The 72,089-nt window shown below is 40.6% G+C and overlaps 2 protein-coding genes and 1 non-coding gene across 3 annotated transcripts; 1 reads left to right on the plus strand and 2 right to left on the minus strand.

Moving 5' to 3' along the window:
• Positions 1–29,396: 29,396 nt before the first annotated feature.
• Positions 29,397–29,503, minus strand: LOC118491878. Its single transcript, XR_004892323.1, has one exon. It is a non-coding gene; the product is annotated as a small nucleolar RNA R71 (small nucleolar RNA).
• A 6,980-nt stretch (positions 29,504–36,483) lies between these two features.
• Positions 36,484–38,384, minus strand: LOC110937549. Its single transcript, XM_022179978.2, has 5 exons — positions 38,062–38,384; positions 37,954–37,990; positions 37,190–37,830; positions 36,980–37,094; positions 36,484–36,705 (listed from the first exon to the last, which is right to left on the minus strand). Exons 1-4 carry the CDS (start codon positions 38,065–38,067, stop codon positions 37,002–37,004), a joined length of 777 nt encoding a protein of 258 aa, XP_022035670.1. The 5' UTR covers positions 38,068–38,384; the 3' UTR covers positions 36,484–36,705; positions 36,980–37,001.
• A 4,478-nt stretch (positions 38,385–42,862) lies between these two features.
• Positions 42,863–44,962, plus strand: LOC110937548 (proline-rich extensin-like protein EPR1). The gene has a single exon (XM_022179976.2). The coding sequence runs from the start codon at positions 42,863–42,865 to the stop codon at positions 44,960–44,962; it is 2,100 nt and encodes a 699-aa protein (XP_022035668.1).
• The last annotated feature ends 27,127 nt before the right edge of the window (positions 44,963–72,089 follow it).

The raw sequence follows: 72,089 nt of genomic DNA on the forward strand, positions 1-72,089 counted from the left end.
AATTTCCTTTGGTGTGCGAGGCGCAGGCCAGTTCTTAATAGATTCCACTTTGGATGGATCAACGTGAATCCCATCCTTGTTCACCACATGCCCTAGGAAATGGACTTCACGAAGCCAGAAGTCGCATTTCGAGAATTTTGCGTAAAGCTGTTCCTTCCGAAGGAGTTCCAAAATAAGTCGTAGATGTTGTTCGTGCTCTTCTTTGCTCTTAGAATAGATCAGGATGTCGTCGATGAAGACTATAACAAACTTGTCCAGATACGGTTTGCACACTCGATTCATCAAATCCATAAAAACTGCCGGTGCGTTCGTCAGCCCAAACGGCATGACCAGAAACTCATAGTGCCCATATCGAGTCCTAAAGGCCGTCTTAGAGACATCCTCTTCCCGAACTCTCAGCTGGTGATATCCCGATCTCAGATCGATCTTTGAATAGTAGCTCGACCCCTGCAACTGGTCGAACAAGTCGTCAATACGCGGTAGAGGATAACGATTCTTCACAGTCACTTTGTTGAGTTCGCGATAGTCGATACACATTCTGAAGGTACCATCCTTCTTCTTCACAAATAACACTGGAGCTCCCCAAGGCGATGAGCTAGGACGAATGAAACCCTTATCCAAGAGTTCTTGTAGTTGCGTGGAGAGTTCTTCCAACTCTGATGGCGCTAAACGATAAGGTGCACGGGCTACAGGCGCGGCTCCAGGAGCTAGATCAATCTGAAACTCGACTTGGCGATGGGGCGGAAGACCAGGTAATTCCTCAGGGAATACCTCAGGATAGTCGCGTACAACCGGAAAATCCTCTAGCTTCTTCTCCTTCTCTGTGGTATCAGTAACTAGAGCCAAAATCGCAGTGTGGCCCTTTCGTAAGCATTTCTGGGCCTTAAGAAGAGAGATGATGTTCTCAACAGCACTTCTCTTGTCGCCACGAATCATGAGAGGTTCACTACCAAAACCAGGAATACGAACGATCTTCTCGTTGCAAAGAATCTCTGCTCGGTGTTGGGATAACCAATCCATCCCAATGACAACGTCGAAACTACCCAAGACAATAGGAATAAGATCGATAGAGAAAGTCTGGTTAGCGAGAATAAGCTGGCAACCCTTGACTACGTGAGAGGCTTCCAAACTCTTACCATTAGCTAGCTCTACAGTGTGCTTGTCGCTCAGGGGTGTAGGAATACGCTTAAGCATCTTACTAACTTCTAGTGACACATAACTAGTATCGGCACCCGAATCAAATAAGACTGTAACATAAAAGTCGTCGAGAAGGAACTTACCCGTCACCACGTTGGGATCATTCCTTGCTTCACCTTGGCCAATCACGAACACACGTCCCCTAGCACCATTGTTGTTGTTCCCATTGTTACCATTCCCCTGATTATTGTTGTTGTTCTGGTTCAGTTGGGGACAATCCTTCTTGAAATGACCTTCAGCTCCACACTGAAAACACCCTTTGTTGTTACCCTGCTGCTGTCGCTGGTTCTGCTGAGGTTGCTGACGATTCTGATTGACGGGATATGCGCTCCTGCAATCTTTTGCAACATGACCAGGCTTGTTGCATCGATGACAGTTGCCCCTGGTGCATGGCCCACTGTGGTGTAGGCTACAACGATTGCACTTGGGGTGATTTCCTTTGTACCCACCATGACTTTGACCACCAGACGATTGCTGACTGGGGCTCTTGTGATCGTCCGTCTTTCTCTGCTGAGACTGAGTTTGCACCGAAGTTGAACCCCTGCTTGAAGTTCCATCCCATTTCCGTTTATCCCCACTAGAAGCACCAGAAGTAGTTGCAGCACCTATGCGCTTCGGTAACTTGTTCTGCTCCACCGCTTGGTCAGTGAGACGGTGAGCCAACTGTACAACCTGCTGGATAGTAGTCAAGTTCGCTGAAGTCACATGACTTTGGATCTCTGGCACCAAGCCCTTGAGATAGAGTTCAATTCGCTTGTAGGGAGGATCCACCATAGTAGGACACAACAAGGCAAGCTCATGCGATCTCTTAGTGTATGCCTCAATCTCCGACCCCGACATCTTGAGATTGTAGAACTCATCTTCCAGTTTGTGAATGTCGTCACGACTGCAGTATTCTTCCCTGATCATTTCCTTGAAAGTTTCCCATGGGGTGGCATTGGCAGCAACCAACCCTAACATCTGCACTTGAGCATTCCACCACGTGAGAGCCAAACCCTCGAGAGTACCAGTAGCATACTTCACCCTGCGCGCTTCAGGGCATTCACACATTTCGAACACAGACTCCAGTTTCTCAAACCAGTGTAGGAGACCTACTGCTCCCTCAGTTCCGCTAAAAGTAGTGGGTCGACAGTCCATAAAGGTCTTAAAAGTGCACACCGGTGCCTGAGCATACTGACCTAAGGTAGGTGAAAGAAAAGACAGAGTTTAACACAAAGGTTGGTTCACGAGAGTAGGATCCAAATGATCCTAGAACAATTTCGGACTGCAGGATATACCTCCTGCGTGTGCAGCTGCGAGCGCTGCGGCAACTCGCTCGTTGATCAAAGCCGTCAACTGGGCTTGTGTCATGTTAACGCGTCCAGACATGGTTCTTCATAATAAAAGCAATACGTGTGAGAGAGGTTCGCGAAAGCACGATAGTAGGACAGAGTAAGTACGCATGTGTTCAAACAACAGTAGTTATACTAGTCAAGCATACCATGAGCAATGTACTACGCAACTAACAAGTAGGCCATATACATACATTATATTACCTAGAACGTCGAGCCTTGCATGAGGAGCGAAGTGTCGTTGTGGACCGTTGAGCACTAAACCGGTTATAGTCTGGTTTTAACAAAAACGTTTCTCCTTTATTAAAACCAAGTTCACTATAACCAATGGCTCTGATACCAATCTGTCACACCCCCAAAATCCCACCTGCGGAGTACTACCGCTTGGAGGCGTGACTGACCAGGATCCAGCCACCAATCATACTGAACAAGCATATAAGTAATTATAAAAGTTTTACCAATACGATTGGTGTTCCAAAACAAATAAGTTTAAGTTGTAAGCGGAAGCATAAGTTTAAAGTTGTAACATAAGTTCCAAAAGTTTCAAGTTTAACATAGTCTTGTAGCAATCCCTGTCCCACAACGATCCTCCTCCATGCAAGCTCCCACTGAGTACCTATGGTCCTGCAAAGCATGTAGTAACGAGTCAACAACTAGTTGAGTGAGTTCACGGGTGGGCGTTCGTTTTAGTTGTTTCGAAAACAGTTTACTTTATCTGGCATCCTGCCGTGGGGGTTACCCCATAGTTTTAAAAACGTGACCAGTTCGTTCCCAGTTACTCCGGCACTCCGGCCGTGGGGGCTACCCCATGTAGTTATCAGGCATTTCGGCCGTGGGGGCTACCCCATGTACATCATCTGGCTCTCCAGCCGTGGGGGCTACCCCATGTGTATACTAGACTCGTTACCGTATCGATTGCTGACTGTAGTCATGTTTATGTGCCCTGAAAACATCAATGTCTATCACCATTGACGTGCCCCAGATCCATTAGTTCACGCCCGTCCTCTGCGGCACGGTGTGAGGCTTGTCAGACCTAAATAGCGCTATCTAACTAATGACCCGCTCGCCATTGGCCCGGCGATTAGTCGATACAAAAAGGAGGGACTTCGTGATAGAGTTTTAGTCTAGTACGTTTATCCGTCCATCCGGACGAGGAATCACATTCCTGAACCACTGACGTCCTGCCCAAGGAGGACGAGGAACCCACGTTCCTTAACCCAGTTCCCAACCCAGGGAATCCCATGCTTTGTAGAGGGTGTGAACTCACCTCGGTTTGCTCGGCAGTTAATCACAGAAAGTCAATCAAGTCGCAAGTAGTCAATAACGTCCTATCACGGTTATCACGTATAATCAGATTCGAACCAAGTAGTGCACAAATGTTCAACACGTATGGCAGACACGTTTAATCAGTAGCAGTTCATAGGTAACAGTTAATCACATGTTCAAAGTCCAAACAGTTGGGCTCGTGATAACAGGCCCAAATAACTCATCAACAGTAGCACAGAAGTTCATAAGTCCGGCCCACTAACTAAGGCCCAAAGTGTGGTCTCGAGTCGCAACCGGACTCGCAAGCATGGTCTCGAGTCATGCTGTGTGTTGATCATGGATGGTTGCGAGTCGCAACCGGTGTCGCAACCGTAGTCTCGGTTCATCATGCTAAGGTCTCGAGTCGCAACGGGACTCGTAACCTGTGGTTTCGGCTTGTCCTGTTATGGTTGCGAGTCGCAACCGCGTGGTCTCGAGTCATCACGCTGTGGTTGCGAGTCGCAACCGGGTGATTGCGAGTCGGTAAGCTGTCGTTTTCAAGTTCACGTGTTGATGCAGGTGTATCAGTCCCATTAGTACAATATAATCAGGCCCAAATCAGGAAACTACCAATAGCATTCCACTAACAGTTTTCCTAATCAGGTTACTAGTCAAAGATGGATCAAAATCACAAGGGTTTTCAATCTTCAACTATCATTCAAAGTGTTCTTCACATATTCAAAGCATATTCATCAAGTTCATAACATTTTCAACACTTATATCAACCACAACTATGAATAATCATCAAGACACTTAGCATAACATACAACTCGGTTTCCCTATAGGTCCGATTTCATCACAAGTGCAACCTAATTTCATCATTCATTTTTAACATACAATGAATCTATTTTCAACATGAACATTTATGCATAGTTCCACACATAACAAGATCATTCATGAACCGATTTCTTTTCAAATATCATGCATAACTCAACTACCATATTATCACATAATCTTGTCATACATTTATTCAAGTACAAACTCATCATGAACATATTATCACTAAGCATTCAACAATAATCATCAAGAAATACTAACAATAAACATCATCTTATGCATTTTATCATACATCACAAAATACAACAAAAATCAACCATAAAAATACTAACCGGTTATGGGTTTCGAGGGTGTGTGAAAAGCTTCCAAGCCGGGTGTGTGTGTGTGAGCCGATCCAAGTCCAAAGATCCAAGAATGATGAAGTGTTTGTGTTCTTAGGTTTAGAGAGAGAAGTAGGAGGGTGTGTGTGTGTTCTAATGTTCAACAAATGGTAAAAACTAACTAAGGTGGTGTATATATAGTCAAGTTCCAAGTGTGCACCCTTAGTGGGTTTCGAGTGGGGGTTCACGGCCCAAAGGCCCAACCGGCCACTAGGTTCTCGGCCCAAGTCCACTCGAGACCTCATGGTCTCGAGTCGGGTTCTTTGTTCTCGGGTTGGGTTCTCGGTTCACATAAAACACGTACACATATATATACAAATGCACACATAACAAAGCACTTATCACATAAAAAGGTTCACGTTATCATTTTAACTAGTCACATAACGTACAAGCAAGTTACAACGAAAGGTTCTAGATTTCGGGTTGTCACACAACTAAACCCGACGAGTACTAAGGATCTTGGTACAATTTTAGATTCTAGGATGTTCATCTTCTTGAGTACATCAAGCTGAACAATGTTCACAGAGCTTCCTCCATCTATAAGAATCATACGAACAAAACGATTAGCAATAAACAATGTAATAACCAAACCGTCACAATGAGGATCCTTTATATTCACTCGATCATCCTCATTAAATGATATAATTCTATGATCTGTCAAGGTGGAGGTTCTGATAGGTCTGCCACCCCTTTATAACTTGGTTTCCTTAGCATGTCTATTAGCTGCTGAGAAGGAAGTGCCACAGATATCGGATCCTCAAGAAATGAAATTGATCACTTGAGCGTCTGGTGGAGGTGGAGCGGCTCTTTCTGGTTTGTTTTCAGGATCCTGGATCCTTGATTTCTTTTTACCTAGCAGCTCCTTTAACTAACCTTTGCTGGGGAGGTAGTGTCACACCCCTATTTTCCACGTGTCACCGGTGGGCCCGGTGGGGAGTATCGTGACGTAGTTGATATCATCATAGTCAAACAACACAAATTTAAAATGCACAGCGGAAGCAAAAAGATAGATTTATTTCAACCGAATAAATATTGTAATATTAAGTATCACAAACAGTTGAAATAGATCCACAGGCGGATCAAAAGAAAAAGGAAACTTGTTCAACAGATTTAATTGCATCCAAGCTTGCGAGACTCTAAGTGATACTAAGGAGAGGCCAGCCTATTACGTGTAGTACCTGCACTTAAACTTTTTGGGAAAATACGTCAGTTTACACTGGTAAATACAATTTAACTGACACATTTTAAAAATGTTTAAGAAAATTGATTTGAATGCACATGGCACAAAAAGATTTTTATAACTTGGGATAATTATTTGAATATAAACTTGTAAAAGATTTACATGTTTCTTATGCGTCCAATAGCCCGGGTCTACACCGGGTTAAAGATCAATAGACACACCACTTGATATAATCCCGCAACGGTTAAACCCAAAACCGGCGATTATACCTTAAAATTTATGCACAACGGGTGTACGCCTACACCCGCATGCTTAGGTCGTGGCCATTTCGTAAAATGATGCCAAGGATATCCGGGACATGGTCATTAACCCCCCAAAGGCTTTAAGCAAAGAAAACAATTTTTAATGGGTCGTTTCAATGATTTAACCTACATTTGATTAAAGATTCATTGCCCGACCAAGCGGTATTTTATATACCGTACCCCAAGCCCGTATAGGAAAATAAGTTAAAAGTATTTACCTGAGCAAGTATAGTCACAATAAGCAAGTGCAAATAGCTTTTACTGGATCTCCTATTATGGAACGAAGGTTTATAATAACCTATTAGAATCCTAACGGGTCTTTAATTTAGCCTAAGCTTAGACCGGTTAGTTTTTAAAGAAAGAATACGGTTCAATCGCATGGAAGGCGAAGACCGGTTTAGAATGTGATTTTGACCTGACAAGCTTGCATGCTTGTTTAATATGGGTAACTTAAACACATTCTGGATTTTGAGACAATAATGATATTTTGACCCGTTTCGGCTAAAATGTGTAAACTAGTTACATAAGCCGATCCGAAAGCGGAAAGTGCGTAACGAGTAACCATATGAATCATATACAAGTTCCCTGAGTTAATATGCACAAAATATGTTGTGATATCAGTAAGATATCTTCTATTATGCCCAAAATGATTTTAAACTCAAACTATGCCTCATAAGGGCATTTTGGTCATTTTAAAGGGTATAAAAGAGTTTAATTTTTAATCTGAGTTACAGGTCTGATTTATTTAGTAAATATACTTAATTTAATAAGTTATCACAGTAGGGTATCATATATATGTGAAATTTATTAATTATAACCATATTATGCACCATAGGGGCATTTCGGTAATTTCACATAAGCCTAAAAGGTCAAAACTGGAAATCTGAGTTTAAGAGTTTTGCTTACTGTTAAAATATAAAAATTTACTGAATATATCAGTAGGCATTAACCCTTATATGTTTAAAATAGTTTTGACACATGCTATGCGTTAAAACGCTTAAAAAGGCGATTTGGAGCCATTTCCAGGTTTTGTATAGAAAGCTGATATTTTTATAATTCCAGAAGGCTCAAAATAATTTATTTACTATATTAGACCAGTAGAAAACGGTTTGAGGTCAAAAGGATTTATAAAACTCATTTTATAGCCCAAAAGGGCAAAACTGACAATAACCGAATTAAGCTTAGAACTCTAAGTTATGCTCAGCCTAAAAATAAATAAAAATCTTCAAAAATCCCAAAATATTATTTTATATCAGTAGGTAAAAAGTTTGATATTAAAATTTGGGTTTAGATAGGCTATATGCTAATTATGTCATTTAGTTACTAAAAAGGCTTCTAATTAAGCTAATGAGCATAACTCTAAATCTAGACCTCAACTGATGTCAAATTTTAGGTACAAGTTTATAAATCAGTAACTAAGGTGTCTACTCTTTTACATTTTCAAAAATCATAATTTAAGGTGAAAAGGGCATAATAGTCAACATTTAGGCGATTAACGAAAACTTGCATAATAATTAGACAACTAATGAACCAAGCCGTATAATTACAGAGGGTTATACTAACATGTAACTAGGTCCAAAAGAAGCTCTAAGGCTATCCTAAACTTGGTTTAAACGGGTCAGAACTGAAAGTCAAAGTATAAGTCATACTATGCGACTTTCGGTTCCAAACCGAGCCTAAACTGAAAATTGTCGGGGTGAACATGTTTAGACATGTTCTTACATTAATTACCAAGTTATATTAATGATAAAACAGGTTGTATGGATCCTACATTGTTAATTATGTATTTATTTGAAATAAAGCTTTCTGTTGACTTTTTGTAATTAGCTTTGACCCGACAATTGACATAGTTAGAATGGGAATCTGAGAATACCCTTTTAAGGGATTATTACCCACATAATTACCTACTTATAGGTATTTTTAATTCGAGATTTGACTGGATAATTATTGCTTAATCTCGAAGTCAAACCTTAATTACGACGGTTTGACTTTTAGCTAATTAGCTAAGCTAAACTGAATTAAAAGGATTAAGGACACTTACAAGAGTCCTAAGTATAATTAGGGACCTTAGGAAAGATTGATTGCTATCCAGAGAGCTCCAGAGCAAGGTTGCAATTGTGTTTGAATGAGCAAGTCTCAAAGTTGCAACATCAAGTTCTTATATAGTGCACAAAATGCCACAAGATCATGCCATGTAACTCTACAAATGTTGTGAGATGATCCCAGGTGCCCCTATGATGCTATATACCCTTTACCAAGCCCCTGTTTTCGAAAACCACACTAATAAGGCGGTGTAACAGGCTGAACAGGCAGCTGTCCAAAATCTGCTGCTAGCGACAGGCTTACGGACCATAAGCCGAAGCCCTTGCGGTTTGTATACCCCTCTTGCGGACCGTATGCTTATACGGATATGGTCCGTAACCGACCCAGGTCTAATGCGCCCAGGTATGCTTCTTGCGGACCGTAAGCCTGGACCCTTACGGTCCGTGACCGATGGTCTGGGGACAAAAATTTTGCAAACTTTAAGCTTTGACCATGCACTTCTTTCCAATCCGAATGTTATGCATTTCTTTTCAGTGGAGGGGCCAATTGCTCAGACATTGCATGCCTTGCATGCACTAACACCCCTTTGGCACTTTGTGGCAAGTTTGAAGTGACGTAAATATCAAGAATACATGTTTGGACATGCTTTAGCTCAAGTTCAATTCTTTTGATCAAGAATTGTAAATTCCTAAATATTGTAGTAACATTTTAAAGAATTTAATTTCCATATAAAAATGGAATTTTATTTAGTTAGGAATAACCGGCTAAATATATCAGATGTTTATCATAACGATTTAAAGATCTTGGGAGTTATGCCTTGGGTCGCTCAGAGGTATTTTAATAACATGTCGCCCTTGTTTAAATCCTACCATACATCTTTATTTGATCCGGGTTCCTGACACGTTCGTCTTACATGACACGTGTCTTTATTTTACTGGGTATGATTTTACGAGGTGTTACATCCTCACCCCCTTAAAAGAAATCTCGATCTCGAGATTTACGGAAACAATTGAGGGTATTTTTCTTTCATTGTGGACTCTAACTCCCACGTATATTCGGGGCCTCTGCGGGCATCCCATTTTACCTTGACAATAGGCACATGCTTCCTTTGAAGCTTCTTTACCTGTCGATCCTCGATCTACAAAGGTTTTTCCACAAATTTCAAGCTCTCATCTATGTGCACATCCGTATGTGGTATGACTAGTGATTCATCAGCTAGACATTTCTTCAGATTGCAGACGTGGAATACATTGTGAATACCACTGAGCTCTTCAGGTAAGTTCAACTTATAAGCCACTGTTCCTACAAATTCGATGATCTCGAATGGTCCTATATATCTTGGGCTTAACTTACCTTTCTTACCGAATCGCATCACCCCTTTCCAGGGTGATGCCTTAAGCAGAACTTTATCACCAACCTCAAACTTCAGAGGTTTTCGCCTTTTATCCGCATAACTTTTCTGCCTATCCCTGGCAGCTTTCAGGCGGTCACGAATCTGGACAATCTTGTCCGTCGTTTCAAAGACTAGGTCAGGGCCTGATAACTGAGCCTCTCCTACTTCTGCCCAACAAATAGGCGTTCTGCATTTCCTACCATATAATGCTTCAAAAGGCGCAGCCTGAATGCTGGTATCGTAGCTATTATTGTTGGAGAACTCGACCAATGGCAGATGCTTATCCCAACTACCACCTAAATCAATCACACATGCATGTAGCATGTCTTCCAGAGTTTGAATGGTACGTTCACTCTGCCCGTCCGTCTGAGGATGATAAGCCGTACTGAAGTTTAAGCGCGTTCCCAAAGACTGTTGGAAACTTTTCCAAAAGTGCGACGTGTATCTGGTATCTCTGTCAGAGATAATAGCCACTGGCACTCCATGTAGAGATACAATCTTATCAACATACAATTGGGCTAACATGTCAGAACTATAAGTTTCCTTAATGGGTAGGAAATGTGCTGACTTAGTCAGTCTATCTACTATCACCCATATAGTATTATTTCCTTTCTTTGTCTTTGGCAACTAGGTGATGAAATCCATTGTCACCATTTCCATTTCCAAGTGGGAATTTCAGGCTGTTGTAGCAAACCTGACGGCTTCTGATGTTCAGCTTTGACTTGCGCACACGTTAAACATTTAGCTACATAGGCAGCTATAGACTTCTTCAAGCCTATCCACCAATAGTTTGCCTTCAAATCCTGGTACATCTTATCAGCTATAGGATGAACGGAATATTTGGAACTGTGGGCTTCCTGAAGGATGACATCCCAAAGTCCTCCATAAACAGGAACCCATATTCTTCCATTTAATCTCAGGATTCCGTCCTTGCCATAGGATAACTGTTCTTCAGTTACTCCTAACTTTTCATCGGGATAGTTAGCTTCCAACACAGCTTCCTTCTGTGCAGCTAACAACCTTTCATTCAAACTGTTTTTGATCTCAATGCTCTTGGCATTGATTCTTATTGGCTTCACTCTTTCCTTCCTACTCAAGGCATCTGCGACTACATTGGCCTTTGCCCGGATGGTATCTTATTTCACAATCATAATCATTCAAAGTTTCCATCCAACGTCGCTGCCTCATATTTAAATCCTTCTGATTGAACAGATGCTGAAGGCTTTTGTGATCAGAATAGATCACACACTTAGTTCCATACAGATAATGCCTCCACAGTTTTAGTGCGAATACAACGGCACCCAGCTCCAAGTCATGGGTGGTGTAGTTCTTTTCGTGCACTTTCAACTGTCGTGAAGCATAGGCAATGACCTTGCCTTTTTGCAAAAGCACACATCCCATCCCGGTGTGTGATGCATCACAATACACTACAAACTCATCGATTACTTCAGGCAATGTTAGTACTGGAGCGTTGCTCAACTTCTGCTTCAAAATGTCAAAGGATTCTTGCTGCTTAGGCCCCCAGTCAAACTTGCTATTCTTGCGAGTAAGAAGCGTCAGGGGTGCTGCAATTCTTCAGAAGGTTTCCCTAAAGCGTCTGTAGTATCCTGCCAATCCTAGGAAACTACGAATCTCCGTAGGCGTCTTCGGCTCTTGCCAGTTCATGATAGCCTCAATCTTAGCGGGATCTACTTGGATACCACGCTAACTAACAACATGTCCAAGGAATTGGACTTCACGAAGCCAGAACTCACACTTAGAAAATTTGGCATAGAGCTTTTCTTGATGAAGCAGTTTCAGAATGCAACGGAGATGCTTCTCGTGGTCAGCTTGGCTCTTCGAGTAAATGAAGATGTCATCGATAAAGACGATGACAAATTTATCCAGATAAGGCTTGCAGACGCGATTCATGAGATCCATGAATGCGGCAGGTGCATTAGTGAGCCCAAAAGGCATCACTAGGAACTCGTAATGACCATAACGAGTTCTAAGTGCCGTCTTGTGTACATCTTCATCTGTGACCTTCAATTGGTGATATCCTGACCTCAGATCAATCTTGGAAAAGTAGCTTGCTCCTTGTAGCTGATCGAACAGATCGTCGATCCTGGGCAAAGGATACCTATTCTTGATAGTGACCTTGTTAAGCTCACGGTAATCGATATATAAACGCATCGACCCATCTTTCTTCTTGACAAACAAGATTGGTGCTCCCCATGGAGACGAGCTAGGTCTAATGAAACCATTGGCTAGCAAATCATCTAACTGCGTCCTCAATTCCTTCATCTCTGTTGGTGCCAACCTATAAGGCGCTCTAGTAACAGGCGCTGCTCCTGGAATGATGTCGATTCTGAATTCTACTTGTCTATCTGGTGGCAAACCAGGTAGTTCCTCAGGGAAGACTTCAGGGTATTCAGAAATGACTGGAATATCTTCAATCTTGGGCTTCTTCTCATCAATGGTCACTTGTGCCATATAAATGACACAACCCTTCTTTAGACATCTGGATGCCTTGAGCATAGCCACCTGCTCAGGCAATCCATGTTGGGTATCTCCCTGAATGGTAAGTGGCTCACCAGACGGAGTCTTGATCACCACTTGTTTCTTGTTGCATACAATCTGGGCTTGGTTATGCGATAACCAATCCATGCCTATCACTATATCGAAACCGGCTAGCTTAAATGGAAGTAAGGACAAAGAAAAAGAGTGGTTCCTAATGGATATGACACATCCATCTAATACAGTTGATGCGGTTTCTATGGTTCCATCAGCTAATTCCACTTCATACTTCACACTTAAGGCTTTAACAGGCATTTTCGACAACTCACAAAACTTATTATCTACAAAAGATTTATCTGCTCCAGAATCAAACAATACTCTTGTGTAGATATCATTAATAAGAAAAGTACATGTTATGACATTATCATTCTGGATCGCCTCCTGTGCGTTCATCTGAAAGACCCTGGCATTGGTCTTTTTCCCTTCGTCAGCTTTCTTTGCAGCTTTTGGGCAATTTGTCTTAATGTGCCCTTTTTCATTGCAACTGTAGCAAGTTGCATCCTTCAGTTTCTTGCAATCAAGAGTCTTATGTTCAGAAGATTTACAAATCCCACAAGGCCTTGGCTGAGACTGGGATTTTGAGTCATATCTGCACTTCCCAAAGTGGTGCTTCTTACAGACCTTACACTTGGGCTTATCTCCAGACTGATGCCCGTCCTTCTTGGATCCAGACCCCTTCTTGTGGTCATTGTTTCCCTTGTGCTTCTTGTCTGACCGTCGTGAATTGTCATCATAACGCTTTCTTTTCTCTGCATCCGTGTTCCTCAGCGATCTCTACCGGACCGCGTCCAAAGTGAGGGACAAGGATATATCAGCTACAGACCTGAATGTAGCTGGCCGAGAGGCCTTCACAGTTGCCTTTATTTCTGGGGCTAAACCCCTAATGAATTGAGCTATTCTCTTGGGCTCCGGTGTTACCAGATAAGGAACCAACCTTGACATAGTATTAAAGCTCGTAAGGTAAGCTTGGCAATCTAGGTTTTTCATCACCAATGACAGAAAATCAGACTCAATCTTTTCAACCTCATGCTGAGGGCAGTAGTTCTCCTTGATCATTGACACAAACTGTTCCCAAGACATATTGTACAATGGGATTTTCCCTGAAGCTTGGATCAAGGACTTCCACCAAGCTAATGCCTCACCCTTAAAAGACTGAGATACAAACTTCACAATATCTCTTTCAGCACACCCACTAATATCTACCACAGTGTCCATTTCATCCAACCAAGTCATGCAATCCACTGCCCCTTTCTCCCCAGTGAAATCTTGGGACTTGCAAGAAACAAAGTATTTATATGTGCAACCTTTGGCACGTGGTGCATTATCAAACACTATCTTCTTGGAGGGAACACTGTTTTGGTTTGAAGAATGTCGATCATCATCTTTCTTTGATTCCTCTTTCTTAGGCTTAGGTTGGATAGAGGGTGGCTTGCTGTGAGCTTCAGAATGAGTCTTAAGCTTGGAATGCGGTGTAGATAGGGTCCTACTTCGAGTCCCACTAGACTCACTATTCTGCCGATCCAAAGCCCTTGTAACAGCATTATCAACTAGTGCTTGCAGTTCTGCACCAGTCAGCTGTACCCTAGCATTATCGTGGTTTTCCACCGGATGACTGTTTACTTCATCCGACCCAGCCATGTAGCTTCAATTGCTACATATAAAAATAGTGGGCAAGGTTTTATTTAGAAGCTTTTACAGTATTTTATGATTTATTAACCATGGTTTTAATAGCCATTTTCGGTTAATTTGTTAATTATTTATATATTCAGGACCTTTATTATAATCCTATATTTTAATTTAATGATAGCACAAAAGGGCATAGTCATAGAGACAAATTTAATTTATAAACCGAGACTTTTACGGAGTCCAGGTATTAAGGCTTTAATCAAAGTTCATTGCCTTTTTCTAGACAGGGAGTTATAGGCTACTACTGTCTTTAGTCCCAAGGACATAAATTTTAGCCCGTAGGCACTTCATCCTTAAGGGATGGTTATATAATTAAGGGAATTTAAAATAACCCAATTAAAGGATGACCTATGTGATTTTGTCGCATCACAGTTTGTCATGAATGTTAACATTCTTTCAGATGTTAACAAGAGTTGGAATCTTTTGTGTAGGTTCTACCATCTTGGCCATGTCTGCAACGACTTATAGGCTAGGTTTTACCTTTAGGATTCTTTTAATAATTAACGCAGAACAGTCCTAAATTGAGATGTTAATATGGATCTGAATCTAATTATGGAACTACCATCTTGGCCCTGTCTTATGATGACACATGGCTAGGTCTTGTCCTTTTTAGATTTTGCCATGTTAATATAATGGTAGATCTTTTAATAGGAAAATTTATTTTCATTTATTTTATGTTTCATGCACATAACAAACAAAAATGAAAACTTAGATTAAACATCTCATTAATAATTCAAACAAGTACATTTTTGCCCTAAACGGGACTTCTACAAAATAACATGCCCACGCAGGGGCGAAACAAACAACAAACCCACGCAGGGGTTAACAAAAAGACATGTCCATGCAGGGGCAGAGTACAAAAAGACAAGCTCACGCAGGGGCTGAGTACTGAAACAAAAGTCCACGCAGGGTACAATAAAATAAAAATAAATAAACAAAGGTCTTTAATGACCCCTTCTTTTGGACTTCCCCTTGATCAGGTCTGATAATCCCTTGAAGAAGCCTCGATTGTTACTGCACTTCGTTTGAATATCCCGTTCACATCGGTCCAATCTATCGAGGACCTCTTGTTGACGTTCCGGCGGGATTAGCTGCGGCTGCGGCGGCTGGTGATGCAGTGGTTGAGGAGGTGGCGGGTGCTGGTACACATAAGGTGGGTACCCAGTAGTCCAAGGACCACCATAGGGCCCTTCAGGGTGACGAGCATTGTAGTCCCACGCCTCCTGGTACGGGTCCACATTGGCATAGTTGTAGCTGTTGTGGCCCGGTAGCTCAAACGGGTTATATGCCGCGGAACCGGCATATGCAGGGATTGGGTTATCAAAACCCAATGGTGGCACCACAGGTGCAGAGTTTGCTTCCGAGACGGGGTTTGATGGTCCCCTCATCTGTGGGTCTTCCTCTTGAAGTGGCGGGTAGTGGCTGCCACTCAAGGGCTGAGGAGTGCTGATGCGGACTCCTCCTCGCACGGACATCCGCGCATTTGATCTTCTCCGCCTCGGTGGTTCCGGAAGCGGCTGCTCCACTGGTGGTGGTGGTGGCGGAGTGACTGCCACAAATCGGGAATCCTCGGAAGGATCCTGCTGCTGCTGGTATGGAGACGAGTGTTCAAAGGGTGTAAAATACCAGTCCCACTGGTTGAACCTTGCCTGGTAGCTATCCGGACCGCGGTAAGGCGATCCATGAAAAGAGGACCCATTCGAGATCTCGATGGGATGGTTTGGGGTCCCGGTTGCAGGCTCCACGGGATCCGTATCTTCATCCATGTCGTTGTCACACGAAAAATGATCTTCGGGTCCTAGTGGGTTAAAACCCACGGGTTCTTGAATGTAATTAGCCGGGGTGAACTGGCTCTGAAAGGCGGGAGTGGGTCGCCGAAAGAATGGTGCGAGTTTGATCGCTGTAGTGGTATGAAGGATGCTTGGGGGTTGTTGCGCTCGTTTTCAGACTGAGGCCCAAAAGAATGAAAGTATGATGGTGAGGAGCTTAGGGAGACAGATCGCCCCCCGGGTTCAATATATGTCCTCCGAGGTTCCTGAGGACTAGTGCTCATAGTGATCGAGGGTGTACGCCGGTGAGAAGGCCCGACTTCATGGTCATGGCTAGTAAATGGAGCCTTACCTCGCCCTCGTCTCATCCTGGGTGGCATTCTTAAACCTGTAAACACAATTAAAGATAACAACAAGAATATATAAAATAAAAGACAAAAATAAAACAAGAACAGAATTTGTCCTATGTTCTTTGTCTAGACTCGGAACTCGAGGAATGTGCAATTGTGTAACTGAGATTAAACACAAAAGGCTAGTGTTTAATTCACTCAGTGTTGGCTCTGATACCAACCTGTCACACCCCTATTTTCCACGTGTCACCGGTGGGCCCGGTGGAGAGTATCGTGACGTAGTTTATATCATCATAGTCAAACAACACAAATTTAAAATGCACAGCGGAAACAAATAGATAGATTTATTTCAACCGAATAAATATTGTAATATTAAGTATCACAAACAGTTAAAATAGATCCACAGGCGGATCAAAAGAAAAAGAAAACTTGTTCAACAGATTTAATTGCATCCAAGCTTGCGAGACTCTAAGTGATGCTAAGGAGAGGCCAGCCTATTACGCGTAGTACCTGCACTTAACCTTTTTGGGAAAATACGTCAGTTTACACTGGTAAATACAATTTAACTGACTCATTTTAAAAATGTTTAAGAAAATTGATTTGAATGCACATGGCACAAAAAGATTTTTATAACTTGGGATAATTATTTGAATATAAACTTGTAAAAGATTTACATGTTTCTTATGCGTCCAGTAGCCCGGGTCTACACCAGGTTAAAGATCAATAGACACACCACTTGATATAATCCCGCAACGGTTTAACCCAAAACCGGCGGTTATACCTTAAAATTTATGCACAACGGGTGTACGCCTACACCCGCATGCTTAGGTCGTGGCCATTTCGTAAAATGATGCCAAGGATATCCGGGACATGGTCATTAACCCCCCAAAGGCTTTAAGCAAACAAAACAATTTTTAACGGGTCTTTTAATGATTTAACCTACATTTTATTAAAGATTCATTGCCCGACCAAGCGGTATTTTATATACCGTACCCCAAGCCCGTATAGGAAAATAAGTTAAAAGTATTTACCTGAGCAAGTATAGTCACAATAAGCAAGTGCAAATAGCTTTTACTAGATCTCGTATTCTGGAACGAAGGTTTATAATAACCTATTAGAATCCTAACGGGTCTTTAATTTAGCCTAAGCTTAGACCGGTTAGTTTTTAAAGAAATAATATGGTTCAATCGCATGGAAGGCGAAGACCGGTTTAGAATGTGATTTTGACCTGACAAGCTTGCATGCTTGTTTAATATGGGTAACTTAAACACATTCTGGATTTTGAGACAATAATGATATGGTTTGACCCGTTTCGGCTAAAATGTGTAAACTAGTTACAAAGCCGATCCGAACGCGGAAAGTGCGTAACGAGTAACCATATGAATCATATACAAGTTCCCTGAGTTAATATGCACTAAATATGTTATGACATCAGTAAGATATCTTCTATTATGCCCAAAATGATTTTAAACTCAAACTATGCCTCATAAGGGCATTTTGGTCATTTTAAAGGGTATAAAAGAGTTTAATTTGTAATCTGAGTTACAGGTCTGATTTATTTAGTAAATATGCTTAATTTAATAAGTTATCAGAGTAGGGTATCATATATATGTGAAATTTATTAATTATAACCATATTATGCACCATAGGGGCATTTCGGTAATTTCACATAAGCCTAAAAGGTCAAAACTGGAAATCTGAGTTTAAGAGTTTTGCTTACTGTTAAAATATAAAAATTTACTGAATATATCAGTAGGCATTAACCCTTATATGTTTAAAATAGTTTTGACACATGCTATGCGTTAAAACGCTTAAAAAGGCGATTTGGAGCCATTTCCGGGTTTTGTATAGAAAGCTGATATTTTTATAATTCCAGAAGGCTCAAAATAATTTATTTACTATATTAGACCAGTAGAAAAAGGTTTGAGGTCAAAAAGATTTATAAAACTCATTTTATAGCCCAAAAGGGCAAAACTGACAATAACCGAATTAAGCTTAGAACTCTAAGTTATGCTCAGCCTAAAAATAAATAAAAATCTTCAAAAATCCCAAAATATTATTTTATATCAGTAGGTAAAAAGTTTGATATTAAAATTTGGGTTTAGATAGGCTATATGCTAATTATGCCATTTAGTTACTAAAAAGGCTTCTAATTACGCTAATGAGCATAACTCTAAATCTAGACCTCAAACTGATGTCAAATTTTAGGTACAAGTTTATAAATCAGTAACTAAGGTGTCTACTCTATTACATTTTCAAAAATCATAACTTAAGGTGAAAAGGGCATAATAGTCAACATTTAGGCGATTAACGGAAACTTGCATAATAATTTGACAACTAATGAACCAAGCCGTATAATCATAGAGGATTATACTAACATGTAACTAGGTCCAAAAGAAGCTCTAAGGCTATCCTAAACTTGGCTTAAACGGGTCAGAACTGAAAGTAAAAGTATAAGTCAAACTATGCGACTTTCGGTTCCAAACCGAGCCTAAACTGAAAATTGTCGGGGTGAACATGTTTAGACATGTTCTTACATTAATTACCAAGTTATATTAATGATAAAACAGGTTGTATGGATCCGACATTGTTAATTATGTATTTATTTGAAATAAAGCTTTCTGTTGACTTTTTGTAATTAGCTTTGACCCGACAATTGAGATAGTTAGAGTGGGAATCTGAGAATACCCTTTTAAGGGTTTATTACCCACATAATTACCTACTTATAGGTATTTTTAATTCGAGATTTGATTAGATAATTATTGCTTAATCTCGAAGTCAAACCTTAATTACGACGGTTTGACTTTTAGCTAATTAGCTATGCTAAACTGAATTAAAAGGATTAAGGACAGTTACAAGAGTCCTAAGTATGATTAGGGACCTTAGGAAAGATTGATTGTTGTCCAGATGTTGTGAGATGATCCCAGGTGCCCCTATGATGCTATATACCAGTTACCAAGCCCCTATTTTCGAAAACCACACTAATAAGGCGGTGTAACAGGCTGAACAGGCAGCTGTCCAAAATCTGTTGCCAGCGACAGGCTTACGGACTGTAATCCGAAGCCCTTGCGGTCCGTATACCCCTCTTGCGGACCGTATGCTTATACGGATACGGTCCGTAACCGACCCAGGTCTGATTCGCCCAGGTATGCTTCTTGCGGACCGTATGCCTGGACCCTTACGGTCCGTAACCGATGGTCTGAGGACAAAAATTTTGCAAACTTTAAGCTTTGACCATGCACTTCTTTCCAATCCGAATCTTGTGCATTACTTTTCAGTGGAGGGGCCAATTGCTCAGACATTGCAAGCCTTGCATGCACTTACACCCCTTTGGCACTTTGTGGCAAGTTTGAAGTGACGGAAATCTCAAGAATACATGTTTGGACATGCTTTAGCTCAAGTTCAATTCTTTTAATCAAGAATTGTAAATTCCTGAATATTGTAGTAACATTTTAAAGAATTTCATTTCCATATAAAAATGGAATTTTATTTATTTAGGAATAACCAGCTAAATATATCAGATGTTTATCATAACGATTTAAGGATCTTGGGAGTTATGCCTTGGGTCGCTCAGAGGTATTTTAATAACATGTCGCCCTTTTTAAATCCTACCATACATCTTTATTTGATCCGGGTTCCTGAAATGTTTGTCTTACATGACACGTGTCTTTATTTTATTGGGTATGATTTTACGAGGTGTTACAGATATCCTATCTCCCATCTTAATGCAATTCATTCATCAGTCATATGGCGGAAATCTTCATGGTATGCACACCATTTGGATTTGTCTTTGAAGGAAGTTGACTTGTCATTCTTCCTAGGCCATCTTGCTTTCTTACCTAAATTCTGCATGGCAAGCATTAGTCCACTAGTATCAATGGAGAAACAATAATCAGATATCTTAGGATATTCTTCTTAGTCCTCATCTTGTTCCACTGCATGGACATTTTGGTTATCTATTCTCGAGTAATGTTTGGATCTGTTATTTTGAAAGAGGATCCTTACTTCTTATCGTAGTGATCATATTTTGTAGAAGCATTGAGTCTATCTTAGATCCTTTTATCATCCTCCAGCCTGATGAATCTCAAGGCTCTATTCCTTACTTCATCTAAGTTTCTGCATGGAGTCATCAGAAGATCATTATAAAACGAAGAATCCTTTTGTAATCCCATCTTGAATGCTTCTACAACAGTTGCAATATCAAGGTTTGGGATTTCCAAGGATTCTCTCCCAAATTTAGTGACATAATCCCTAAGGGATTCATCACGAGCTTGAGTAATTCTATACAAATCACTAGTTAACCTTTCTAAGGTTCTACTACAAGAAAACTGATTAATAAAAAGATTAACTAAGTGTGAAAAGGAAGTAATAGAGTTAGGAGGAAGACTTAGCAGCCATTTTAGTGCAGATCCTGTAAGTGTGGATCCAAAACCCTTGCATAAGCAAGCTTCTTTGAGTCTGTCAGGGATGGGGTTTATCTCCATCATTTCCCTGTACTGGACTACATGTTCCTTAGGATTGGTTGTGCCATCATATAGCTTCATATTAGGGGTTTGAAAGCATTTGGGTATCTCTGCATCACAAATTGTTGGAGTAAAGCGAGATATCCTATGGTTTCCATCTGGAATTTCGGGAATAGGATTGACTACTCCTGGAACACTAGATATCATATCCTTAAGTTTCTACAGTTCCCTGACCATGACCTGATTGATTCATGTACCCTTTACATAGCCATAATTAGTATCTAAAGGTATATTATTGAAACTGTTACCTCCTCGTTGAGTCAAAGGTGGTATCTCAGAAGAGAATCTAGGATGAGACATCTCGGCTGTTATGGCAGGGCCAGAAGAAGCAATGGTCTGCATGGGGATGAAGTCTCCTTCGTGGATTTCGAAAGTTCTCAGCGGTTGTCTTCCTAAGGATCCTTGATCCTAAAATACATTGGATCCAAGAAAGGTGATATGCACAGAACGCAACATATAAATCATATCAAATAAGGTATAAAAACAACCCTTTTTAGTACTAATGCTGGAAAAATTGCGTTTCTTTGTTTACTTTTGATTTTCAAGATTAAAAGACCTTAAATGGACAAAAGGAACAAATTAACGGCGAAAACCAACATAAATATGAAGGAAAGGAAGTTGACACACTATACCGACCCTCCAAGCTTCACCCCAAAGACAAAAAAAAACAACAAACCAGAACCCAAGCACGGGGCCGTGCCAGCCGGGCATGGCCATGCCCCACTCAAGATTCCCAGAAGATAAAGATAAACATTAAACGACAAGGGACACTGGGCCGTGTCACCTAGGAACGGGTCGTGGTCAACTCTTAGATTTGCAAATCTGGGTTCGTACAGCAAGTACAGGAGACACGGGGCCATGTCTTGACACACGGGGCCGTGTGTGCAGATGAGCTGACAACATCATTAAGGAGGTGTTTGTTTTTTTCACAAAAGCTCTTCCTGGCCTCTTTTATATGCGCCTCGCAGACCATGCACAGACGTTTAGGTCTGCAGAGTGTTTGATTTTCAGAAGACATTTCATTAAAAAAGGTCTGCGAGACATCTTTTTGGTGCAGATGTGAGAATGGGTCTTCTCACCTCTTCTTCCTTTCTTTTTGCATCACAGACACAAACCCTACACCTCCTTCTCCTCCACCACTGTCGTACTCCCTCCACAGCCACCTTCCTTCCGCCACCCTCCCTTTAGGACGCAACTTGAAATGATGAACAAGATGGTGAGGGAGGTATGGCCACAACATCGGCGGTGGTGGCTCCACCCATGAAGTCGGGGGCGCTCCCCTGGGTCACCATTTCTGGTACAAGTCACCCACATTTCCAACAAGCTACGAAGATGTACATGACGGTGACAAGGTAGGTCATCGGTTTTGCTTCAGATCTATCCTTGTTCCCCTTTTCTTTCCCGTTTTGGGGGTTTTCCGACTTGGGGGTTAGCGATAATTAGGGTTCTGACGGCTCCACCCATGAAGTCGGCGGCGCACAGAAACACACTCTAAAACAACAGAAATAACTACAACAACTCAAGCATTTTCGGCGAGATCTCCACCACATCCATCGGAAAACCTTCACTCTCCGGTCATGACCGCCGCCATTTGATCCGATTGTTGCATTGTATTCATATTCACTCTCAAAACAATGGCTCCTGTGTCAGATTTAGCGAAATACAAGCCCGTGTTCTTAGGAGATCAGTCAGCTGGAAAAGCGAGCATCATCACTCGATTCATGTATGATAAATTCGATAATACTTATTAGGTAACCTAATTTGATCTAGCTATATGTTGTTAAGCTATTAATCGTAGCATATATATGTGTTTAGGTTTTCAATTTATTGTGTATACAGTATACGTAGAGTGTGTTTTTATGCGATTGATCTGATTTATTTCGTTGTTGCTAGCTTCAATTTGTCCAGCTAAAAGTGATTTGAGCAGCAGTTAAAAAACAAACAGTCTTCTTCTTCCAGACCGCCGAGGTTTGGTCCACCTCTTCTGCTACAGATGTCTGCATATGTGGTCCGCAGACTGCAGATATTTTACCTCTGAAAAAACAAACAGAACCTAAATGAAGACAGAGAAGGAGGAGGACACGAGGTCGTGCCTGGTGGGCACGGGGCAGTGTGAAGCTATTGTTTTCAATTATAAAAGGAGGTGCTTGGCTCACTTGCAACTCATCTCTTGGCAAACCACTTCTCCCACACATGCCACCACTCCACCACCACTACCACCACTTTCATCCATCATACATCCTTAGAGTGTGTGTAGTAGTCTCAGGATCCAAGATCGATAGTAAGAGTTTTTGTCAAACAAAGGCCATGCTTGGCTAATCTCTTACATCACTTGGTGAAGATAAATCATTTATGTATTACTTTTGATTTCCTAGCTTTGATAACTTTTTATTTGGGTTTGTATTAATGAATTTAATAACTAGTTTTTTATATTGAAAGTGAACTTTATTCAATCATTTCTTCATGTTTTGCTGATTCACTCATTCGTATCTTTACGGTCTATATAAAGCACATTAACTGCCTGGAAGGGGGTTAGAAGGGTGGTTGGGTAAAGTTCTTGCCTCGTTCAATGTATAGATCCTGCGAGGACTTGATCCAAGCTTATTAGGACTTCTCTTGAGGCAGATAGCATCAAATCGGGGGTAATAAGAACGACTTGTGATCCCTTATAAATTAACTACTATTAAAACTTTAAACCGGCCTTGCAGGACTATATCCCTACTGACTCAAACCAATATGGCCGAGGGTAGCGTTGCCTCCAAAAGAGGGACATGCCACATTTTACATTAATAACTTAGTTATCTTTCAATAATCCAATCTTACGGGACTGTATCCCTGCTGACTCAGACCAATATGGCTGAGGGTAGCGTTGCCTCCAAAAGAGGGACATGCCACTATAACTAAGATAATCTTTTAAAAAATGCAAAGCGCGGAAATCATCAAAGGATACATAAATGACGAATCGGATCCAAGTAATTCTATCTTGTCTATCTATTTTATTCATTTATTTTGTTTCTTTATTTTACTTATTTAAAAGTCTTTTCTCCAAAATTTTGTTAGATTAGACGTCGACGATATTCCGGTATTAAAAGCTCTTGTGTCCTTGGACGACGTCTGTATCTTACCATCACTATACTACGGCAACGATGGGTGCACTTGCCCTAGCGTGTTGTAGAGAGTGATAGTTTTATATCGTGTTTTACAAATTTAAAGCTTGATAAAAGAGTAAAAAGGTACTAAAAATACATCCAAAAATCCATACACTCTCACATCATGTCATGTCTTTGGCGCCGTTGCCGGGGACACAAGGATTTTAAGAAAGTTTAGAATCGGCGGCCTAATCATTTTTAGCTTTTCTGTTTTGTTTTTCTTTTTAGGTTTTTCTTTTTTTTCCTCTTATTTTTCTACTTTCTGCAAGAGTAACACGAGGCCATGTGTGATCAACACGGGGCCATGTCTGATCAACACGGGGTCGTGTCACATCCCCAGTAACATCAAACTGTTTTCTACTAGATACGAGCTGCAGCACGGGGTCGTGTGACCACCACACGAGGCCGTGTGACAACAACAGTTAGTAAGAAAACAGTAACCGCCTGATCCCGATGGTTAAAACTCATCTGGCAACCATGGATGTTAATAATTGCTTTTACCCCCGCCACTCTTACGGTGAATGGTGTCTATTATGTAGAGGAATGCATAAAGTATCAGAATGTGCCATTCTAAGATTTAATCCCCACTATTTAGACCCATCGTTTTCCTATGACGATCACCATAAGATGGGTGGGAGTAAAAACGATAATGACGTCCATACACCTGAATCCCATCAAACCTCGTTCCTAGGAGACCTAGAAGACGTAAGTCAAATAGAAAAGAGGATTCTCCAGAAACTCAAAGAAATAGAATCCATGATAAAGGCGCGATATTCATCAAGGAACAAAAGTGAAGGAGAATTAATGGATCACCCTAATCTTCCCATGAGTCACTACTAGCCCCATTCAATAAAATCAAAAGCAACATACTTTAACGAACGAAAAGAAATCATAACAAACAAACAGAAACGAGAATGATGGAATCACCCTGATCATCCCACGAATCGCTACTAGCCCTGTATAATAAAACAAAAGCAACGCACTTTAAAGAACAAACGAAAATGAGGAGGGAATCACCCTAATCATCCAACGAGTCGTTGTTATCCTCATACAGTAAAGCAAAAGCAACACACTTCAACGGAAAGCAACACACTTCAACGGACGAATATAAACCTTAACAAACAAACGAAACTAAGAATGAGGGAATCACCCTAACCATCCCACGATTCGCTGCTAGCCCCATTCATTAAACAGCAACAACTGTCACACCCCCAAAATCCACCATGCGGAGTATCACCGCTTGGAAGCGTGACATGACCAGGATCGAGCCACCAATCATATTGAACAACGTAATTAAGTAAATAAAACCAACCACAATACAATTGGTGACCAAAAGAAAGTAACCAACTTTAGGTTAACAGCGGAAGCATAAAACGTAAAACCAAAACATAAGTTCAATAAGTTCATAAAGTTCAAATGTTAAGCACGGAACATAACAGTCCACATCCCACAACGACCTCCTCCTCGTGCAAGCTCCATAAGCATCTAACGACCTGTAAGGCATGTAACAACGAGTCAACAACAAAGTTGAGTGAGTTCACAGTTGGTTGTTTAGTTTTAAGTTGTTTCCGAAAACATGGTTTGTCTTTTGCTGGCTTACTTGCCGTGGGGGTTACCCCATAGTTGAAAATATGATTAACCAGTTCCTTCTTTATTACCCAAACCATATCCATAATCATTGGGGGCTTCCCCATGTGAACCACTAGACCGTTACCATATCGACTACTAACAAAAGTAAGTTGTGCCCTACGTCAATGTCTATCATCATTGACAGTTTTCCATAGTCCATTAGTACACGCCCGTCCGACTGGCACGGTGTGAGGTTTGTTAAACCTAATAGCGCTATTAACTAATGACCCGCTCGCCATTGGCCTCGGTGATTAAGTCGATATAAAATGAGGGACTTAATGATAGAGTTTTGTCTAGTAAGTTTTAAGGTTGTTGTCCTACCCAAGGAGGATGAACGTACGTATTCTACCCAAGGAGAATACGCAGGATTAGTATTGGCATCCTACCCATGGAGGATGGCGGTACATATCCTACCCAAGGAGGATATGTAGGTTCCGTTTTAATTCTTTAACCCATTCCCAACCACCGGGAATCCCATGCCTTAGAAAGTGTGTGAACTCACCTTGGTTTGCTCGGTTAGATTAGTTACTCTAATAATCAGAAATCAAGCATGTCCTAATAAGGTACAGATAACAATCAGTTTCTCACGCATAACACGTATCCTACGTACGGTTTATCTACTCATTACTTCTATCACGTACCCCACAATTCTAATGTCAAGGTACTTTGTTAAGTTATATTATTTTACCCTAAAATAATATAACTATCTCACAAAATAAACAAGTATCCACACAAGTGTTCTAGTATAAAATATATATTCTAAATATATATTTAACCATTTTACTTGTAAAAATCAACCTCCGATACTTTGTATTTTTGTAACAAAACTCATGGCGAAGTTTATTTTGAAAAACAAAGTTAAAACGTATATGTGAACACTTGTTAGAAAAATAATTTCTAAGTGTTGGAATTTTTAGAAAATTTCGCCAGAGTTTCCTTTGTAAATGGAGGTGTCTATGCTAATAAGCATATCATTTTCTTTTCCAAAAATCATTCAACAATCGACAACAATTTATCAAAAGCAAACTATTCTATTTACAAACCAACATGAACTTGATGTTTCATAAAAACGCGTAGTAACTTGGTATGGCGTTTAGTGGGTTTAGTTACCCTCCAAAGTGTGTTTACTTTATTTAAAATCTCATCTCGAGATTTTTAGATGTTCACAACTTGTGAACATATTTTACAAAAATATTTATTTACAACATTTTCATGTGTCACTAGTATCCATATACTTACTGATGTGTGTAAAATGCAACATATAAAACACATCAATTAAGGCATAAAACTAACCCTTTTTAAGTACTAATGTTGGAAAAAGAGTGTTTTTGTCTTCCTTTTGTATTTTCAGGATGAAATGAGCTCAAAATCACAAAAGAAGCAAAAAGACCACTAATTCTACCATAAATACAAGAAAAGGAACAAAAGTAGACTGCCCGGACCCTCAACGGCACCTCCAAAAGCAAAAAGGAAGAAACAGAGTCTGAACACGCCCCGTGTCCAGCGAACACGGGGGCGTGCCCAGGAAGCAGCAGAAAAGACAAACCAGTAGAAGCTTCCATTGCCCACCACGGGGTCGTGTCCAGCGAGCACGGGGGCGTGGTGAAAGTACAGCAGGCGCATTAATTGTAATTCGCAATTACAATTAATGAGGAGAGAGAGTGTCAGGCGGGCACGGGGCCGTGTCCAGCGGACACGAGGCCGTGTCCAGCCTTCTGTTCAGCCTATAAATAGAGGAGCTTGGCTTCATTCTCTCCCATCCCTTGGCACACCACCTCTCTCACACCTCATCCACCACCCACCACCACCATAACACCATCATCCACCACCATCATCCATTGTCCATCGTAGAGTGTGTGAGTCGTCTCGGGATCCAAGATTGATCGTAAGAGTTCTTGACAATCAAGGCCATGTTTGCCTAAGTCTCTTACATCACTTGGTGAAGACAAGTGTTTAGTATAATACTTTTTATTTTTAATCTTTTGCACTTTTTATTTGGTTTTGTATTAATGACTTTAATAACTAGTTACTTATGTTGAAGGTGATCTTTCCTTATCGTTTGTCCGTGGTGTCTTGGCATTATTTTACTGTCTATATAAAATAAAAGATTTTCACCATTCATATCTCCACGGTCTATATGGAGGTATGTTGGCTACCTGGTCGGGGGTTAAGGGAACGGTTTGGTAAGGGTCTTGCCCTTGTTCAGCGTTTAGAGGTCCTGCTTGGGACCTGGGTCAAATTTAGTAGGATCTCCTTCAATGCCCATAGGTATTGGATGGCGGGGATCCAAACTCTTTGACCCCCTCATAAGTTAACTACTATTAATACTATAACCCGGCTATTTAGGACTGTATCCCTGCTGACTCAGACTACTTAGCCGAGGGTAACGTCACCGCCAAAAGCGGGGCCTACCATAATTTGCATTAATAACTTAATTCATTATCTTTCAATAATCCGACCCTTTAGGATTGTATCCTTGCTGACACAAACTACTGGGTTGAGGGTAACGTCGCCTTCAAAAGAGGGGCCTACTACAATAACTAAGATAATCTCTTAAACAAGTGCAAAAGTGCGAAAATAATCAAAGGTTATACTAATACACGTGTCGGATCCAAGTGATTCATCTTGTCTATCTGTTTTTATTTTATTTTTATTTTCAGCATTTAGTTAGTTTTTATTTTTCTTAGTTTAAAACATTTTTCTAACCTTTTTGATTTGATTAGACGTTGAGGATAAACCGGTATTAAAAGCTCTTGTGTCCTTGGACGACCTCGGTATCTTACCAACACTATACTACGTCCACGATGGGTGCACTTGCCCATATGTGTGTTTAGTGTTAGTGAATATCGTGTTTTATAAATTTAAAACTTGGCTAAAAGTGTAAAAAGGGCTTAAATATACATCAAAAATATATACACACTGACACGCATCAAGTTTTTGGCGCCGCTGCCGGGGACACAAGGATTTTAAGAAAGTTAGGAATCAACGGCCTAATCATATTTTTATTTTTCTTTAATTTTTTTAGATTTTTTCTTAGATTTTTAGCTTCTGCAGAGCTCAGCACGGGGCCGTGCCTGGTCGGACACGGGCCGTGCTCAGCAAAGTTACTGGCAGTTTTTGTTTTTCAAGTTACAGAAGGCTGACCACGGGGCCATGCCGGTGCAACACGGGGCCGTGTCCAACTTCCAGTAACTGGGATCTGGAAAACAATCACTGTATCTCCGACCACGGGGCCGTGTTCGCTCAACACGGGGCCGTGGTGAACCTTCTGACCGACATTCTTTTTTTGTTTTTATTGCAGGACTTGGAACCCGACACCATCCTCACGTAGTGTATGAGCTCCAGTTCCAATAAAGACATAAAAGAACCGCTAGAAGAACCCGAACGCTTTCTCAGAAAAAGGTTAAAAGCCAAAAACCAAGAGAAGGTTTCGGGTGATCCACCCCCAATGGCGGACCAACGTACCCTTATGGATTATCTACGGCCCACCGTAGGTAATCTAGGCGCCGCTATCAATGCTCCGAATGTCGAAGCCAATAACTTCGAGCTTCGACCGCATTTGATACAAATGCTCTAAAACTCCGCAACCTTCCACGGGCTTGCGGACGAGGATCCTCATCTACATATAACTAATTTCTTAGAAATATGTGATACCTTTCGGATCAATGGAGCATCAAACGACGCCATACGCCTCCGTATGTTTCCGTTCTCACTAAAAGACCGAGCAAAAGCTTGGCTCAACACCCTCCCAGCTGGATCGGTAAACACCTGGGATGAACTAGCCCAAAAGTTTCTATATAAGTATTTCCCTCCTTCTAAAACTGCTAAATTAATGGCTGAAATTAACACATACTCACAAGAGGACGGGGAATCCTTATATGAAACATGGGAAAGGTTCAAGGAGCTATTACGTAAGTGTCCCCATCATGGCCTCGCAATATGGCAACAAGTATCCACTTTCTACAATGGATTGTTGCCACACACTAGGCAGACACTTGATTCTAGCTCCGGGGGACTTTTAGGTAATCGACGCCCACACGAAATATATAATCAAATTGAGGAAATTGCTCAAACCAATTTTCAATGGCACACTCCCCGGGGAAATAAGTCTATCGCCCCGGGCGCCCATAAGGTCGACGAAAGCACCTCTTTACAAGCCCAAATCGAGGCCCTTTCTTCAAAAATAAAAAAATTAGAAATGACAAAAACAGTCTCGGTTATGGCTTGTGAAGGGTGTGGTGGGTCACATGAAAATTGGAGTTGCATGAAAGAAACGGACGATCAACAAGAAATGGTAAACTACATTGATAATAGACCTAGGTCGTCGGGTCCTCCAACGGGAACTTACAACCAAGGATGGCGAAACCACCCAAACCTTGGTTGGAGGGAAACCGGCAATAGTAGTAACCAACAAACCCAACGAACAAACTTTCAGCAATCAAGAAATGAGTCACAAAATTTCACTCAACAACAAGGTGGACGAGAAAGGCTCGAAGATACTATATCTCGCCTCGTCTCCGACACTGAAAAGAAAAACTCGGAAAGATTTCTACAATTAGAATCTAATTTTAGGAATCAACAAGCTAGCATTCAAAACATAGAAAAACAAATAAATCAACTAGCACAAAATTTTTCCGAGAGACCACAAGGCGCATTACCTAGCAATACCGAAACAAACCCAAAGGCGCAAGTTCACCTCATCACACTACGAAACCGCACCGTAGGGCCTGCAGAAGTACCTCCACCAACGGAAGAAACAATGCCGACACATCTGCAGGAAAAGAACTCTCCCCCATCACCAGAACCTACCAAGGCTCCTCGAGTTCCATACCCCGGTAGGTTAATTCGTCAAAAAACCAATGAGCAATTCGCAAAATTCGAAAGTTTGTTAAAACAATTGCATGTCAATATTCCTTTTATCGAAGTCCTAACCCAAATGCCCAAATACTCTAAATTTATGAGGGACTTCCTTACACATAAAAAGAAAATTGAAAATTTGCAATTAGTTAATTTAGGCGAAGAATGCTCTGCCCTCGTACTCAATAAACTACCCCAAAAGAAAATCGATCCCGGAAGTTTCACGATTCCATGTTCAATAGGGGAATCACCCGTTCGCAATGCCTTGGCCGACTTAGGGGCTAGCATTAACCTCATGCCCTCATCAATGTTCAAAAGGCTTGGCTTGGGAACCACGAGCCCTACAAAAATAAGCATACAACTCGCTGATCGATCAGTCAAGTTCCCACAAGGTGTCATCGAGAATGTCTTGGTAAGGGTAAGCAAATTCGTTTATCCAGTTGACTTTGTCATACTCGACATGGAGGAAGACACCGAGGTCCCCCTTATCCTAGGGAGACCCTTCCTTGCCACAGCACAAGCAGTGGTAGACATGAATGAAGGGACACTGACTTTGAGGTATGGGGACGATGAGGTGAAGTTCGGAGTTGGGAAGAAAATAGAGGACGACGACCCAATCAATTACATGAAGGTTATTGATTCAAGCTTGGATGCCGCTCTCCGACGGTGTAACTTGGGAAGCAAGGCACTCCACTCAGAAGATATATAACCAGGAATCGGGTCTAGCCAAGGACCCTTATAAACGTGGCGCACCACGGAGGCATTCCGCGGATCTATCCTTAGTTTAGTTTAGTTTAATCTTTTAATTTTTGCAGAATAAAACACACTCATGGTGGTAATGGATGAAAAAGGGAACGAGAAAAAATGGAACCATGCACGAAGAACAGAGCAACCCGACAAAAATCTCCATTACAGAAGGCTCAACACGGGCCGTGCCCAACCAACACGGTCCCGTGCTGAGCCCCTGCAGAAAAATCACCCAGTTCAGGTAACTGGACACGGGCCGTGTTCAGCGGACACGCCCCCGTGTCCAGGCTTCTGTTTCAATTCTGAAATTTTTGTTACTGGCACTTGACCACGGGGCCGTGCCCGGTGAACACGGGGCCGTGTCCAGGATGCCAGTAACATAAATCTTTGCTTTTTAACACACTTTTATACATTCTAATCAACCAAAAATATTATTTTTGGACACATTGAGGACAATGTGTAATTTAAGTGTGGTGGGGATGCTAAAACCTTGAAATTTTGCAAAATCCTAAACACAAGCCTTACACAAAACTCTATTGGAACCGCTAAACACCCCAAATTTTTTCAAAAACTTTTTCATTTTTTTTATTTACTTGTCTTAGTTTAAGTTGGTAAGAACAAGTTCTAAAAAAAGGTTATATTTTTACAAGTTTACAACCGATAGCGTCGTGATAAAAAAGGAACCAACATAAGAAAATTATGAAACGGCATAACAAGTCTAGTTTAAAATTCGATTATATATGCTTGGTCACATTAAAAACCCATTCCCACAAAAGTGAGTTTTGAGCCTCTATTGAGCATAAAAATACACATATTTAGATTAAATGCTCATTTTTCATTTCTTGTGTGAATAGCCGCTCGGTCCTTACAAATCTAGAACTTGCCACGACGATACATTCCCGGTCCTTACCAACTTAAACCCAAGTAAGTAAATGATGGAGGCATTAGGACTAACTATTTTTCTTTCAAAACCATTATTTTTCATTTTTTTTACCTACCCAAAATCCCCCTAGATAGCCCCTTTGAGCCTAAACCTTTCATTTCATTACCCCAAAAACCATTTTTACCTACCAAAAACCTTTTTTCATTTTTTTCACCCTTTATTTAGTAACAAGCTCGGTTTTTCGTCAACTTGCCCTTTCATGTGACATCAAAAAATATATATATATATATATATATATATATATATATATATATATATATATATGATGAAGTCAAAAACAAACAAAAGCTATAAAAAGCTTGTTTGGAGAAATACTTCAAAAATAAAAAGTCATTAAAAATAAGGTACTTCACGAAAACCGACGCTTGTTACGATTTTTCGCCCTTTTTACTAACCACTAACCAACCACCCACCTTTAAACCCAAGCCTTCACCCAAAAAGTCCTCTTGATATTTACAAAGGTAAAAAGTTAAAAAGGAGGAGGATTGATTGCTTGGCAAGATTATGGAAAGACGTAAGTTCCGTGCCGCTCTCGAGTGATTCACTAAAATATACACCTTCGGCCGAGTGTTGAGTGATCTCCCGTGAGGTATGTGAACTTGTATATAAATAGAATTTTAATAAGGCATGCTATGCCCAAATAAGTAATTTATCTTATGAAAAGTTCAAAATAAATCATAACGAATAGGATTGTAAATAAATAAAAATAAAGCCTATAAAAACCTTGGATTCCCGACACTCTAGGACAAGCTAAAAACTTCTCTTCTACCTATTCCATTTGGGAGTGTAAGCCACATTTAAAGAGTTTTGCTTGAGGACAAGCAAAAGTTCAAGTGTGGGGGTATTTGATGTGTGTAAAATGCAACATATAAAACACATCAATTAAGGCATAAAACTAACCCTTTTTAAGTACTAATGTTGGAAAAAGAGTGTTTTTGTCTTCCTTTTGTATTTTCAGGATGAAATGAGCTCAAAATCACAAAAGAAGCAAAAAGACCACTAATTCTACCATAAATACAAGAAAAGGAACAAAAGTAGACTGCCCGGACCCTCAACGGCACCTCCAAAAGCAAAAAGGAAGAAACAGAGTCTGAACACGCCCCGTGTCCAGCGAACACGGGGGCGTGCCCAGGAAGCAGCAGAAAAGACAAACCAGTAGAAGCTTCCATTGCCCACCACGGGGCCGTGTCCAGCGAGCACGGGGGCGTGGTGAAAGTACAGCAGGCGTATTAATTGTAATTCGCAATTACAATTAATGAGGAGAGAGAGTGTCAGGCGGGCACGGGGCCGTGTCCAGCGGACACGGGGCCGTGTCCAGCCTTCTGTTCAGCCTATAAATAGAGGAGCTTGGCTTCATTCTCTCTCATCCCTTGGCACACCACCTCTCTCACACCTCATCCACCACCCACCACCCACCACCACCATAACACCATCATCCACCACCATCATCCATTGTCCATCGTAGAGTGTGTGAGTCGTCTCGGGATCCAAGATTGATCGTAAGAGTTCTTGACAATCAAGGCCATGTTTGCCTAAGTCTCTTACATCACTTGGTGAAGACAAGTGTTTAGTATAATACTTTTTATTTTTAATCTTTTGCACTTTTTATTTGGTTTTGTATTAATGACTTTAATAACTAGTTACTTATGTTGAAGGTGATCTTTCCTTATCGTTTGTCCGTGGTGTCTTGGCATTATTTTACTGTCTATATAAAATAAAAGATTTTCACCATTCATATCTCCACGGTCTATATGGAGGTATGTTGGCTACCTGGTCGGGGGTTAAGGGAACGGTTTGGTAAGGGTCTTGCCCTTGTTCAGCGTTTAGAGGTCCTGCTTGGGACCTGGGTCAAATTTAGTAGGATCTCCTTCAATGCCCATAGGTATTGGATGGCGGGGATCCAAACTCTTTGACCCCCTCATAAGTTAACTACTATTAATACTATAACCCGGCTATTTAGGACTGTATCCCTGCTGACTCAGACTACTTAGCCGAGGGTAACGTCACCGCCAAAAGCGGGGCCTACCATAATTTGCATTAATAACTTAATTCATTATCTTTCAATAATCCGACCCTTTAGGATTGTATCCTTGCTGACTCAAACTACTGGGTTGAGGGTAACGTCGCCTTCAAAAGAGGGGCCTACTACAATAACTAAGATAATCTCTTAAACAAGTGCAAAAGTGCGAAAATAATCAAAGGTTATACTAATACACGTGTCGGATCCAAGTGATTCATCTTGTCTATCTGTTTTTATTTTATTTTTATTTTCAGCATTTAGTTAGTTTTTATTTTTCTTAGTTTAAAACATTTTTCTAACCTTTTTGATTTGATTAGACGTTGAGGATAAACCGGTATTAAAAGCTCTTGTGTCCTTGGACGACCTCGGTATCTTACCAACACTATACTACGTCCACGATGGGTGCACTTGCCCATATGTGTGTTTAGTGTTAGTGAATATCGTGTTTTATAAATTTAAAACTTGGCTAAAAGTGTAAAAAGGGCTTAAATATACATCAAAAATATATACACACTGACACGCATCACTTACTTTTTCCAAAATAGTGTAAGGATCATGATCTTTCAAAACCGTCTTTTAGACTTGGTTTATTTAGGAAAATCATTCACAAGTTTTAGATCTACAAGATCACTAGATTACTTTGTTTGTTATTTTACAAGAAATCATTTTGTCACCAAGTTCATGTCTAAATATGGAGGTGATTCTTTTATGCGAACCCCTAATCACCTCCTACTTGTTAAATCATGTTTTTAATCATAAGTTAACAAGTTTCATATAATGATCAACAACATATTTCTAGAAATCAACAAGCAAGCATCAACATATACCAAACAACATTATACTAGCATTATTTCATCTTGTTTTATCATCTTTAAGCTTATATTTCAAGATTCGAGATTCAAGTCTTTTAGTGTTCATAAGATTTCATCATGAAATATCTATTAACCACTAAAAAAATGAAGTAAATAAGGATTAATAAGAAGCTTACAACTAGCTTAAAGCTAGGGAAGAACAAGATGAAAATGTTGAGGATAATAGCAAACGAGAGAGGTCCTTCAAGTTCCGAGAACACCGAGCTTCGTTATTCACCTTCTTACACCTTGTAGTACATTTGGAATTCCTTGAACTTGGAACAAAAATATGGTGGTGTGTGTGGGTAAGGTCGCCCGAGAGAGGGGGAAGGAAGGGAGTGAATGTGGTGAGTTGAAGATGGTGAAGAGCTCTAGTGTTCTTATATCCAATTTAGAGTTTTATCCAAAGGTTAGTGTGTCTCCACAAGTACAAGCATCATCACATCATATCTTTAAGAAGATTATGGAAGATTTAGTGGGGATTTAAAAATCTAAAGGTGGGGCCATGCTTGAGCCGTGAATAAGAGAAGGGGGGTTAAGTGTAATTTGTTGTGGGTAAATGGTAATTAGTAGGGTGTTAGATGTAAAATCTAATGTTTAGTGTGTTACATGTATCATGTAGTGTGTTTAAGTGTTCGGGGACCAAGACTAGCTCAGAAAAATAAAAACAATGTTTCTTGCAATATTTTAGTGTTCCGGGTAATGTCCGGTTGTTCGGTTAGATACCGTTCCGTTAAAGTGCTAAGTTATTCCATATAGTATCCTATATATATATATATATATATATATATATATATATATATATATATATATATATATATATATATATATATATATATATCTTTTTGTAACACTTTTAATTCCCAACACTTATATATATATATATATATATATCTTTTTGTAACACTTTTAATTCCCAACACTTAGGAAAGCATACAGGGCCATTTAGTCAATTTTCTGCATAAGACTAGTATGTTAACAAGCACATGTAAGTATGACACAGTAAATTAGAAAGCAGTTAAATAATTCAGCACAATCATTAAGCACTTTAATTATCATTAATAAATCGTACGGATACATGTAATTTTTGAGGGTTGTCACAGCAACACACTTCAACGAACAAATAGAATCCTTAATGAACAAATGAAAATGATGAGGGAATCACCCTAATCATCACATGAGTTGCTGCTAGCCTTGTATGGTAAAATCAAAAGCAACACACTTCAACGAATGAATATAAACCTTAACGAACAAACAAAAATGAGGATGGGGGAATCATCCTAACCATCCCACGAGTCGTTGCTAGCCCCATTCAGCAAAAACAATAGCAACACACTTCAACGAACGAATATAAACCTTAACGAACAAATGAAAATGAGAATGAGGGAATCACCTTAATCATCTCAATTTGAGCTATGCCTTTTTTGGTAAGATAAAATCAGAGTTTAGGTATCTTAATTAATATAATATGTTTTGGCAATATTTAATCCTTCAAGCAACATGAACTTGAGAAATATGACTATAAAAAAAAGTTTTTGGTATACAAGCATGCATTCACTCCATAGATCAAATTAATAAATATGAAAAATACAGATGAACATGAAGTGTTCATGAACATGAGAAACCAACATACAGCACAAGCTCAATGGAAAGAACAAAGCAAACTAATCAATAACTTTCAGCAACATATAATGGCAAGCACTTTCCTCCATGGTCACTGCAAACAAAAACAAAACACAAATTACTTCACGACATCTTTAATTATAATAACAAAATATATCCAACCGCTATTTCTGTTGACACTTATTATAGATGGTGACATCCAATGTGTATCTATAGTCACCAATCAAACAATGAGGCTAGCTGACTTGAAAGTTTCTTGTCATTTGGACTAAAGATCTTGCTTGCATGTGAGTTTTGTACCAAAAGAAAACAACATTATATGTGTGACAAATGTAACCGAATTAGCAAGAGATTCCGACGATACATACATACTTACTACGCGTTCTTAACTCATCCATGTACGCGCATGGCTTCAAACCTGCATTTATCCTTTTGATTTTCGACGTCGGGATGGATCTTCTTCTTTAACATTTTCCTCACCATCTTTCATACACAAAAAAGAACATATATATTAGTTATTAACCTAGATTACCATAGTGTTGCCATCTAGTTGTAGTGAAAAGGAAAGAAATGCTCACTCGGTTAATTTTCTTGATCGGGCGAGCAGCAACATCTTTCGTTATCTTCTTTTTAGAGATCAAAGCAACCCTTTCATCATATGAAGTATGTTTTATGTTGGATTCAGGTATGTAGTGGACTTTGACTTCTTGATCATCTTCATCAGTCAACTTCTTGTTCAACAAGTTCTTATCAGAATCAGCCAAAAACAGATCAGCAAGAGTGGTTCTTTCTCCAGCCTTCTTTCCCTTTTTCATCTGGTCAGTATGATCATCCACACAGTCTTCATGATCATTAGGTTTACAAACGTCATCACATTGCGTGTGATCATCTTTTTGATCATGAAAGAATCCATACTTACAAGCTTTGAACACCAATGGAAACTCAACTTCTTCTTCTTCTTCTTCTTCTTGGTCTCCACCATTATCCTCATCATGATCAATAGATAATTCTTTACGCGTGTATTCACATAAGTATGTGTCGTCGTCTTCATGATCGAAATCTTTCAATAACGAAGGATCAAACCCAAATGTCCCAATAGCAAGTATGCCTTCTTTCCAACCATCAAACACACCATCCATTCCTTCATTTTCAAGAAGTGATAGATTATCCTTCCCATTCGCAGTAAATTCGGCTTTCTTTACATCTTGGCTAACTTCATCTATAAAAAATCAATCATATACTATATTTAGAAACAATCTGATTGTATATTAACAATGATATATAGAGAATACACCGATAAAAATAAAAACGAAAATTTGTTAAGGAGTCATGAGGATCTCACATTTGTGATGAAATCGACGATGAACCCAGTTGAAGATCTGTGGATAATGTAAAAAACAGGTTAATTAACTTGTCATTAACATATACATGAAGCTAATAATCATCATACCTTCATCGCGAACTCGTATTTCTTAACGGATGCAAGTTGATAGGCAAGAAAGTACTTAGCACAACTAGTTTTATGTATGTGTTGTTGAACGACAAAAGACTATAGTCAATGAGACTAACGTTACCGAAGGCGCAAATATAGGAGAATACAAGAGGAGGTAGGTGGGGCTATGCTATAATTTGTGCTAGGTTCATATTACAACACGTCTCACAATCAAAAGGCCCCGTCAGCATAAGGTATGTTTGCCTTTTACATTAATTTCACAAACAATTTTTGGTACTGTTCCATTTGGATGTTAGCTGCAATACCAAATTAATATAAGTTGAATGGATCATGCAGGTCGCCTTCAACCTACTGATAATATAATCTCTCATCTAAAAGATCAGGATCCAATGCAAATTTATGAAAAGTGACCATGAGTTAGATTATAAATGAAACATGTTACCTGCTAAAGAAACTGTGGACATGCATGTTGGAGATTTATAATTGTTTTGATATGTAGGATGGAATAACAAGTGACTCTATCCACACATCAAAAAACATAGGGTTAAAGAGAGGGGATTATGACCCATGCATCTTGATTGTTGACCTTTGTGGACCTTGAAATCATCTCATTTGTGCTGTAAATTTGACTGCTAGTTTCATGTCTTCAACAATTAAAGTTGTAGCCATGAGCCGACAAAGTTAAAAGCAGTGGACAATTTTGTACTTCGCCACTAAAATGATCTGTAGCCTAAGTAACATCCACAGCCACAAAGAGTCTGTAAGAAATAATAATACGTGGATGGTTGCAAAAGAACTAAAGAAGTCATTATTTTTTATTTACTTTTTTTTTGTGTCTAGGGTGGAATGGTTGCAAAAGAACTAAAGAAGTCTTTATTATATTTATTTATTTTTTGTGTCTAGGAGTAGCTTGCTTTGGTGAGATACATATGCAAGCAAGATATATAAGGTGACAAGTAATTACTAAACAAGATTATGTGGGAGATAATTGTACTTCGCTCTTTAATTCTTAGTGCCACTGTTTATTTTAATCAAATCAGGTTACATCAGTTAATCAGGCTAAATTTTGTATCCTCTTAATGGGTCCTCTCTTAATCATAATATCAAATTAAATATGTGAGGCTAGGGTGTGTATTAATTAAAGAAATCAAAATTCCACTAATTTGATTCATACCAACTCTTCTTTTTTTTTTTTTTACAGGTGAGCTTTCAACAGACGGCTAATTCACACCTGTAAGACGCAGGCCTGCCACCTCATTACCAGGACTATGCTATCTTAACCGGGCCCACGCCTGGTCGAGAGGGGCGTTACGCTGTCCCGAGAAAATTTTCAGCCTCCTGCCACATGACAGGAGTTGCAGCCTCCACAAGAGCCGACCCTTTGAAGTAAATGCACTGTAGTAGAAAACTCGAGTGGGATCAAGGGTCGAACCTGAGTCCCTTTCCATCATTTTCAATGCATCAACCAGCTAGGCTGGAATCATTTGCACCAAGCCTTCTTTCTAACATATATAAAAACAATACTAATCAGGTTCGGGATTTTTGAAGGGATCTCACTTAATATTCTAACATGGCGTAGGATATACCTTTTTTTTTTTCATGTTTTAACAAAGTAAAGATACCTTACAAATACATTAATGATAAAAGTTGTATCTTTATCACTACAAAACAAAACAGACGTTAGTATTCATTGACTGACAAATACTTCGTAAGACTAGCTATGAAGGTGGGCTTGTTGGTAAACATGGCATGGGTAATCTACTTTCGGGCGGATTACCGATGGAATGTATCGTGGAATCACTGTCGAATAGGCTTGTAAACAAATCGAACGACGCATGTCCGTGTTCGCTCGTTTAACTTTAACCGAACAAGCGAGCGAACACGAACATATAAAGGAACGGGGTTTGCTTTTTCATGTTCATTTATATCCGTTCGTTAATAGTATAAACGAATGGTTCACGAACGTAACTGAACGAACGTAACTAAGCTAACACCAATTACAAATACATACGAATAACATATGAATAAGAGTGTGTTTGGCCTAAAAACATTATATAACTATACTAAATTGTAAATGGGTGATATTTTACTGTCATAAAACTACTCTATTTGTAATGGGCCTAACAAATTTAAACAAGCAAATAAATGAACGTAAACAAATAGAAATGGACGAAAGTAAACGAACATTCATGAAGATATAAATGAATAACGAGACACGTGTTCATTTTTGTTTATTTAACTAAATGAAGAAGTTTTGATCATGTCTGTTAAATAAATGAACTTCTCGTCAACCAATTCAGAAACGATTCATTGAATGTTTGGTTTGTTTACAACCTACTAGAAAGCAGCATTACATTAGTAAGTCAGCAACAGATTACCAACAGGTTCTCCAATGTCACAAACAAGATGTGTTTTCCAACAACTTACTGACAGAGTGGCACCAACGGATTACCGTTACTTGTTTCGAACCTTTACGGACGAATTTACTCAATTATCCATCAACAACAACAACCATACCTAGTAAATCTCACAAATGGCAAAGCTCCTTATAGGGTCTGTAGGAGGGTAGGATATAGACAACATTACAATATAATCTCTGTCTAACATTTCAATAAGATATATATAATTTGAAAAAACTTACCGTAACTGTAACCCTTTTTCGAGCAACGTATTGTTGCAAAATGAAAGCATAAATCAGTGAAGGAACAAAATTAATGTTAGTGGCCAATAGTCCACCACATGACATTATAACATTGTCAGGGTGTAAAACACTTATTTTTGCTTGAGGTAACTAGCCACTATCCATATAAAGGGTTGACAAGCCGTTTGTAGTAAGCAAACATATTATTATTTGATTTGATTTAGACTTGAAATGAAGTACGTCAATATATCCATATGTTTCGTTCGCATAACATGATAGGAGTACCGGCAAAATCGGTAACTTTATGGGCACGTTCTCTCTCTCTCTCTCTACGTTGGACGACTCTTTACCTCTAGTCCAATCCAATCTCTCGTCCCTCTCACATTTAATGCTTGTGGGCATCCATGATCCATCCCACAGACGATTATCTCCTTCTCTCTTCGACACCTAAGTAAAGTCGTAGACACCCCATTCTCTCCCAGCCACCTAAGCAATGGACACCCCAAAAACCTCCCTAGTAAATAGTTGACACCCTATCTCACATTTGGATTTTACACAAATATTTTAGCCAACCTTTGTTATTAATAATGAAAAGGATGAACCATATGAAGCTAGATTACAATTTAGATAAAGATAATCGTTGATTTGATTGAAATGGCGTGTAATTGGTCAAAAAGAAAGAAAGAAGGGATTTATCCAATAATGCATGCAAAAGGATTAGCTGAAAATAAAATGTGGGTTGTCCCTCCGTAACTCGTTTTTTTCCCTTTGGTTTTAGACGAGGGGATCCGTACCAACAATTTCAAATTTGTAGGTCCACTTCCCCCTTGTTTCTTTATTTTTCCATCTCTTTTTTCTATTCTTATTATTTTATTTTTGTATTATATTTTTTTCATTAAGATCGTCTGCAACCAAAAGAATTCTTGTTATTAGGGTTGTAAATAAACCGATTATTTAGTGAACAGCTGGAACTTCGTTTATGTTCGTTTATTAAACAAAATGAACGAACATGAACAAGTAATTTCGTTCAATTAATTAATGAACGAATATGAACATGGCTTGTTCGATCAATTGTGTTCGTGAACGTTCGGTAAGGTGTTCGTGAACGTGTTCATCAACATTCGTTCATTTGCGTTCGTTTATGTTAGTTTGTTTGTGTTTTAATTAAAGATATTTGTATTTTCATATATTTATCTATACTTTTTATATTATTACCCTAACAATTAAACTAGAAAACCCTATTTCCACCTTTTTTTATGCACAGTCCCCTTTCCTTTCTCATAATTTACATCGAAGAATACGATCGACCTCCGTTCCACAATTAGGGCTTCAAATTCCAGTGCTACTCTTGAGGTCATCCATCTTTAGTATTTGTCGTGTTCGCCAAATTTATTTGTGTTCGTGGGCACGCTCATTTCCTTAATGAACGTACACGAACATAAAATCTCGTTCAGTAAGTGTTCATGAACCATTTGTGAACACATTTATTTCCTTAATGAACGAACACGAACAATGCTTTACTGACGGACCATTGGAGTATATATCACCTCACCACCAGCAGAACCATCCGATCATGTCCATCTTCGCTAGGTAATAATGCCTATACACCTTGTTACATACTTGTTAATACCTAACTTTTCATATAATAAAAAAAAATCTTATTGGACCGGTCCAGACTGAAACCGGGCTTTTTGGTCCTAGCTTTTTGCTTGAGGTATTAGAGGTCTTGGTACCCAATGGGCCACGTACCCATGAGTTAGGTTAGTACTGCTAGTTCTGCGCAATTGGTAAGTTGAGGCCTTTCAAATTTAACATTCCAAAAACTCGACCCAACGATCAAATAATAAATTGGGCGATTAGAGTATTTTTTACAAATTATATATGTATTCATTTCTTTGCAACATGAAACTTACATTCACCAAAAAGAAAAAGGAAAAGAAAAAGAAAGCAAAGAATATGATATAAATGTTGGCTTTATTTAGAGGTCAGGAATACATGTTTCAAGTGTGATTGCAAAGCTTCTATAACTCATCACTTAAAACTTTATTCCAATCTTCAATCAACTCATAGTACCAATGTTTTTATGTGATTCCTTAATGCTCTTTTTTTCTATATAAACACTCTTTCTTTTCCATTCTTGTACCAACTTAATTCACAATGTCTAGCCAACAACGCCCTCCATCCCGCCCATGGTTTCGTTTAGCAACCATGAGGCCGCCGCCACCAACACCTACTCCTATTGCCCAACCCAATCAAGTCTCCTCGCCACCAAGGCCTGCCTTCGCTCGACCTACATTTACCCCTCCTTCCCAAACTACCCCTGTCCCACCACCCCAACAACCCACCCAGACCCCACCACCTAAACAGCCAAACCCAACCTCATCTCCATCGCGACCTACCACGCCCCCAGTTCCAGCTAGTAATATGGTGGATCCACCCACTCCACCAACTCTTCCACCACCTACCCCAACCTCGGTTCCAGCTACAAATGTAGTGGAGTCACCGGCACCACCAACTCTACCACGACCTACCCCAACCTCAGTTCCAGCTACTAATGTCGTGAAGCCGCCCGCACCGCCAACTCTGTTGCGACCTACCCCAACCCCGGTTCAAGCTACTAATGTGATGAAGCCACCTGCACCGTCAACTGTGCCACAACCTAACCCAATTTCAAATCCAGCTACCAATACAGTGGAGCCACCCACACCACCAACTCTGCCACGACCAACCCCAACCCCAACTCCAGTTACAACTACAAATGTGGTGACGCCACCTGTACTTCCAACTCTGTCACGACCTACGCCAACCCTGGTTCCAGCTATCAATGTGATGGAGCCACCCACACTACCAACTGTGCCACAACCTACCCTAACCCCCGTTCAAGATACTAATGTGGTGAAGCCACCTGTACCGCCAATTGTGCCACAACCTAGCCCAATCCCAGTCCCAATCCCAATCCCAATTCCAGCTGCTAATGCGGTAGAGCCACACACAGCACCAACTCTGTCACAACCTACCCCAACTCCAGTTACAACTACAAATGCGGTGAAGCCACCTGTACCTCCAACTTTGTCGCGACCTACCCTTCCAACTACCAATGTGATGGAGCCACCCACACCACCAACTGTGCCGCAACCTACCCTAACCCCCATTCAAGATACTAATGTGGTGAAGCCATTTGTACCGCCAATTGTGCCACAACCTACCCCAATCCCAATTCCAGCTACCAATGCGGTAGAGCCACACACAGCACCAACTCTGCCACGACCTACCCCAACTCCAGTTACAACTATAGATGTGGTGAAGCCACCCGCACCACCAACTCTATCGCGACCTATCCCAACCCCGGTTCCAGCTACTAATGTGGTGAAGCCACCGGTACCATCAACTTCGTCGCGACCTACCCCTACCCCAACCCTGGTTCCAACTACTAATGTGATGGATCCCCCAACACTGCCAATTACGCCACCATCATCCTTGGATCCACCAACATCCCCATTTCCTATGCCACCACAATCCTCACATTTTACCACCCCTCCACAACAATCGGTACCTCCCAAGGAAGTCATAAGTTCTCCTCCGCCATCGTTGACAACTACAAGGATCCCATTCTCCACCACTCGTGATGTACCCTCCCCACCTAGAATTGTCAAACCACTAGAACAATCCCGATCCTCACCACCTCGCCCACCCCTGACGCAACAATCTGAACATCCATCACCACCATCTTCCCCACCAAAAATCATCACACTAGCTAAGAAAGCCTCACCTCCTCTTTCTCCGTTAGCGCTACCTTCGATACTTAAACATAAACCTTATCATGAAAGCCCAACTGAATACAAGCAAAAAACCATGGTTGTTCAAGAAACCAAAGAAAAACCCAAGAACTTAGTTGGTAACTATAACGACATGCTCATAACTAACAACCCTACTAGAAAAGCTGAAATTTATAAGAAGCAATGGGACTCAGAAGATGCAGGGAAGAACGTTATAACCATTGCAGGTGAAAACAAAGGGGCTATCATGACGATAACCCCTTTCGGTGGAGGCAAAAAACGAGAGTATTTCGATAGCATTAGTAGATCAAGCAATGGGGAAAAAGACAACAAGAATCAAAACTCAAACCCTGCATTTCTAAATAGTAATGTGCAAGGTGTTAACAACTCCATGCTCTTCAACAGCTCAATCGATCATCATGATCCCGGAATCCGCCTCGTTATATCTGATCGTGTTGGGTTTCATTCCAAGGAAGAATAAACCAGACGATAACATGCATGCATGCATGCATTATAATATCATACTCTAAAGATACGATGGAGGGAAATTAATCAATTTTCTATGGTGTTTTTATACGTATATGTATGCTATGAGTGAGTGAATAATTAAGCTTGGTTGCATTAATATTGATCAGTATGTTTGCTTCATATATGCACCATTATAAATTATTAACATTTAATAAAATAATATTGTTTTTTTAAATCTATGTACCTCGGCTAAGTACCATATGTTACTAAAACCATCATATCGATCTCCAATGGGACATTTATAGGGGTTTAATTAAATTTATCATTTGATGTTATTTTTCATAATTTGCTATACATACAATAGCATACGAGTACGTGATGCTTAACAAGAATAATAATGGTTTTTAATATTTCAATTACAATTAATGATGTAATAAGGTACTGATTACTGAAGAGGATATACCACCGGCCACATTGGACAATGAAGCCCAAATAGTCATCTTTGTTAGTTGGTCTTGAAAAAATACTGGACAGTTAGGGTGAGCGGGGCGTTCTCGGTGACCCCTTGCGGTGACCTCCTCCACCTCTTAGGGGTGGTGCCGCCATTCATTCGGGGACCACGATCGGGGACCAACATCGGTGGAAAGTCACCGAAGAGAGAGGGAGGAGAGAGGGAGGCGGCGTCCAATCAATTCTTTTCTTTTCTTTTTTTTTTTAATAAAAACCAAGTCACCTAAAAGGGGAGTGCCGCCATCAATTTAGGGTGTTAGGGGAGTTTAAGAGGGGAGTTGACGTGGCACACGAGGATTGGTTATGCGTAAGAGAGAGGACTCCCCTCTTAGGGGAGTGCCCCTTACACCCTTACAACCGACCAATTTTAAAAACATTCTAGTTTAGCTCAACGCATTAACTGGTGACTGAACTATGAAAATATTTAAAAACAAAAATAGTAATAAAGTGTATCTAAGTAACCTTAGTTATGGACTTGTGGAAAATAAGATATTACAACTCCAAATCAATAAAAGCGCACAAAAGCGATATGGGCTTCAGTTGTTCTAGAAAAGTGTTCAAAAATAGGAAATGTAAAAAAGTATTATAGAGTGATAAGTGTTCAAAAAAGAAATCAATTGGGAAGGGTAATGTTTTCAAGAGAATAAAAAATTATGCACATGCAAGTCACATGTTATTCCTCCCCCCCCCCCCCTCCCTATTTTTTAAATGTCCGTAACTTTTTTATACGTCATTTGTTTTAAAAAAAAATTATACCATAAAATCGAGCGTCTTTTTATCTTTAATATGACTACCCTATTGTTATATTCAAAAAAATTTGAAAACCCAGTTGCGTATTACACAATGGACATAACCTAAAGCACAATTAGCATCAAACTAAAAACACAATAGAAATTATATCAAAAACACAATCGATAACAACAGATAAAAGACACAATGGACCTAACGTAAAACACAATGAGTGTTAAACTAAAAACACAATGGAAAGTGGACTAAAAACACAATTGATAACAACAAATACGAGACACAATTGATGAAAGCAGATAAAAGACACAATAGACAACAGACTAAAACACAATTGACAACAGACTAATACATAATTAACAACAGATTAAAACACAATGGATAGCATAATAAACACAATGATCAGAACCTATAACACAATGTATAGAAAACCCAAATATAACATCATTTTCTTTTCATTGTATCATACATTATGTTATAGGTTCTGATAAAAATGCAATGAACAAAAGCCAAATTAACATTGTGTTATAAGTTTTGATAATAACATAATGTATAGAAACCTTAGTAAAAAATATAACGACCAAAACCCAATTGAAAGACACAACGACCACAACCTCTAACACAATACAAAGAAAACACGGTAAAAGTATTTTTTTTTTATTTTTTTTTATATAGTAACATCATACTCATACTAAAGATAAAAAACGCTCGTTATTATGGTGATTTTTTTTCCAAAAACAAATGTCGTATGAAAAAGTTATGGACGTTTTAAATTGATGGGGAAATTAGCATGTGTCTTGCATATCAGCATATGGAGATAGAAAGCCAATATATGTAAGATTCTTTTTATGCATTTCCATTATTTTATTTTATTTTCCTAAAACTAATTTCAACCCTTCAAATCTAAGATCAATAAACTAGTATCCTTTTTACCCTTCTTATTTATGTTGTCCTTTGTATTTAATCCTAATCCTAATAGGTAGGCACTGGGCATAACAAAAATAACATTAACACACCTAGTTAGATTGTTTAGCCTCTTATATCGTCTAAAACTTATTATAAGAAACTCTTAAAATAAATCAACTCGATTTTATAGTTAATTAATATATTTGTATTTTTTCATTATTTTGATCTTATCACTTAGATGGGCTAAAGAGGTTACTGTTTGGGCCTAGTGAACAACCGGTCTGATCCCAAAGAGAAAAGGATTTGAGCCAAATCGGTTTGGGCCCCGACTTAACCCGCCGGTTTGGCAATAGGTTTAGGACTTTTGTGTTGAGAACCATGTTTCAACCTAAATCGATATGGGCCCATTAAAAGACCCGGTTTTAATGCTCCAAACCAATTTAAATTCGATCCAAATCAGTTTAACTGAGTTGGGTTTTTCAACCCTAAAATCGCTTTATAACCCGGACCGCTTTAGCCCATTAAAAAGACGATTCGGTTTTGTCACTCTTGTAAAACAAGGTCTCGGGGGTCGAGTATTACCCGAGTAATCCCTACAAGGTAAGTTGTCGAGACCCGAGTGAGTACTCCCCAAGTACTCTCCGTCTAGGACGAGAACTTACTGAGTACTCTCAACTCCGACTAAGGAGCGATTAGCAACATTTGCAATCATGGTTTTGGTACACCTCTAGCTAATACAGTAATTGTACCAATGAGCTATTGGGCTCAAGTCTACAATGGCTGGATACATGACAATCTACAATTAGTCATCCAATCTTATTTATATAACCCCCTATACCACTATAACTTGGTCAACAACTGAGTCCCTCCTTGTTCGTGTACAGTCAAATCTGACTTTTTTTATAGTCTTATACTTGTTAATTATTATTGATCATCTTCACCACCACTACACCAACTCCTATGCATAGTCGTGGACATATCTTTGTTTATCGTTGTCAAACATTTTACAGTTTATAAAAGCAAGTAGACTATGTTCACAACTTGGATACTTGGTATAATACAATACATCAAAATACTGTGGATTGTGGGTTTGGTGGTTGGGATGGGACCCAATTTGTGGCCCATTTAGAAACCCAACTAGCCCATTGGATTCACAATGAAAATCAGAAATATAAAGGATTCCATATCTAGATTCTTGATGGATGATTATGATACATGTGTCAAACCACTTAAAAAATGAGTTAGTGTTAAATCAATATGATGATTTTCTCAAATAGTTAATTGAATTAATATGAAAATATTTTTACAATAGTGTAATAACTATAGTTATTTTTAGAGTTAATTGCCCGGATGGTCCCTGTAGTTTCACGTTTTTTCACGTTTAGTCCTCATCTTTTGGAAATAGCAGGTATGCTCCCTATGGTTTGTCATTTTGTTACTCGGATAGTCCTCTGATATTTACTCAGGGGACTATCTGAGTAACAAAATAACAAACCATAAGAAGCATACCTGTTATTTTCAAAAGGTGGGGACTAAACGTGAAACCACAGGGACCATCCGGGCAATTAACTCTTATTTTTAGTTTAAATACCTGTATGAACCGTCTGGTTATACTAGTTAAACCAGATATCGGACACGGGCCCGGTACGATAAAGACCGGTAAAAGCCGAATACAATATGTCTTATATACCGGCGGTAAATCCAGCTCTACCGGTTCAAACCGTTGAACCGATTTCCATTATCTTAAAATTTTTTTTTTAATTTTAATAAAATATGATATTAAAGTAATACTGCCCTTCCATATTTCCGGTAATTAACCTAGTGCTTTCCATTCCAGTATTTCATCACTGTTGAAATTTTTATTCACCTCGTCCATTTTAATATTATTTATAAGTAATCAAAATGCTATGAGAATGCTTAATATTTTACAAGAAAATAGTTGTTTTTTAGATAAATTATGATTAGTTACATAAATCCTAATTAAGATTGGATTATTTCTTAGATGAATTTGTATTTTTATGGAATTATATGGTTAACTAGTACCTAGGGGCGAAGTATAGTGGGTGCCCGGGGTGCGCCCGCCCACCTCAATGTTTCGGTTAGAAGTGTATAAGTTCCGATTTTTCGTCCGAAAATTTTAAAATTATATAGGATCACCCCCGGATTATTTTTCCTAAATTGTATATCCTAAATATTTATAAACTTTGTATATAAATGATGGGTAGTTTGGTAAATATACACTTTGTTTTATTTGGAACTATTATTATTTGACCCGATGAATCGAATAGCCAACCCGACCCGACCCGAAACATAACGATAGGAAAAAAATTTGTGTCCCATCACTTTACGCCCCCTCGAAACTTTTGGTTAAGCTCCACCACTGCTAGTAACCCGGTTGAACCGCCCAGTACAACCCGGTTCAACCAGTTGAACCATTTTAGAGGCCAATTTAAAAACCTATTTTTAAAACATTGTACTACAAGTGATGACACGGGTTTGAGTCTTGTTTTCGCCTGATTCCGAGTTTTATTTTTTTTTTAAGAGTGAATTTCAAGTATTGTCATTTATCTTTATACATATTTCCAGGCGCTGTCCTTTATATTCAAAATTGACGAGTTTGTCCTTTATGTTTTCATATCATACACGTTTTGTCCTTTAGGCCTAACTCAGTTAGTTTTTTTCAGTTAAATTTGGTAATGTGCTTTGCACATGAGGGCATTTTTGTCAATTCAAAGGTTGCAGAAGCCTTGAGCTGTAAATCTGCCGTTGAACTTACCTTTGAATTGACAAAAATGCTCTCATGTACAAAACATATGACCAAATTTAACTGAAAAAACTAACTGGGTTAGGCCTAAAGGACAAAACGTGTATGATATGAAAATATAAAGGACAAAACTCGTCAAATTTGAACATAAAGGACAACGCCTGAAAATGGGTATAAAGATAAAGGATAATTCTTGAAATTTACTCTTTTTTTAATTATTTAGACATGTCTCATTAACACCATTGTAAGTGTGTTTTCCCCCCTTTTCTTTTTAATCCAATTTATAACGCTGCTCCCAAAGTTTATCAAACCGATACTAACTGAAAATTTGTCGCAAAGTGTTGACATCTGCTAATTAGTATTAAAAAAAGGTGATATAACACGTTGATTAATTGATGAGTTTAATCCAAAATATTTAATAAAAAATGTAAATAATAGCTACAAACGACTAATCGTATGGCTTGAAGGAAATCAATGAACACGTATAGATTGCCTTAAAAGATTTAAAGAGTGCATCATCCACGATAGTACCACGTAGGTGGTACGTAGGTATGGCATTATATATCAATGTTAATGTCATTAACCATAAAGATATGATCAATTTTATATCATCCTTGTTTGTATTTTGATGAAATCCCATAAAAAAAAAAAAAAAAAAAAAAAAAAAAAAAAAACCCCTTTATGGTAGTTGTCTGTTTTGATAAACTAGAATTGAGACCCGCCGCAATGCGGCGGGGATTCTTTAGTTATGACTAAGTCGATCTAGGACCCGCACGTTATGTTAAACCTGTCAAACGGGGAAAAATAGACGATGTAAAAACGTTCACCCACAAACGCACGTTGCGTCATGTTAACTCGCAAAATTTAGAACGAAACGTAAAAAAGTTAAACCAAAGACGCACGTTGCGATGTGTTAAGTCACAAAATTTAGAACCAAGCATAAAGCGAAAAATTTGCAGAAAATGAAAACTGTAAAGGACCAAAGTTGAAAGTAAAAAAGTTGTGAGGATAAATTGCAAAAGATAAAAAGTTTTGGGTTAAAAGTAAAAAAAACAAATAGTTTTGAGTTAAAAGTAATTTATGAAATACTTTTGGTGAAACTAAAAAAAATCAACTTTTTTTTGAAACCCCAAAGCCAAGGTTACGACAACCATATGCATAACGATTTTTTTCTTTGGAAAACCCCCAAAGCACACGCCGCGTTGCGGCGGGGAGTAAAACCGGTGTCAAATAGTACTAATGTCACACAACCATTATCGACTACCAACACTGACTCGACCTAGGGTCTGCGTGTTGTGCCAAACCTGTCAAACATGAAAAAATAGAGGTAAAAATGTTGATCCACACATGTACGTTGCGTCGTATTAACTTGCAAAATTTGAAACAAAACATAAAAAAGTTGAACCACACTTGTACGTTGCGTCGTATTAACTCGAAAAATTAAGAACTATACGTAAACCGAATATTTGCCAAAGATGAAAAGTATAAGTGACAAAAGTTGTGAAGTTAAATTGCAAATAATAAAAAGTTTTGGGTTAAAAAAACAAATTATGTAGGGTTAAAATTGCAAAAGGTAAAAATCTTTGGGTTAAAGTAATGAAAAGTTTTGGTTAAAGTTAAAAAAAAATTATGTAGGGTTAAAATTGTAAAAGGTAAAAACTTTTGGGTTAAAATTAAAAAAAATCAATTTTTTTTGAAAAACTCTTAAAGCACATATTACAAGTGATTATGCACAAAAAGTTTACTTATTTATATATGGAATAATAATGAGCTCATAGTTAAAGCTAGAAACATGATACAATGCCAATGATCTCTAGATCAAGTGGTGGAAGACTTGCATTTCTCTTGGGAGATGCAAGTTTAACTCCTACTTGGTGCAGAGTGAGGCATTAGTGGACAATGATAGAAGACCCAGGGAAACCTGGGTTGGATCCTTGAGCCAAACGGGTTTTACCGGTAATTTCATTGTCGTGCCTACGGGCGGGTGGGTTACCGGGTTTTTCCCGGAATTGGTGGTGGACCCGGGTTACTCTCAGAGTACTCCGTTTGGTCCAGTGGGTGCCCCGAAAGTGCTCGGGATTGATTCTGTTAGCCGTTAAAAAAAGAAACATGATACAATATAGGATCTCTTTTTAAGTGTTAATAGCTTTTAAATTTCTGTTTGTTAATAGCTTTTAATTCTTTGGTTTAAAAAAAGTTATCATTACTCAACAGGACTTTTTTAAAATAAAAGTTAATAAAAAGTGAATAATAACTCTTTCCATATCTTTTTTTAAATAAAAGTGAATAAAAACTCTTTCCATATTATGTAGAAAGAAAATTAGTTGACCCTTGTTATTTTGGATTTGATAGTTAGAATACTCGGTATCGAGGGGCTTGAAGATGGGGAATGAAGCGCAACATGGCAATCACGTAAGCAAAAAATGATTTCCTCTTCAAGCTTTAAAAAGCGGGGGATGAGAGGGGACGCGGAAGGGTGGCATGTAGCGATACGACGCTCACTTTTTTTATTTAATTTATGTTTTAAAATAAAACAAATCTATTAAATTAAAAGAAAACATGAATATTAAATAGAGAAATAACATTAATAAAAAGAAATTACATTAGCTTAAAAAACATTAATAAAAAAAATACATTTTTTAATTATCATGTGCGTCATTGTCTTTCGTGGAATGCTCCAAATGTGTTCAATCAGATCCGCTCAAAAGTTGTGATGTATCTGATTGTCATAAATTTCTCGTATGTTCGACTCCCTCGCTTCATCACTGATGTCTTCAGCATTAGGCTGTGTCTCCTCTTTATAGTACTCGTTAATTGCGCATCCTTCATCCTCCAAAATCATGTCATGTAAAATAACGCATGCGTACATCACATTTCTAACTCTATATTTTTCCATAATCCAACACGGCATGCTCAAAACGCGTCATCTTTTCTACAAAACACCAAAGTCTCGTTCGATGTCTTTTCGTGCAGCCATTTGAGCACCATTAAACTTCGTTCTTTTTTCATCTAACGTTGTACGCTTTGTAAATTATTTTAAAAACACAGCATATTCCGGGCAAATTCCATTTGTTAGATAATAACCGTATTTGTACTCCGTGCCGTTTAAAAAAAGAAGCATTCGATCCAACATCGTTTATATAGCTGTTGAAAATTGGTGATTGATTAAGAATATTTAAATCGTTATTCGAACCAGCCATACCAAAGAATGCATACCAAATCCAAAGATCTTGTGATGCAACCACTTCAAGCATCATAGTCGGTTTTTTATGATATCAACTAGTGTGTTGGCCGCGCCACACAATTGGACAATTTTCTCACTCTCATTTCATACAATCTAAACTACCGATTATCTCAGGAAACCATGTCGATCTTCATGAGCCTTCAAAATTTGTTGTATGTCACCAAATGTAGGTTTTCTCAAATGTTTTTTTATGTATAGATCAATGACATACTCACAAAAATATTGAAGACTTTCCCTCGCTACTCGTTCCAACATTTTTATATAGTCACCCATTACGTCGGAACCCGTGCCATAAGCCAATTGTCTAATCGCAGCCGTAACTTTTTGCAACGTGCAATATCCATATTGCCACGTGCATCGGGTTTTTTTGAAACTCATATTTATTTTATAAATCGTTTGCTATTATTAGAAATAAACATCTATAACAACCCTCCAAAAAAACCCCTTAACATAACCCTAAACGTTCCTAATATACCCCGTATACGAGAAACGGCCCTAAAATACCTTAATATTTATAAAAATCATATAAAAACACAAAAATGGGACTGTCGCGGGCCGCGACCCATTCCTTTGGGTCCGTCGCGGGGCGCGACACCTGATTACTTTTCGGACACCCAGCCAACCACGTGTCCCCTTCGTGTCAAGTCTACTACGTTCAGTTGCCAAGGCTACGCCCTAATCTACCTCCCTCGCGGGTCGCGAAAGAAAAAGAATAGGTCGTCGCGGGCCGCGAGCCGCCTTCGGTCAGGCTATAAATAGAGACCTTCGAGCTTATTTGCAAACCGTTCAAAATTCTATTCTCTCTCAAATTCTCTAGTAGTTTAAACTCTCGGGAATTATACCCTAAAAAGCGAAGCTCTGCCTCGTTGTAAGTATTATAACCCCCGATCACGTATTTGTTACCCTACCCGATTGATCTAGGGCTCCATAACGCATGTCAAGGCTCTATCTGACTCAGTCGTTGGAGTTCTTTCTCGTGTTACACCCGATTGATCTAGGACTCCGTAACGCATGTCAAGGCTCTGCCTGACTCAGCCGTTGGAGTTCTGTCTCGTGTTGTACGGTTAATGTGATTTGGGTTATCTTACTAACACGTGTGCATTGTGTAATTTTAATAGATTATAACCAGGAGAATCACCAGGAAGCTATAGTAGTATAACCTAAGTCAACAATGTGAGTACATTCTCTTTTTCGCACCGTTTGTGAGTCATTCCCCTTTTGTAAATCTTTTTGTAAAAATCTCAAATGTTTTCAATTATACTTAATAGTGATTGAGTCCATCTATTCTACAATTACTGCCGGTATGTTGGGGTTTTGTATACATTATTTAAAATCCGTTACTATTGGACAAAGAGTTAGCCAATGAGTAATATGACCCACAAGTCAGGATTGACAGTACTGAATGAGTAAATCTGTAGATATAAACATTGTAATCGCTCTCAATACTGTGAAGTTATAAAAGTTGTTTTGATTAAACTGGGTATTAGAATATATCGATAGAATAATTGTTTAATATGTTTAATATTGTCCCTTCCTATTTTATCTCCTATTCTAGGTTACCAAGGCCTATATATTGTATTGCTTTCTCTTCTTTTTATCATTCAATAAAATCAATCATCTTATTCACGTTGATTTGGTATCAGAGCCAAATCAGCTCCAATTTTTTTTCCTCTCAACCCTAAAACTGCTGTAACCTACTGTCGCACCTACTGCCGCTGCTTCTTTTCTGCCGACGTAACCTCCGGCCACAACCAAACTCAATTCCTTTTCAATGGCAGCGATTATCATGTTCTCCAATCAAGAAAAGACGACCCACAACTCTCACAAATTCCCCTTCACCCTCAAACCTACGAACTACGGCTATTGGCGCTCCATGATCGAGTCCTTTTTAACATCACATAACCTTTTCGGCTATGTTAACGGAACTATTCCCTGCCCAGAAAAGACTGTAACTGTTGCCACGACAACCACTGATATCCCTAGTTATCTTCCTTGGATCTCCAATGACGCTCATATTCGGACGCTTCTTATTTCTACTGTTTCTGAAGAGTCTTATCAGCACGTTCAGGGCAAAACTTCCCGTGAAGTTTGGTTATCTTTGGAACAGGCTTATGCTCCTGTCACGGCATCTCATGAATTCACGTTAAAAAGTCAACTTCTTCGGATTACCATGAAGGGCGATGAGAAGCCCAATGATTACCTATGCCGCGCAAAAGAATATGCTAACGCGCTTGCCAATATTGGAGAACCGGTCATCGACAAAAACCTTGTTATGTTAACTCTTGCAGGATTACGAGACGAGTACAATGGTCTCAAAGGAAGTCTTCTGGGTCGCAAACCGCCTGTTACGTTTCATGAAATTTATGGTTTACTATGTGATCATGACTTTGTGGTCACCAAACTGATGAATCCTAACCCACAGGCCATGCTTGCTGCTGCTGCCTCTTCATCCACTCCACAATTGTCACACCCCAATATTCCACGTGTTACCGGTGGGCCCGGCGGGGAGTATCGTGACGTAGTTGATATCATCATTGTCAACACACACAATAATATAGCACAGCGGAAGGCTGGTAATTAAACTATTACAAACCATACTGTCTGTCGATGTTCGAGTACAAGAATAGTACAGACTGGAATGTAATAAGATCCACAGGCGGATCATAAAGTACAAAGAAACAAAAACTACAGACTCCGGGTATCTATGGGATTTGCAAGATCCTCTACAACACCCTATAGCTCCAGCCTATTTCGATAAGTACCTGTCAATTCAATCTTTAGGAAAATACGTCAGTATACACTGGTAAATACAATTTAACTGACTCATTTTGAAAACATTTAGGAAAATTGATTTACGTGCACAAGGCACAAATCATTTATAACTTGGGACAATCTTTATTAAGATCTTGTATACAGCTTTACTTATTTGTCATACAAGTGGGGCCGGTTTGGAAGCCGGACATGATTAACTGACTCACCACTTATAGAACCCACAGAGGAGTTATCCCCAACTTGTGGGTAATTTAATATTTAGCATTAGCATCTGTCAGGTGCATGCCTGCACCCCGTGCATAAGTCGTGGCCATTAATAATTTAAATGAGCCGAGGATATCCAGGACATGGTCGTTAACCCCCCAAATGTTTATGTTAACAAATAATACAGATTAAAACGGGTCATGCGGATTTATTAAATCACAATCCGACAAAATAATCCCATACCCGACCAAGCGGTATTAATATACCGTATCCCAAGTCCGTATAGGGAAAATAAGTTAAAAGTATTTACCTGATGTAGCAGTAAATTCCTAAGTTTCTTGAAAGGCACTTTTTACCGGAAGCTATTGTAATAACCCTCGGTAGAACCAACACCCTCATAATAGTTCTAACACCCTAATATATCTTATAATGTCTCAATATGTCTTTATATGCATTCAGTTAAACTTGGTAAATACATAATTATATTGTATTGAATATTGTGTGTAATCAAGGAGAATACAAGAAATATAAATAGAGTAAACATTTACATAATAAACCCTCTAATATAAACTAAATATATATTTGTCTAATATTCCCCCGCAAGCTAAGGCCGAGGTTCGACCTGTAGCTTGGATCTCAAAAGAAGAAATCGTTGTGACGGTAAGGCCTTAGTAAACACATCAGCGATCTGATCATGTGTGGAGATAAATTGGACATGCAATTTTCGTTGAGCCACCTTTTCCCGAACAAAATGAAAGTCAACTTCAACATGTTTCGTTCTTGCATGGAAGACCGGATTAGCCGACAAGTAGGTAGCCCCCAAGTTATCACACCACAATGTTGGAGCAATCTTAACAGGAAAACATAATTCTCTCAAAAGCGTCTCAAGCCAAGTCAGTTCAGCAACAGTGTCTGCAAGAGCTTTGTATTCGGATTCTGTAGATGACCGAGAGACAGTTTTCTGTTTACGGGCAGCCCAAGAGACAAGATTCCTGCCTAGATATATAGCAAATCCGCCGGTGGATCGACGGTCATCCGGGCAACCAGCCCAATCTGCGTCAGAGAAGGCAGTGAGTTGAGCATCCGTATAAGCATGAAGTAACGAACCCGAATCATGACGAAGGAGAAGACCAAGATTGATTGTGCCCTGAAGATACCGTAATATTCGTTTAACCGCTGACCAGTGATTAGTTGTAGGAGCCTGCATGAATTGGCAGACTTTGTTGACTGCAAAGGCAAGGTCGGGTCTAGACAATGTAACATATTGTAGTGCCCCAACCATTTGGCGATATTGAACTGGGTTGTCATGGGGAGGACCGTCACTGAGAGACAGGTTAGACGAGGTGGTCATGGGAGATGGAACCGGTTTAGCAAGAGACATGTTGGCCCGGTGAAGCAAGTCTAGTATATATTTCTTCTGAGACAAAACAATATCCCTGTCACGGTAAACAATCTCAATACCCAAAAAGTAGGACAATTTTCCCAAATCTTGTAGAGCAAAGGTATGACTTAGACGACGTACGATAGTGTCAATAGCAGCCGAGTCATTTCCCGTGAGTATGATATCATCGACATAAACCAACATGTATAGCAGCGTTTTACCTGACGAGTAGATAAACAAGGAAGGATCCGTTTTAGAGCCCCTAAAACCGAGGCTGCGTAGGACAGAAGAGAGTCGATGAAACCATGCCCGGGGTGCTTGTTTGAGGCCATAGAGAGACTTGTGAAGGAGGCACACGTGATCCGGTCTCATGGGATCAACAAACCCTGGCGGTTGTTGTAGGTAAACGGTTTCCTTGAGATCCCCATGTAAAAATGCATTTTGAACGTCTAATTGGCGGAGGGGCCAACCTTTTGTAACAGCAACAGAAAGGACCGTACGGATAGTAGTAGCCTTAATGACTGGGCTAAAAGTGTCATGATAGTCAACACCCGGTTGTTGTCGAAAACCCTTAGCAACCAAACGCGCTTTGTAACGCGTGATAGCCCCAGTTTGGTCTTGTTTCATTTTGTACACCCATTTACAATCCACAACATTAGTGTTCGGACTACATGGAACCAATGACCATGTGCCATTCCGAACTAGAGCTGAATATTCATCAGCCATGGCCTGTCGCCAGTGGGGATCTTTGTTGGCAACGCTAAAGGAGGTAGGTTCGGTAGGTGGGGAGATATAGGAGGTATTTGCGGAAGGATTATAACGGTTGGTTTTCTTTGGATTAGGTCGTAGATTTGGTGGACGAGTGCGGATAGGTGGTGGTGGTGGAGGGGTAGGAATCGGTGAGGCTGAAGGGGCTGATGTGGGTTGGTTTGGGGATGTAGAAGAGGTGGAATCAGGGGCTGATGTTGGGCCAGTAGGGGTGGTAGGCTGGTTTGGAGAGGGGCTGTTGGTGGGTGACTCGGGTAATGGAGAGGATGTAGGTGAGTTGGATGGAGCCGAGGGTACGGTATGTGAAGTGGGATAGGAGGAGTAGTAAGGATGTGTGGGTATAGGACTGGGTTGAGAGGCACGAGGTGAGGGTTGAAAGGGGAAAACATGTTCATGAAACCGAACATGACGGGCTACATAGAGACGATTGGTTTTGGGATCAAAGCACCGATACCCGTGATGGAGGGTACTGTACCCGAGAAACACACACGGGATAGACCGAAAATCTAATTTGTGGGAGTTGTATGCACAAAGATGTGGGTAACATTGACACCCAAATACCCGGAGAAAGGAGAAATCGGGTTGATATCGAAAAAGTTGCTCGAATGGGGAGACTCATGAGTTCGAGCGAGAGGGCATTCGATTAATGAGATAAACAGCGGTGCCAAAAGCAAAATCCCCAAACCGCTGTGGAACATGTGATTGGGCCAGTAAAGTAAGCCCGGTTTCGACAACATGGCGGTGACGTCTCTCGACTACACCATTTTGCTCGCTTGTATGTGGACAAGAGAGTCGATGGATGATGCCACGTTCCAAAAAGAGAGGTGATAACCTGCGGAACTCGCCCCCCCAGTGTGAAAACTCGTACTTTAGACCTATCCTGTAACGTTACGTGCTTATGTGAAGATATGATTGGACTTAATGAATGATATATTTGATGCGTGCTTGGTGTAAATGTTTGTATGTATGCTGTATGAATGTTACATGACCCGATCGCACAACACACACACCCACTCGATCGCACAAGCCCTTTTGGGCCGCATTGCTTGTAATCAGACCATAGGGCGGCCCATGGTTGAGTCCGGCCCATCCCCTACTCGTATACATTTAGGGTAGGGCAACTACCTCACACTTTTTACAACACACAATACACACACAAGAACTCGAGCTCTCTCTCTCGTCCCTTTCTCTCTCGAACTCGACGGCACAAGACAACCAAGGAGCATTCTTTGTTCGGTTCACCTTCTTGCTATCATTAATCGGTTAGTGTATATTGTTTGCTTGTTATTCGATTGTATGTGATGATGTTATGATGTTTATATGATGATTGTTGATCGATTTAGGCTGGTCAAAAATATGTGAATATAACTTATGATCTTAACTTAGAATCGGATGTATAGATATATAGAAATCGGCTGTGATGTGGTACTGTGTTAATCGGATTTATGTTTGTGAAATCGGGTTCGCTTATGGTCGAGTATGAAGTGTTACATGATGATTAAATCCTTAGATGATTATGTTTAGGTGTGTTGAATGATTGTTCATGATTATCGATCATCTAGGGTTCATGAGAGTTCATACGGATTTAGGAATGATTGCCTTGTTTGATCGAGATTTAGCATGTCTTGTAACTGATTGGTTGTTGATTGATAATCATATGTTTGGAAACTGTTAATTGATTGTAACCGATGGCATGATATTTGGAAGTTTGTTACGAATCACACAAGGTCCCCTAGTCGCACAAGAGGCCCACTCGTACAAGGCTTCGGGTCGCACAAGGGGGGGTCCAGTCGCACATGTTCCACTCGGTCGCACATGATCAGGTTATAAAGGACCTGATCCAATCGCACAATCCGGACACTCGAATAACATCGCACAAGCTATGTACAAATGGATAAGCACAGTGTACTATGTCATACTGCATGATCGCACAAGATCTCATGGATCGCACAAGACAGTGCCGATCGCACAAGATCTTGGGCCACACACGAATCACCTAAACTGTTTTACTATTGGGCCTTAAGCCCAATCCTAGTCTCACATCTGTCCGGGTCACACAAACCATCCGGATCGCACAACCTGATCCGGGCCGCACAAGTCATTTATGTGTTAAATATATTATATGGGCCGCTTATGCTGTTGGATCACATATATTATTTGGGCCGAGTACCATTGGGGTTAGTCGTCCAATCGCACAAATGTATGATTATATTATACTGTTGACTGTTAGCGTGCAATAAGTGTTGCCATGATCTATACGTGTTCCTAACGTGTTAACTTATCTGATACACACGTGTATTATCTAAGTCAAAACCTGACTTGTATGGTAACCCTGTTAGGACGTGGTTGACCACTGTTAGTTCAAGAACCCTCTTCTTTGTGTATCTGCCGAGCAACCCAAGGTGAGTTCACACAGCCAAGGCATGGGATTCCCGGATTGGGAATTGGGTTGGAATGTTTGATATGAAATGATTACTCGTACTTACGCAATCACTAGACTATAGACCATCGTCCTCAGGATAGTCAGGACACTTACGTAAAACCTACGTAAACTAGTATCTACCATTGTCTCCCGGGTCGGGAGGACACTTACGTAAATCCTGCATAACCTAATACCCACTATTGTCTTCCGGGTCGGAAGGACACTTACGTAAATCCTACGTAAACCCCACGCGTACCACTGTCCTCGGGGAAGGGCACTCACGTAAATCCTGCGTGACCTAGTACGTATTCCTGTTCTCGGATTAAGAAGAACACATGGTTGCAAATAGTCTAGTAAGTACCATAATGGGAAGCCCCCATTGTAAAGGATAAATGTGAGAATCCCTCACCAGTAGTATATACTTGTATGGGAATCCCCCACTAGATGAACATACGCATTATTAATACGAACTTACTTTCTGTGAACTCGCTCAACTAGTTTGTTGATTATTTGCTGCATGCCTTGCAGGACCTTAGGTACTTATGGAGCTTGCACAAGGAGGAGCAGGTCGTTGTGGGCAAATGGATCGTGATTACTAATGTCATTTCATACATTAATACTTATGACTGGGTTTTTACATTAATGCTTCCGCTATACTTAACTATGTTGGTTTTGATAAACACCCTTCGTATTGATGGATAACTTTTGCTATATATATTTACATGTTCAATATGATTGGTGGCTTGATCCTGGTCAGTCACGCGCCCAAGAGGTGGTACTCCGCAGGTGGATTTTGGGGGTGTGACAGATTGGTATCAGAGCCATTGGTTATAGAGAACTTGGTTTTAATATGGGAAAACGTTTTTATTAAAACCAGACTATAACCAGAACAGTGCTCTCAACGATCCACAACGACGCTTCGCTCCACGTGCAAGACTCGACATCCTAGGTAATAAGGTTTATGTTTATTACCTGCTTGCTAGAAACGTATAGAACTTTGCTCGTAGTACACCTAGATACACATGATACTATTGCCTGAGATTACCTACGTGCTTACGCTTTTCTGTCATCGCCCTACTCGCGAACCATTCTCACTTACGCTACTTTTGCAATGAAGATCATGTCTGGACGAATTAACATGACTCAAGCCCAGCTAGAGGCTCTCGTTCAAGCTCAAGTTGCTGCGGCACTTGCAGCTGCTCAAGCAGGTAGTATATCCTGTAGTCATAGCACACACTAGGATCTTTAGATCCTACACTCCTAAACTAGCCCTTGTATTTAAACTTTGCCCTATTCGTACACAATAGGTCAACCAGCGCAGCAACAAGTTTGCACCTTTAAGAACTTCATGGACTGTCGTCCAAGTACTTTCAGCGGCACAGAGGGGGCAGTGGGACTCCTCCACTGGTTTGAAAAGCTAGAGTCAGTTTTCGAGATGTGCGAATGCCCTGAGGCTCGCAGGGTGAAATACGCCACTAGCACGCTAGAAGGAATAGCACTAACTTGGTGGAACGCCCAAGTTTAGATCTTAGGGTTGGCAGCTGCTAACGCCACCCCATGGAACGAATTCAAGGAACTTATCAAACGTGAGTACTGCACAAGGGATGATATCCACAAGTTGGAGAATGAGTTTTATCACTTGAAGATGACGGGGTCAGAGATAGAAGCTTACACGAAGCGATCGAACGAACTGGCTATTTTGTGTCCTACCATGGTAGACCCTCCGATCAAGCGCATCGAGTTGTACCTCAAGGGTCTAGCCTCAGAAATTCAGAGCCATGTTACATCGGCTAACCTCGACAATATCCAAGACATCCAGCGTCTTGCTCATCGCCTCACGGATCAGGCGGTGGATCAGAACAAGTTGCCCAAACGCATCAGTGCTACCACTTCAGCTGCTACTCCCACTACACCCAGTGACAACAAAAGAAAGTGGGATGGAGATTCTAGCAAAGGTTCAGCAACAGTTCAATCCCAAGCTCAACAGCAGAAGACTGATCACTACCAGAGTCCCAGTCAGCAATCCTCTGGTGGTCATAGACAGAGAAGGTATCAAGGGTTTCACTCCAAGTGTCACAACTGCAACAGGCATCACAGCGGCCAGTGCAACAAGGGTCGTTGTCAAAGATGTCTCAAGATGGGTCACGAGGCCAAAGACTGTAGGAGCCCACGGCCTGCAAATCAGAACCAGCAACCGCAACAACCAGCTCCACAGAACCCACAGCAGCAGCAGCAGCCACAGCATGGAAACCGGGGATGTTTCCAGTGTGGGGCTGAAGGTCATTTCAAACGCGATTGTCCTCAGTTGAACCAGAATCGCAACAACCATAACCAGGGCAACGGGAACAACAACAACGGGGGAAACAACAACAACAATGGCAACGAGGCAAGGGGTCGAGCTTTCGTGTTAGGGCGAGGGGATGCAATGAACGATCCCAATGTGGTTATGGGTAAGTTTCTCCTCGACGATATTTATGTTACTGTTTTATTTGATTCGGGTGCGGATGCAAGTTATATTTCTGTGAAAGCCAGTAAATTGTTAAAACGTACATCAACACCCCTAAACACCAAACACGTCGTAGAACTAGCTAATGGTAAGAGCTTAGAAGCCACGCATATAGTCAAGGGTTGTAGTATTGTCTTAGCCGGTCAAGTTTTCTCGATCGACCTTATTCCCATAGTCTTGGGAAGTTTCGATATCGTTATAGGGATGGATTGGTTATCCCAGCATCAGGTAGAGATCTTATGCAGCGAGAAGATCATTCGTATTCCACGTTCTGGTCAAGAACCTCTCGAAGTCCAGGGCGACAAGAGTGGTGCTGTGGTTGGCATCATCTCTTTCTTGAAGGCTCAGAAGTGTCTGCGGAAGGGTCACACCGCAATCTTGGCACTCGTTTCAGATGCATCAGTGAAGGAAAAGAAACTGGAGGATATTCCAGTTGTTCGCGACTATCCTCAGGTGTTTCCTGAAGATTTACCTGGCTTACCGCCTCACCGTCAGGTCGAATTTCAAATCGAGCTCGCTCCAGGAGCAGCACCCATAGCTCGCGCACCATATCGTCTAGCTCCATCAGAACTAGAAGAACTGTCAAAGCAGCTACAAGAGCTCTTGGAAAAGGGCTTTATTCGTCCAAGCTCTTCGCCTTGGGGAGCTCCAGTACTTTTCGTGAAAAAGAAAGACGGTACGTTCAGAATGTGCATCGACTACCGTGAACTGAACAAGGTAACGGTGAAGAACCGTTATCCTCTTCCACGCATAGACGACTTATTCGACCAGTTGCAAGGGTCGTGTTACTATTCCAAGATAGACCTACGGTCAGGGTATCATCAGCTGAGAGTCTGGGATGAGGACGTCTCTAAAACCGCATTCAGAACTCGCTACGGCCACTACGAGTTTCTTGTCATGCCGTTCGGGTTAACGAACGCACCTGCCGTATTTATGGACCTTATGAACAGGGTGTGCAAACCCTATCTTGACAAGTTCGTCATTGTCTTCATCGACGACATTCTGATCTACTCCAAGAGTCAGGAGGAGCACGAGCAGCACCTACGCCTTATTTTGGAACTTCTTCGAAAGGAACAGCTGTACGCTAAGTTTTCGAAATGCGACTTCTGGCTTCGTGAAGTCCACTTCTTAGGCCACGTAGTGAACAAGGATGGGATCCATGTCGACCCATCCAAGGTAGACTCGATCAGGAACTGGCCTGCACCACGTACGCCAACGGAAATACGCCAATTCTTGGGTTTGGCAGGTTACTACAGACGGTTTATTAAAGACTTTTCAAAGATTGCTCAGCCGCTTACGCTACTGACACAGAAGGGTGTCACCTACCGTTGGGGCAACACGCAGGAAACTGCTTTTCAGCACTTAAAGGATAGACTTTGCAGTGCACCTATCCTCTCATTGCCAGAGGGCACGGACGATTTTGTGGTCTATTGTGATGCATCCATCCAGGGTCTTGGATGCGTGTTAATGTAGCGCGACAAGGTCGTTGCTTACGCTTCGCGCCAACTTAAGATTCATGAACGGAACTACACGACGCACGATTTAGAGCTGGGAGCTGTTGTTTTCGCGCTTAAGATATGGCGACACTACCTGTACGGTACCAAGTGCACAATTTACACCGATCACAGGAGTCTCGAGCATATCTTCAGACAGAAGGAATTGAACATGCGTCAACGACGATGGGTTGAACTACTGAACGATTACGAATGCGCTATCAAGTACCATCCAGGCAAAGCCAATGTTGTGGCTGACGCCCTCAGTCGGAAAGACACTTTACCTCGGCGCGTGCGAGCGCTACAGCTTACGATTCAGTCTAACCTTCCAGCACAGATACGAAATGCTCAGGTAGAAGCATTGAAACCCGAAAATGTCAAAGCTGAAGCCTTACGCGGCTCACGACAACGAATGGAACAGAAGGCAGACGGCGCCTACTATGTAACGGGGCGTATTTGGGTCCCACTTTATGGCGGTCTACGCGAACTTGTAATGGATGAAGCTCACAAGTCTCGCTACTCGGTACACCCAGGGTCGGATAAAATGTACCACGACATCAGAACTACTTATTGGTGGCCTAGCATGAAGGCCCACATCACTACTTACGTTGGCAAGTGCTTGACTTGTGCGAGAGTCAAGGTGGAATACCAGAAACCAGCGGGTCTACTTCAACAACCTAAGATACCGCAATGGAAATGGGAAGAAATTTCCATGGATTTCGTTACAGGCCTACCTAGATCTCAGCGTGGGAATGATACCATATGGGTGATCGTGGATCGACTCACCAAGTCTGCACACTTCCTAGCTATAAAGGAAACGGATAAGTTCTCCACTCTCGCAGACATCTACCTTAAAGAAGTTGTTTCGAGGCACGGGGTGCCCACTTCCATCATTTCGGATCGGGATGCACGATTCACGTCAGAACTATGGCAAGCGATGCACAAATCTTTCGGCTCACGATTAGACATGAGCACAGCATATCATCATCAGACGGATGGGCAGTCTGAGCGAACGATCCAGACTCTTGAAGACATGCTTCGGGCATGCGTTATTGATTTCGGCAACGGCTGGGAAAAGCACCTCCCTTTGGTGGAGTTCTCGTACAATAACAGTTATCACACCAGCATACAAGCCGCTCCATTCGAGGCATTGTACGGACGTAAATGTCGGTCACCTCTCTGTTGGGCAGAGGTGGGGGATAGTCAGATCACGGGTCCAGAGATCGTAGTGGACGCCACAGAAAAGATTGCACAAATACGACAACGCATGGCGGCAGCACCCGACCGTTAGAAAGCCTACGCGGACAAGCGTAGAAAGCCATTGGAATTTCAGGTCGGGGACCGGGTTTTACTTAAAGTCTCACCCTGGAAGGGTGTGGTACGTTTTGGCAAACGGGGCAAACTAAATCCGCGATATGTCGGACCATTCGAGATCATTGAGAAAATCGGCAAGGTAGCCTACAAGTTGAACCTACCAGCTGAACTCGGTGCAGTTCACAATGTCTTTCACGTGTCGAATCTGAAGAAGTGCCTGTCAGATGAGACCCTTATCATTCCTTTCAAGGAACTCACTATCGACGAGCGGTTGCAGTTCGTCAAGGAACCAGTTGAAATCACGGACCGGGATGTGAAGGTCCTCAAAAACAAGAGAATCCCTCTTGTTCGAGTACGTTGGAACTCCAAACGTGGCCCAGAGTACACCTGGGAACGCGAAGACAGGATGACAGAAAAGTACCCCCAGTTATTCGAAACCAATGCAACCACTACTGAGGCTGAAGCTACTACTTCGGAATGTCGGGACGAAATTCCAGATCAACGGGGGGAGGATGTGACACCCCAGGAAAACCAGTGAACGATTGAACTTATCTAGCTTCCTCAGTGACTGCATACCAAATTTCGGGACGAAATTTCTTTTTAGTTGGGGATAATGTGACAACTCGTACTTTAGACCTATCCTGTAACGTTACGTGCTTATGTGAAGATATGATTGGACTTAATGAATGATATATTTGATGCGTGCTTGGTGTAAATGTTTGTATGTATGCTGTATGAATGTTACATGACCCGATCGCACAACACACACACCCACTCGATCGCACAAGCCCTTTTGGGCCGCATTGCTTGTAATCAGACCATAGGGCGGCCCATGGTTGAGTCCGGCCCATCCCCTACTCGTATACATTTAGGGTAGGGCAACTACCTCACACTTTTTACAACACACAATACACACACAAGAACTCGAGCTCTCTCTCTCGTCCCTTTCTCTCTCGAACTCGACGGCACAAGACAACCAAGGAGCATTCTTTGTTCGGTTCACCTTCTTGCTATCATTAATCGGTTAGTGTATATTGTTTGCTTGTTATTCGATTGTATGTGATGATGTTATGATGTTTATATGATGATTGTTGATCGATTTAGGCTGGTCAAAAATATGTGAATATAACTTATGATCTTAACTTAGAATCGGATGTATAGATATATAGAAATCGGCTGTGATGTGGTAATGTGTTAATCGGATTTATGTTTGTGAAATCGGGTTCGCTTATGGTCAAGTATGAAGTGTTACATGATGATTAAATCCTTAGATGATTATGTTTAGGTGTGTTGAATGATTGTTCATGATTATCGATCATCTAGGGTTCATGAGAGTTCATACGGATTTAGGAATGATTGCCTTGTTTGATCGAGATTTAGCATGTCTTGTAACTGATTGGTTGTTGATTGATAATCATATGTTTGGAAACTGTTAATTGATTGTAACCGATGGCATGATATTTGGAAGTTTGTTACGAATCACACAAGGTCCCCTAGTCGCACAAGAGGCCCACTCGTACAAGGCTTCGGGTCGCACAAGGGGGGTCCAGTCGCACATGTTCCACTCGGTCGCACATGATCAGGTTATAAAGGACCTGATCCAATCGCACAATCCGGACACTCGAATAGCATCGCACAAGCTATGTACAAATGGATAAGCACAGTGTACTATGTCATACTGCATGATCGCACAAGATCTCATGGATCGCACAAGACAGTGCCGATCGCACAAGATCTTGGGCCACACACGAATCACCTAAACTGTTTTACTATTGGGCCTTAAGCCCAATCCTAGTCTCACATCTGTCCGGGTCGCACAAACCATCCGGATCGCACAACCTGATCCGGGCCGCACAAGTCATTTATGTGTTAAATATATTATATGGGCCGCTTATGCTGTTGGATCACATATATTATTTGGGCCGAGTACCATTGGGGTTAGTCGTCCAATCGCACAAATGTATGATTATATTATACTGTTGACTGTTAGCGTGCAATAAGTGTTGCCATGATCTATACGTGTTCCTAACGTGTTAACTTATCTGATACACACGTGTATTATCTAGGTCAAAACCTGACTTGTATGGTAACCCTGTTAGGACGTGGTTGACCACTAGGGGTGCAAACGAGCCGAGCCGAGCCCGAGCTCGACCAGGCTCGAGCTCGAGCTCGTTTAACATATAAAAGCTCGAGCTCGAGCTCGGCTCGATTCGAGCTTTATTTCTAAAGCTCGAGCTCGGCTCGAAGGTAATTTTTCAAGCTCGAGCTCGGCTCGGGCTCGACTCGTTTAGTATTTATTAATTAATTTATATTAATTATAATTATTATTGTACATATAATTAAGTTATTTTTTATATTAATATAAATGGTAATTATTATTATATAAATATATGTTTAATATATTAATAAAATATATAAAACAGAAAGCTCGTTTAGGCTCGCGAGCCGGCTCGAGCTCGATAAGCGAAGCTCGGGCTCGGGCTCGTTTACTAAACGAGCTTGTTCTTTAGGCTCGGGCTCGAGCTCGAGCTCGTTTAAGCTCTGCTCGTTTGAGCTTTTTTTCGAGCCGAGCTCGAGTAGCTCGCGAGTAGCTCGGCTCGTTTGCACCCCTATTGACCACTGTTAGTTCAAGAACCCTCTTCTTTGTGTATCTGCCGAGCAACCCAAGGTGAGTTCACACAGCCAAGGCATGGGATTCCCGGGTTGGGAATTGGGTTGGAATGTTTGATATGAAATGATTACTCGTACTTACGCAATCACTAGACTATAGACCATCGTCCTCAGGATAGTCAGGACACTTACGTAAAACCTACGTAAACTAGTATCTACCATTGTCTCCCGGGTCGGGAGGACACTTACGTAAATCCTGCGTAACCTAATACCCACTATTGTCTTCCGGGTCGGAAGGACACTTACGTAAATCCTACGTAAACCCCACGCGTACCACTGTCCTCGGGGAAGGGCACTCACGTAAATCCTGCGTGACCTAGTACGTATTCCTGTTCTCAGATTAAGAAGAACACATGGTTGCAAATAGTCTAGTAAGTACCATAATGGGAAGCCCCCATTGTAAAGGATAAATGTGAGAATCCCTCACCAGTAGTATATACTTGTATGGGAATCCCCCACTAGATGAACATACGCATTATTAATACGAACTTACTTTCTGTGAACTCGCTCAACTAGTTTGTTGATTATTTGCTGCATGCCTTGCAGGACCTTAGGTACTTATGGAGCTTGCACAAGGAGGAGCAGGTCGTTGTGGGCAAATGGATCATGATTACTTATGTCATTTCATACATTAATACTTATGATTGGGTTTTTACATTAATGCTTCCGCTATACTTAACTATGTTGGTTTTGATAAACACCCTTCGTATTGATGGATAACTTTTGCTATATATATTTACATGTTCAATATGATTGGTGGCTTGATCCTGGTCAGTCACGCGCCCAAGCGGTGGTACTCCGCAGGTGGATTTTGGGGGTGTGACACCCAGTCTGTTTGAACCGATTTTAATTTTGTTTGAAATTGACGTTCAGCCATGGTGATGAATTGTTTAAATGTTTCGAAGACATCTGACTTATGTTTTAATGGGAAGAACCACATAAATTTAGAGTAATGATCCACACACAAAAGAAAGTAATTGTGACCATCAAATGAGCTAACAGATGCAGGTCCCCATACATCACAAATAACCAAATCCAAAACATGTGAACTATGATAATCAGATAAAGGTAAAGATAGTTTGGAAGATTTTCCCACGCAACAAGAGTCACAAGCAAAACTAGAATGTTTGTCAGAAACAGGTAAACAAAATTTGGAAAACATAGACTTCAAAAGTTGATGATGGGGATGTCCAAGTCTTTGATGCCAAGTCTTGGAGGAGGCACGAGCAGTAGAGAAAACAACTTTGGGAACATCTTGAATCCGAGGAAGACAAAATGTATATAGACCATCATTGCTGGGACCCGTGAGGAGGGTAGTGCGTGTAGACTTGTCCTTCACAGAAAAGAAAGTAGAGTGAAACTCAAAAAACACATTATTATCATGACAGAATTGTTGAACAGAAAGTAGGTTTTGTTTGATTTGAGGAACATGAAGAATATTTTTAAGTGAAAAGGTTTTGTTGGGTGAGTAGTAACGAGTAGAACCAATATGAAGGATAGGGAGAGGCTTACCATCGCCAACACGAAGATTGTCCCCACCGAAATATGGCTCGGAATAGTCAAAAGTAGAAAGATCAGGAGCAACATGATTAATGGCACCTGTGTCCGGACGCCAAGGTGTGGAAGATTGAGAGTGAACATCCGAGTAGTTTGCAGATGGTGACCGTCCCCGAATAGTAGTCGGGTCCCTGTTGGGACATTGAGACGGGATGTGGCCGATGCCACATCGGTTACAGGTACCATACACGATGGTTTGGGTAGAAGCCCATGGAAACGGGTTACGGTTATTACCATTGTTTGGTGGGTTGCGGCTGTTGTTGTTGTTGTTGGAATTGTTGTAGGAGCCTCTACCACGACGATTATTGTGATTGTTTTGGCCCCAACCCCGGTTGTAACCAGACCTGTTGGTGTAAAAGGCTTGAGATGGTGGTTGTGTATGTGTGGGTTGTAAGTTAAGGTGGGTCAAAAGTTGTTGTAAGGCCTGAAGAGTTGGATTAGGTTGAGGGTCAGAGGCGGGCTGTTGGTCACGGCTGTGAAGGCTTGGGTAGGGGGGATGGATTCGGGTTTTCTAACCAGAAAATCATGGTCAGATAAGAGTGCATATAATTCACTGAACGCTGGAGGAGATTGTCGAGCAACTATATTACCTTTGAGACCACGATATTCTTCCCGTAGTCCAGCAACAGCAAGCATAACCAAATCTTTGTCTTTGACAGGTTCACCGATATTGGTAAGTGCATCAGCATATTCTTGTGCTCGTTCAAGATAGGACGACGGTGACTCGTCACTTTGCATGGCAATCTTCAATAGTTGTTGTTTGAGTGTAAACTCACGTGAGATAGTGTTTGGAGCATACGCTCGTTCAAGGGCTAACCACAGGTCACGTGATGTTGTGGTGTGTTGAACATGACCAAAAGCAGATTCAGATATTGTTGACAAGAGAAGCATGCGAATATGCGCATCATTGGACAGCCAAGTTGCATGGTTCGGATTATCTTGAGGTTTGTGGGCAGGCTGTTCGGTGGAAGGGGTGGCTGCTGGGATGGTGGCTGCTGGACAAGGGATTGATCCATCCACATATCCATAAAGGTTGTTTGTAACCAAAAAGGGGTGTAGAATGGCTTTCCAGTAGCCATAGTTCGTGGGAGACAGTTTGAATGCAAACTTGTGGGAATTGTGAGTGGTTTTGGCGGAATCAGAAAAGGATTGAAGGAGTGCCATCGGAGATGAAGGCTGATCGACTGATAGGCTGATCGGAAAATAGAGTAATTATGGTGGCGGCAGAATTAGGGTTCCAGAGTCAAGGCTCTGATACCAAGTTAAACTTGGTAAATACGTAATTGTATTGTATTGAATATTGTGTGTAATCAAGGAGAATACAAGAAATATAAATAGAGTAAACATTTACATAATAAACCCTCTAATATAAACTAAATATATATTTGCCTAATACATTCCGTATGTGAAAACCGAGCCCGAAAAATAACATAATTTATAAAATAAATTAAAAACAATAAATATTAAGTTGAGGCGGGCCGCATAGACCCACCCCAACCATTTATGCGGGCCGTGTGAAGGTGTAACCGGATTCCTTTATTTTCTTTAGTTCAGGCGGGTCGCGTACGACCTCGTTTAAGTTTATGCGGGCCGCGAGAGACCTAGAATGTGGCAAAGCCCGGTGCGGCCACGTGGCCCAACACACGGCAAGTCTACTTAGTGACCCAGCCAAGCTACGCGTTGACCCAGCTTTGACGCGGGCCGCGTAAGCTTTGTCTGTTCTTTACGCGGGCCGCGTGGAGACCCGATTTCAGCCCTATATAAGAAGGCAACGGGCCTTCAGTTCCGTCGTTCATTTCTTTCTTTCAAATCTAAATTTCTAAAGTAGCGTTATTATACCCGGGCATTATACCCCCTAAATAGCGAGGTTCTGCTACGATGTAAG

Source organism: Helianthus annuus, chromosome 4, assembly GCF_002127325.2.
Source record: "Helianthus annuus cultivar XRQ/B chromosome 4, HanXRQr2.0-SUNRISE, whole genome shotgun sequence".
Lineage (NCBI taxonomy): Eukaryota > Viridiplantae > Streptophyta > Magnoliopsida > Asterales > Asteraceae > Helianthus > Helianthus annuus.

Coding starts and splice junctions, on each gene's coding strand:
- LOC110937548 (XM_022179976.2), top strand. CDS start 42,863: ATGTCTAGCCAACAACGCCCTCCATCCCGCCCATGGTTTCGTTTAGCA.
- LOC110937549 (XM_022179978.2), bottom strand. Junction 37,831..37,953: donor TCGTCGATTTCATCACAAAT/GTGAGATCCTCA, acceptor GATTTTTTATAG/ATGAAGTTAGCCAAGATGTA. Junction 37,095..37,189: donor CGATCAAGAAAATTAACCGA/GTGAGCATTTCT, acceptor TGTGTATGAAAG/ATGGTGAGGAAAATGTTAAA.